This window comes from Prionailurus viverrinus, chromosome B4 (assembly GCF_022837055.1).
Source record: "Prionailurus viverrinus isolate Anna chromosome B4, UM_Priviv_1.0, whole genome shotgun sequence".
NCBI lineage: Eukaryota > Metazoa > Chordata > Mammalia > Carnivora > Felidae > Prionailurus > Prionailurus viverrinus.
Genome location: NC_062567.1, coordinates 51,986,825 through 52,058,636, shown reverse-complemented (window position 1 = coordinate 52,058,636; position 71,812 = coordinate 51,986,825). Strand labels below are relative to the sequence as shown.

The window sequence follows — 71,812 nt, the reverse complement described above, 5'->3', positions numbered from 1 at the left end:
TGGAAGGTACTAAGAGAAGCCATTTAATTTGCTTCTAAGTGGAACTCTCTGTTTGAGCCATCCCAGAAAGAGGAGAATGGAAAATTACGTTAATTAAGGAATCAAGAGTTGAGATTGTGAAAAACTGGTCATTTGTGCAACTAATTTTATAAAAAAGCAATGAGGTTTAACAGAAGCAAGGTTGGTAATAGGAGCTGAATGTCTGTGTTTACATCTTTAGAAAACCTGAAGCAAAGTTCCTGGAAATAGGAGGTGGGATGACCTGTGGTTTGAAAGCAGACATAGTCATGATAGGGATAAAAAAAGGGGCATGGGTATAAGTTATGTTGTGGGTGATTAGGAGCAGACTGCAGATCTATATGGGGTGAATAAGGTAGGTCTTGCTATTAACGTGCTATTACACCAAATGTGGGGAAGGGAGCAACTACTTGGTTATCTGGGGTAAAGGTGGTGCAGTTATAGGGGACAGCAAGTACGAAGACCCTGAGGTAGAGTCTTGCCTGGTATTTTAGGAAGTCAGAATGGTTAGGAGACCAGTGGCTAGAGAATGATGAGTGGGAAGACAGAGAAACAGAGGCTGAGAGGTAGCTGGGTCAGTGACCAATACTGTAGGACTTTGTAGGCCATTGTAAATGCGAACTTTGGCTTCTACTCTGAATCAAAAGGAAACCAGTGGATTTCCACCAGCAGTGCAAAAGAGATCCAGCAATTGCACTACTAGGTATTTATCCAAGGGATACAGGTATGCTGTTTCAAAGGGACATATGCACCCCAATGTTTATAGCAGCACTATCAACAATAGCCAAAGTATGGAAAGAGCCCAAATGTCCATTGATGTATGAATGGATAAAGAAGATGTGGTATATATATGTACAATGGAGTATTACTTGGCAATCAAAAATAATGAAATCTTGCCACTTGCAACTACATGGATGAAACTAGAGGGTATTAAGCTAAGCAAAATTAGACAGTCAGAGAAAGACAAATATTATATGACTTCACTCATATGAGGACTTTATGACACAGAACAGTTGAACATAAGGTAAGGGAAGGAAAAATAATATAAAAACAGGGAGGGGGACAAAACATAAGAAACTCTTAAATATGGAGAACAAACAGAGGGTTGCTGGAGGGGTTGTGGGAGGGGGAAAGGGCTAAATGGGTAAGGGGCATTAAGGAATCTACTTCTGAAATCACTGTTGCACTGTATGCTAACTAGAATGTAAGTTAAAAAATATTAATTAATTTAAAAAAGGAAACCGGTGGAAGGTTTTGAGCAGAGGAATGACATGACATTTTTAACAGATATATGTGTGTAGCCTTGACAAATATGCAGCATATTTTGGCTGTTTTAAAAATGTACATAAATAGCATTGTGTTATACCCCTCATCTTGCTTTTGTTTTTCCTCCTTAATATTGTTTGTGAGATCTACCCAAGTTGCTTTCTATAAATCTGCTGTATTATTTCTGGCTGCTGTGTAATATTTCACTGTGTACATACAACACATTTTACTTATATATGCCTCTAGTAACAGATGCTGGCTTAGCTTCTGACTTCCTCCCACCACAAACAGTCCTGTAATGAACATACTCATATGGACCTCCTTATGGACTAAGGAGAGAGTTTCCTTGGGGTGTTTACCTCAGAGAGGGATTGTGGGCTGAGAGGGTGTGTGCATTCTTAATTCCACTAAGACTGTGCTTCAGGATGGTGGTCCCAGTTACACTTCCACCAGGAGTGCATGATAGTTTGTTTGTATCTTATCAAATTCTTATGTTAATCCAGTAAGGGAAGTCAGGTAAGGTTCCTTGTAGATGAGGAAACTGAGGCTTAGAGAGATTAAGCAAATAACCCTGTTTATATAGTCAAGTGAAAGAGCCAGGGATGTGGGTGCCTGATAGGGCACAGCACTACCAGGCACAGAAGGACACATACACAATGGCTCATGACATCCTTCTCCCCTCCCCTTCTCCAATCCCTGTGGTCCTGCCTTCATCACTTCCAAAATCCTGCTAGGATTTGGGGTGGTGGGGTGGGTATGCTTACTGGGACCTTGGAGCAAATGACCAGACAATTGCTCCTTTTGCCTTGGAAGGGCCTGTGTGTGTGTGTGTGTGTGTGTGTGTGTGTGTGTTGTCCCTGCTTCAATCCTTCCCCAATCCTACCACCCTGTCCACCCACCCCTGCCCTCTTTGAGGCTGACTCTTACTCCCTCACTGAGCACTGCCTCTAACCCTGGGTTCCTCTATTTGCCTCAATCCCACATCTGTTCCTTCCTGCTTTTTGTCCTTTTGCCTGGACTTTATCTTTCCTCCCCATGTAACCGCTATTGCTCCCTCCCTGATGCCCTGGACCTATAGCCCTATTCCTCAGCATCATAGCATTTCTGCTCTGTCTACACAGGCCTCCCACTGCATTTCTTCCTTCTGCCCTCCCTTGCTCTGTCCCAGGCAGCTGCCACCTCCCATTTCCTGTCTAGGCCTTCTGTCTGTTTCTGCCTGGGTTATTTTTCAGACTGACCCTTCTCTAGGTGGGTTTTGGGTGTGGTTGCTGAGCTTCCAACCCCCTTCCATGGGGGCCTTTCTGGCCCCTCCAGAGTTCCAGTTTGGCCTGTTTCCTTCTCCCCCTTCCTGTTGTGAAGCTGCAGCCATTGCCTCTGGCTCCCAGTCTCTGCCAGGACTCTCCTGGTTGTGTGGGGCAGTGGTGAAGCAGGAGGTCTTGGGTTGAGCTGGAATCCCAGCCCTGTTCCTCTCCATGTAGCCTCTTCACCTGGACTCACTCACGTGTAAACGGTAAGAAATAATTGCAGGGGCTGCAGGGAATAATTCATGGGACTGTAGTAAGAATTAGCACTGTGGTAAGGGCACATAGTATGCTGTCAATGCATAATAGCTTTTATTTGCCCTTCCTCAATCTGCTTCCCTGTCTCCTTAGGCTGGAGTCCAGAAAAACGCTTAGAAGAGAAAAGAACCAAAGTAATAGATAGTATAAGCCAAAACCAATTGAATATCAGGAATTTCATATGATTTAGCCTAATAAGTGCTCTAAGCTCTGAACGCAGGAAATGCTTGTGAGTGTGGACAAGAAGGGAGGATGAGAATGGGACTGAAACACAGAACACAGGAAACAATGTGAATTGTACCCTGAATAGAACAAATCAAACCTAGGAGAATGGAGGCTGCCCAAATTCCAGCCTGCATTCATCATGCGGTGGCAGGACTGGCTGCCCTCTGTCCCTGCAGTCATGGGCCTGTGTCTTCTGGGGCTGCAGAGGGTCTGGGAGTCTAGCTCCTGAAACACTCTCACTTCCATACAGGACCTGGACTCCTAGAGTTTCACATACACATTCTCTTCTCCCATCTGTGGATGTCAGGTGTGTATGTGCATGTGTGTGTGTGCGTGCACACACAGGTGCCCTGGGATCTCTAAAGGAAAGCACTGCCCCACTAGAGATGGATTCCCACCAGTTGTCTGCTTCCCTGACACTACACCTCTCAGGCCAGTGTAGGCTCAGATGATGACCCTGCTTGGGTTTCTTAGTTCCCTCTTTCTCCAAGGGAGCAGAATCAGTGAGTCACACACTCTACCCTCTATGTGTGCTGGGCACACAGGGGAGACCCAGAGGAAGGAGCAGGGGCCCTGTCCTGCAAGAGCTCCTGGCAGCTGGTGAGATGAGGCTGAGACCTAACACAGGGAGGTACAGCATTCTGGGTGCTCTCTTTCAAATTTTTGTGAGATGAGTTGGTCAAGGGCAACTGGACAGGCTCCATGACTTAGATGATGGATGATGCAAAGGAGGGAAGATGGAGTCTAGAAGGTGCCCTAGGAGATAAGTAGAACGATACTCATTTAGTTAGCAAGGAGCAGGAAAATGGAGAGGAGAGAGTCAGATAAGTCAGAGCTCTCAGTAAGTGCATAATGTTGGAGTAGGAAATCTGATTGCCTACTGAGGCAGAATTGTGTAGGTGTGCTTGTGTGCATGTTGGGAAATGTGTGTTAGGGAGGCAGAAGTATGAAGGAAGCTGTGACTGCCTGAGAGAGGGTCAGGGAACTTGGGCTGAAATGACCTGGAGAGCTACCTCTCCAAGGGTGGGATGTGATGGCGTGGCAGTGGTGCTGGACATTTGGGGGCAGCAATGCAAAATGTGCCATGGTTGAAGCTTCACAGTGACCCTGGCCTGGGTGGACAAGAAGGCTGACTCTGTGCCCTGAGGTGACTTCATATGCTGTGAGGATGACTGAGCCTGGACTGCATAGGCTAGTGATCCATGGCTGGTGGGGAGACAGCTGCCAGGGCCTAGACAGGTGGGGAAGAGGCCCGTGGGGTCAGGAGACCAAAAGAGGAAGAGGGAGACAGGGATAAGTGTGGGGAAGGTAATGGGAAGACTGAAGGCTTTGGCAATGTTAACTTGACTATCCCCTTCACCCACCATTTCCATGGCTTGAATTCTATGTTTTAAAGCTCACAGATCTTCGATCCATGATCTGGTTTAGACTTTCATCTTCAGAGGGTAAGGTGTGACTTCCCCACTTCCCAGATAAGGCCTAAACTTGACAATGCTCTCCTGGTCAGAACATGCTGAGAAGGGCCCCAGGAGGCAGGTCTTTTGCCCTCTGGTGAGTAACTTCTCCCTCACACAACAGGCCCCAAGCCTGGCTGCTTCCCAGGGCAGAACCTGCAGGAGGGGGCACCACAGTGCAGTCATTTGATTCTTTGCTCCTCCCTTACCAGCTCTGTGACTTGAGGCAAGTTACTTAACCTCTCTGTGTCTTAGTTTCATCATCTATAAAATAGTAGCACTGATACCTGCTCTGTAGCTTGTTATAGAGGATGAATTTTTTTGCATAAATGAAATTTATTCAAAAGAACTGTGTACAGTTGTAATGATTTCTAGGATCAGATTCAGTGTGCTTCATAAAAGATGTGTGTCCATGGGGAAGAAATGGATAAAGGGTAGGAGTTGGAGAAGAAATGTAAGTATGCAGTTAATGATTTAATTACATGGAAGCCCTGAACATCCCGAACTTTATCAAACTTCTTTATCAAGCTAAGCATCCATGTGAGTGGGATGGACCTGCTGGGTTTTCTCCCTGGCCAACTCTGCAGGACTTTTCTAGAAGGTTCCCTCTCTACCTTCCCTCCTGCTGCTTAGGAGACTCATTGGGCTTTAGCTATAACCAGACTTCTGGTCTCTGGGACCTTCAAATGTGGCTGGCAGGGAACAAGACTGAGAGAACAACTCCCCTTTAGATTGCTTGAGTTAAGGTTCTTAGGGTCTCCCCTGGCCCTGAGAGGAGCTGGGAGAGATAGTCTTTGCAGAGCCCCAGGAAAGTCTGGGAAAAATACTGTCTTCACATACTTAGCTGGTTGCTTCTTTACTGTTCCCTGAAAACCTAGATTCAAGCATGTACACTGGCGTCAGTGTCTCTATTTCTTTAAAAAAATTTTTTAATGTTTATTTATTTTGGAGAGACACAGACACAGAGTATGAACACGGGAGGGGAAGAGAGAAAGGGAGACAGAATCCAGAGCAGCCTCCAGGCTCTGAGCAAGCTGTCAGCACAGAGCCTGACACGGGGCTCAAACTCACAAACTGCAAGATCATGACCTGAGCCGAAGTTGAATGCTTAACCAACTGAGCCACCCAGGTGCCCCTCAGTGTCTCTATTTCTGCCTTGTTTCTTCTTTTGGGAATTTAATATGTATATTTGTGGAGGCCCTATAGTGAAGAGCTGCTTGGAGGCTTCATTGTGACTGAAAAGAAGGTGTCTGCATGCTTGATCCCAAATTAATGGACAATCACTAGTATGTTATTTTGCTTATTCTTTGCGTGTTGCTTGTTTAGCTCCCAATGCAGACATAGTCCCTGTCCTTACCCTCTCCTCCTTCTTCTCCATGTGATCCCTAAACAGTCGGTCCCCAGCACTTTCCCCAGAGCTTATCAGCTTCCCTTGCCCACCAGCCTCTGTTTCTGCTTCTCCTTGGCCTCAAATCCCCTTTCCTCTGGTTATGATTGGCTGCATTAACTCTGAAATATGTAGGCCTGAGCTCAGGTGTCTTTTGAATGCAGGATTTTGTGAGAAAGGGGAGGAGAGGCAGTATTCATATCCATGTAGGGTCTCTGGGATCTGGGGTTTGCACTAAGAAAGAGCATGGGGCAGCTATGGCAATAGCTTCATGGAAAGAAGATGTACTTTCTGGGCACATCCACCACCTGGTAGCACCTGAGAGGAGACTGGGCTCAGCAGGGACCAGGTGAGATGGAAGAAGATCCTAAATGTATATCCTTCTCCCTGACCTGGAAACCTCTCCTGCTCCACACTTACCTCCTTCTCTCTCTCTTCCTCCCCCCCGCCCCACCCTGCTCCCCTGTCTTTACCTCCTTCACCTTCATCTCTGTCAAGCAGATCTGTCTGTCTGTGGGTCTGTTTGTCTCTCTGACTGCAAGTACTTTGTTGTCTCTGATTTTCTGGGACTGAGTCCGCCCTCAGCTCTTCCTTCTGGCTGTCTCCCTCCCTACTTTCCTCCCTCAGTCTCTGAGGGTCTCTTTTCCCATCACATCTTTGTGAGTTTCATCCTGTGTGCCTTTTAATTTCTCCTCACACATCTCCTCCCATATGTCTCCTTTTGCTGCCTCTCCATCCCTGTTCCTTCTCTTGTCCTCCCTTCCATCTCTCTTCCTTGCTTCTCTTATCTCTGTCTCTTCCAGTCTCTTCCCCTGCCTCTGACTCCGCCCCTGCCTCCTCACCTCTTCCCTTCTCCTACCCCTCAAGTTTCAGACACTTCATGTGAAATCACCTGGATGGGCTCCACCTTCCAGGTCTCCACACTCTGTCCCCTCCTCCAGGAGAGACGTAGGTCCCCTAACTCTGTATCCTCTGATTCCCCCAACCCTCACAGTCTTGGTCACTTATTTTCCTTTCTTCTTCTTCTTTTTTTTTAACTTAAAATGTTGTAATAGGCTCTGTACAAAAGGAAGGAGTGAAAGGTGGGGAACATGCAGGGTACACAATAACACAATGACATGGCAGGGCCACAGCTTCTGTCCTGTGGGAGGGGTATGAGAAGAAAGGGCCATGGCTGGAGCTGGGGAGCAAGAGGGATGGGGAGTCTGTAGCTGTATCCCTCTACTTCCAGGAAGCATCTATAGTTCCTGGGTCTTTCCCAGTTTACTCTGTAGCCTACAATTCTGTATCTTGTCCTGCCTCTGGCCCTAGTGCTCCTTCTTTTGCTCCCCCTGACTTTATTTACCCTGATAGTTATTCTAGTATAATGATGTTTAGGTCCTGACCCAAACAACCCCATCTTATGAAGGTACTACCTTTGCATTCCCTGCTTTTGCTCCTTTTCCAGTCTCACATTTTCCTGTCTCTGGGACAGAACCTTGATTCTCCTCCTTCCTCTCTTCCCTCCCCCTGAAACATATAAGTACTAACTCCCCAGGGAGAGGCAGCACACAGTAGTGGGAGTAGAAGGGGAAGAGTAGGGACCATCAAGGAGAAGGTCACACATCCCTCAAAGGGCAGAGCAGGGGGAAGGTATGGGGAGGAGGGGAGTGAGGACAGTGGTCACTCCTGTCCTCCACCACCCCTGCCCACTGTCCTGGGGACTTCAACACAACTGAGGGGGCAGGTGTGTGTGGGGTCAGGTATGATAGGGAGGAGAGAGGAGCAGGAGAGACAAATAAAAACCTAGGAAAATTCCCCTAAGGAAGATCTCTTTCTCCTTTCCTTCTGGAGTCTCTTTGGTTGGTGGAGGAAGAGAGAGGAGGCTGTGGGAAGAGAGAGGGGAGGAGGAGATGATTCCAAGGGACTTTCCTTCACTTTCCTATCCCTGCCTCCAAATGGTAGCTCACCAGGGCTGGGAAGGAAGTTCTGAGAGCAAGGGCACCCTCTTGGGCTGAGAGGGAGCCCCCAGCTGGGGAGAGGTGTGCCACCACCATCCTCACTGCTGCCCTAGGACAGACCTCACCAGTACTGTGGTTGCATACCTCACAGACATGGTGAGAGTCCTGGCAGTGCACCTTGGGCCAAAATAGAAACTGAGCTCAACATCTTACCACGCACGACATGGCACCTTCTTCTCCAGTGGCACTGTGTGCGTCCGCAGTGGATCCTTTGGGCAAAAGCTGCCTCACGTGGGCCACATGTGAAGGGTCGTCTGTGGAAGGCACTTGTGGGACATGACTGTTGAGATGATCCTGAGGAAGAAGCTTTCCCACAGTGGAAGAAGCTCTCCCTCCACAAGCTACAGGGCTTGTGCATTCTGCCGTACTGTCCTGTAGCTTGTGTGCACATGGTAGCTCCTGTGGTCCTTGCACTTGCAGCGCTGTTGGCACTTGGACACGGGTAAGCCTCCTCGTCTGAAGCCACAGCTAGTCTATGCTCAGGTGGGAGATGTCGCAGGGGTCTTGCCAAGCAAATCACAGGCGTGCTTCTCCTGGATGCACTTTCCAGAGGCAGTCCTGGTCACCCTTGGCTCCCGTGGCTCCTGAGGCTCCTGTGGCTTCTCTGCCTCCAGCATCCACATCTCCCCCTCCCCCACCAGCTCTGCTCAGCTAGGGATGCTCAGGAGGCTAGGAGACCATGGGGAGTGATAGGGTTTTGGAATGGTGGGAGTCTAGAGATGATGGCCAAGAAAGATTTTTGAGACATCTTTGGTGCAAAAGAGGTGATATTATTAAAGCACAGGGACAGGACCCCAGGGCAGAAAGAGCTGCCCTGGAAACATGAGGAGAGACTGATTATATACTTGGGAGTTGGGGGAGGTAAAGTCAAGGAAGTTTCCAAAGGAAATTTGATATGCTAAAGAAGACTCACAGGATACTGGAGGCCTAGCTATTGTCAAGCTAAAGTTCCTTTTCCCTTAGCAAAGCATTAACATTAAGACAGTAGGGAGTTCCTGGAGAAATGTTACACTCTGTCTGACTCAAGTATTTGCCAATGGGCTGCAGGTTATAAGGAAATTTAATTTTATCAGTCATTTTCTTCTGCCTTTGTTTTCCATATCAGTGGGTATCTCCATAGCACCTGAGGTGACCTGGCCTGTCTTGACTCCCATGTGGATGGTCTTGTGCCTTGAGGTTGTACCCATCCAGAACTCCTTGGCACAAGGGCACACATGTAGGGCCCCTTGCTCTTTGTCTCCTCCCAGGCAGGTGTGACCCGGGCTGCAGCAATCATCCAGGTAGGGGCTATGAAAGCAGTGGTTTGGCTGTGGCAATGGTGGCGGCAGAGACAAGACTGTGGCCTGGGTAGTGGGCAGAGATCCTGGTTGGGGCGGTGGGGTTGGAGCCTCTGTGTCCAATATGGAAATGGCGGTTAAACTAGGGCTCAGCAGCAAGGGCAGTAGTGGTGGGGGCAGAATCTTGGGCAACAGCAGGAAGCCAGAGCACATCCACTTGGAGGGGCTTGGCCTATGGGCTGTGGCCTGGCTGCAGCCCTTGTTGTGCCCTGGAATGGACTCTGGTAGCAGCCCTGAGAGGCAAAGAAGGGGGACTAGAGCTCAGTCCTAAGTTGCAGGGTATTCTGGGCAAGACCCTTTAGTGGGTGGAAGGAGATCATGAGGCTGCCCACCAGGTAAGTCCAGGCCCTACCAGGGAAGCAGGGGTGAGCAGCATGCTAGGGAATACAGGGAACATGGCCTCAGCCACTGAGGGGCTCCATGGGGCTCAGTGGGTTCCAGGGGTGCAAGCCCTACAGGGTCTAGGCCCTGGATGCCAACCCTGGCTTGTCAGGCTGGGTCAAAGCATGGCCTTAAGGCCCCCAGGGTGTTTCAGGATCCCTGCTGGCCTATGGGAGGTAGGAAAGGAGGACACCTGGGCCAGGTTTTTCATTACCTGAGCTGGTATTTCCCCAGCCCCCCACCCTCTATCTAGCAGGTAGTGAATAGCACAGGGAGAAAGGGGGAGGATTGTTCCTGGGACCCGATAAAGGATAGACGGACTCTCCCCCTGCACCTGACTTTCTTTCCCTCAAGCAGATGCACATCTGGGAAAAATCTCAGCTTGAGGCAAGGGAAGAGAGCCTAGGACTGTTGTAACAGATGCATAGGAAACCCCCAGATGTCCCTACCCTACAGTTCTGTCCTGACAGCCATCTTTCCAATTCCTGCCTGCCTCCTTTGCCTATAGGAATTTTGGCTCTGTAGCCCTTTCTGGGCCACTCATCCACCACCCAGCATAGCACCTGGAACAAAAGAGGTGCTCAATTAGTGCCCTTGGTCCATGCCTATTGGAGAAGTGTTAGGGCAGGGTCAATGTGATTTTTAGGTTTTCCTTCTTTAGAGGTTCTTCCTGACATCTGGAGCAATTCTTTCTGCTCAGAGTTCAGTGTTCTGTCTGAGTATAGTTAGTATAGACTCTCCCTATTAAGTATCTGCCACTACCCTTCTCTTCCCTCCCTCCACCTCCACCCCAGTCTTTAAGGAACCTAATGTAGGGTCTACAGGAATCTCAGCACTATCAAGAGATGGCAGTGATGCCACTTTTCCTTGACACTGATGGTTTCTTGGGCCCATGAATTGTCCTCAGTCTCTGAGTGGGCCCCGCCTTCTGCATCTCTGAGAGGTCTTGCTTCTCTTTGAAGATTAACATTCTGGGAAGGAGGAGGTACCTTCCTTTGGTCACTGTTTCAGGGTCTTGGAAGCTTTATGTGTTGAATGTCTAGAGAATAAAACTCTCTAGGCAGGGACTATATATTTTTTTTACTTCCTCAGCACAATGCTCAATGGGTATTCAGTTAGAATATGCAATGGACATTGAGTGACTATCAGGAAATACCTTGTGGTGAAGCTTTAGTGAGTTCCCTTTTAGTTTTATTTCTGTAGTGAAGGGAAACAGGAATGAGGGGGCGGTGATGGATGATGCTGGTAGAGGAAACTAAAAGGAGATTCTGGAAGAGGTTGTGGGCAGGAGGTGCTTCTATCCTTGATGAAAGGGCAGCTGAGTGGGCTATTTAACTGGATCTGGGACTGGCCTCCAAATCACTACAGGCTGGGCTCCACCTGGCTCCCCATGCTCTTCTCCTGAAAACCAGGACCTCCTCCATACTCAAGACCCTGGAAAGCTTGTTTACTTCTAAGTTCACATCTTGCTGCCACAAAGCCTTCAACAAAATTCCATTTAAGCATTCAGTCCACCTCCTCACCCAGACAGTGCCCTACTAGTCTTCCATTGCCCAGCTCCAGCTTTCCTCCAGGATTCTGCCTAATCCACTTCCTTCACCCTTTCCCACTCTTCCCATAAGCCCTGCTTCCAGACACCTCAGCCTCACGATGACCCCACCTCCTAAGGGTCCTGCCTTCTAGGGCCCCTTCTTTAAAAAAAAGTTTTTTTAATGTTTATTTATTTTTTAGAGACAGCATAGGCAGGGGAGGAACAGAGAGAGAGGGAGACACAGAATCCAAAGCAGGCTGCAGGCTCTGAGCTGTCAGCACAGAGCCTGACGTGGGGCTTGAACCCATGAACCATGAGATCATGACCTAAGCTGAAGTTGTACACTTAACTGACTGAACCACCCAAGTGCCCTTCCCAGGGCCCCTTCTAAGCTCCACTCCAAGTCCTGACTGCTTGGCCAAGCTCCTTCCCTCTCCTGGGTTTGACTTGTACTTCCTTTTCAGGTCTTTCTCCTCTGAGATAGGAAAAGCCCATGGGTAAGTGATTTCTCCTGTTTATAGAGTTGGTCAGAAAACAGAGACAGAGTCAGAGACGATGAAGGCTGGGCTTGGAGTGCTTCTGGCTTTCAAGCCATGTGAGGTTTGAGCAGAAGGTATTTCATGGCGCCAGAGGTCTGTGGATTGGGGTGGGCTGGTCAGAGGCCTTGTGAGTTTCAGAAGGGCAGAGAGGTTTGCTGGGTCAGAGTGGTTTGGAGGCCTACACTCTGTTCTCCTCCAGACCAGAAAGGTTCTCCGCTCTGCTGAGGAAAATATGAATTAGGGGAGGTTATACCTTGGCACTTCTTCCCCAGAGTCCTTCCCAACTCTTTGCCCTGCCCTCCTCCCTGGCCTTTCTTTTCTGCCCTGGTGCAAAATTTGCTTTTTTAATCTTTGTCTTTCCCACAGGCCCCAGCACATCATATGCTTAGACCTATTCTTTGAATGAAGAATCTTCCACCTGGCTCTGCTGCCTCCTTCATGTTTTGCCACACTTTCTCATTGGAGATTCTGAAAGACTCTGTATCATATCTTCTTAGGGAGGACATTGGTTTGTGTGGACTTTGCAGAACAGCAGGTCCAGTTTGATAAAGTCCAGTGGTCCACTATAACCATGATGATTTGATGGGCTTCTTGCTCCATGCTCAAAGACCTAGATATCTATATTTATAGCTGCTGAGAGTATCTCCCTGCTTTCCTTTTCTAATTTTAAAAAGCTGTGGTGGGGATTGATTACAGACCAGGAAAAGCTGTAGGAGGAAAGATTACCAAGTTCTCCTGGGGTATAGCTGCCCAGTGGTCTTTAAAACACTTCAGGAAATTTTTGTCTGAGGTCCCAAGTATATTTTAAATCAGCCAGTGCTAAATAAACCTTGAAACTTGATGGCTTTGTTCATTCTCTTGGAATCTATCAGTTTTATGTACATGATAGGCATATTCATTGACCAAAAAAGGCTTGGAGGAGAAGCTTGAAATAGGACTGTCTTCCTGGGTCTTCAAGAGGCAGTTTGCTGTTATGGCAAAACTCTTCAACTTATTTTAATTTGAATTTATTAAAACTCTTTGCCACTCTTTAATTTCGAAGGCACTTGGAGTTTAAATTGTCCTTCCCACTCCCCCACTCCCTACAACAATCTACACAGTGGGCAGTGCCACAACACCAGAAGCCCAGACAACACTTATCCATGCAAGACACCTACTTTATTGATTATGTGTGGCAAATGTGTATTTCTACATTATCTTTCTTGTTCCCTCAAGCAGTTCTGGGGCAACATCTCTCCATTTCCAGTTGATAGGTATTATGTGCTTCCAGAAGACAGATTCATTTTAACTTTAGTTTAAGCAAAATCTTGTGGAAAGGGCAGTTTCTTTCACCAAGTATATTCCAAATTGATAAATATGATTTTTGGATTATATTCTTTTGTTTTATCTTCATCCCTTTTTCCTTTAATTGTCACAGAAAGCACAAAGCAGAGTGGGAATAAGAAAGAACTAGGGAAGAGGGACAAAGAGTGTCCTTGAATGTGATGTCAGAGGTTCTTTGTTGTAGATATGCTGCCTGCTCTGGGGTGAGGCAGATGGGTCTTGGTGAAGTCATATCAATCAATATTTGGGTAAGAACTCAGGACTTTGAGTCCTGACACAACTTTCATATGGCTTTGTTGATCTGGTGTCTTTCCTACCACAAAACAAAACAAAACAAAACAAAACAAAACAAAACAAATGAACTTTCCAAGGGAGATGGTGAGGATGTGGAAGAGATACCTGACTCTGAGAGGAACCAAACACTGGTGAGAGAGGACAGAGAAAATAATCACATGGGAAGACAGAAGGACATATTTAAAGATATGAAGTAAGATAAGCAGATAGTTGGCCCTTCCCAAGCCACCTTGTGTGCGGTGTATTATTGAGGCTGTATATTGGGAAGAAGTACATGGAAAAAGAAGCCATGGATTCTGACCAGTCACAATTGCTTGTCTAAAAATGGAAACAGGCGGGGGTGCCTGGGTGGCTCAGTGGTTAAGTGCCCAACTTTTGATTTCAGCTCAGGTCATGATCTGACAGTATGTGGGTTTGAACCCCTCATTGGACTCTGTGCTGACAGCACAGAGTCTGCTTGGCATTGTGTCTCCTCTCTCTGCCTCTCCCCTGCTGGCTCTCTTTATCACTCTCTCAAAATAAATAAATAAACATTAAATAAAATAAAAATGGAGACAGGATATAGTGTTCGGTGGGACCACCGGATGTATTTCTAGATTCTGCTGAGAAGGAAAGGAAGGATTTGGAGGAAAAAACCAAAGCCGTTTAGCAAGGCTTCTTGAAAATGAGTTTGGATCAGTGCTCATTGTAGAACAAAGCCTATCCTACATTATAATCATAGTATGGAAACTAAGGTGGACTGCACTTGATGTTAGCCAAAAGGCCGAGAACAGATAAACTAAGGTGGACTGGCAGATGGGTTTCCTTCTGCTGCTTTCTCCTGATGACTTTTATTAGGTGTTCTATGTTGACATGGTTGGGGGTTGAGAAATGGGGAATAGAGATTCACACAGGGAAGTAGAGAAGAAGTTGATTTTCACTGTTGAAATCAGTGTATCACATCACTTTCTTATCTCTTATTGGCACATCCTTCCAGGCTTTTCCCAGCTCTGTTTCCAATTCCTGTTTGGAAAATCTAATTCTGATTCTTCCTGGTGTTCATCTATTTTCTGAAGACCTCTAGAAAAAGAATATGAAGCTTTTCTGATTTCTCAAGTTAATCATCTTGTTTTGATGTGATAGAAATGTTAAGAATTTCCAAAACTGGATTCTGACTGAAACTAAGCTTGTGTCATATCATGAATGAGGAATGTAGCATTTAGTTCTGTCTTCTTTGCAGTTATCCCAGAAGGACTAAGAAAGGCCACCTTGTTCAAAACCATCCTAGAATCATTCTAGATAATATGGAGTATATACAGCCTCTGGAGAAGCTCTGGCTATTGGATTGTTTACCCAGATAATGGCGCAATGATACTTGTGTGGTGTGTGCACATAGCAGGGGTCCAATAGGTTTTATGGGAAGGAAGCAAAAATATTTTGTTCTACATATACATAGATTCTGCTCTACATTTATAGATTCTGCTCTACATTTGTGTGGATGGATTTTGTCTACATATAGTTGACCTGGCTTGTGTTAGCCTGTATATGAATGTGTTTCACTGATGTGGAATTCAGCCTTTTCCAGGCTGAGATGAATGTGTTTCATTGATGTGGAATTCAGCCTTTTCCAGGCTGAGATGGGATGTGAGAGGTGCAGTGCTGGGGGTTGTAGGTTAGGTAGGTGAGTTGGATGATGTGGCTGTGTTTCCTCTTGGCCTAATGAGCAGACAGTTTGGGACCTGCCATGCCTTCAAGTTCAAGTCTTGGTTGCACCTAGAAATATTTACTTGCAGAATTCGAGTTTCTAGCCTCACTGAGAGAACATGAAGCAGGTTTTACCCTGAATAGTTTTTTTGTTTGTTTGTTTGTTTTTATTTTTAGAAGGGGAGACAAAGGCTTCTTCCAGGTCACATGTAAATAGAATACAGTACAAAGTAAGACCACAGGTAGGAGGATGCCTGGTAAATGATCCATTTGGTGAGGTTGTTCTCAGAAGACTCCTGGGAGATAAGTTTGGATATTTGTTTTCTTTAGTATGAGCCGAATTTGGTTACTTCAGATTTCTTTCCAACCATCAGGGAAACTATCTGACCTTATCTTTCCCCAGGGGAGAAGTCACACATTTATTACTACTGCAATGGTTTCTCTCTTCTTTCCTATCCTTTTTTTTTTTAATGTTTGTTTGCTTGTTTGTTTATTTAAATACAATTTATTGTCAACTTAGTTAACATACAGTATATACAGTGTGCTTTTGGTTTTGGGGGTAGATTCCCATGATTCATCGCTTACATACAACGCCCAGTGCTCATCCCAACAAGTGCCCCCCTCAATGCCCATCACCTATTTTCCTCTCTCTCCTGCCACCCACCCCCTCCCATCAACCCTCAGTTTGTTTTCTGTATTTAGAGTCTCTTATGATTTGCCTCCCTCCCTCTCTGTGGGTAATTATTTTTTCCCCTGCCCTTCCCCCATGGTCTTCTGTTAAGTTTCTTAAGTTCCACATATGAGTGAAAACATATGATATCTGTCTTTCTCTGACTGACTTATTTCAATTAGCATAATATCCTCCAGTTCCATCCACATGGCCACCAATGGCAGGATTTCATTGTTTCTCACTGCCAAGTAGTATTCAATAGTGTATATAAACCACATCTTCTTTATCCATTCATCAGTTGATGGACATTTAGGCTCCTCCCATTTGGCTATTGTTGAAAGTGCTGCTGTAAACATTGGGGTACATGTGCCCCTATGAATAAGCACTCCTGTATCTTTGGATAAATTCCTAGTAGTGCTACTGCTGGGTCATAGGGTAGTTCTATTTTTAATTTTTTGAGGAACTTCCACACTGCTTTCCAGAGTGGGTGCACCAGTTTGCATTCCCACCAACACTGAGAGAGGGTTCCCATTTCTCCAAATCCTCGCCAGCATCTGTTGTTTCCTGAGTTGTGAATTTTAGCCTCTCTGACTGGTGTGAGGTGGTATCTCATTGTGGTTTTCATTTGTTTTTCCCTGATGATGAGTAGTGTCGAGTATCTTTTCATGTGTCTGTTGGGCATCTGGATGTCTTCTTTGGAAAAGTATCTATTCATGTCTTCTACCAATTTCTTCACTGAATTATTTGGTTTTTGGGTGTTGAGTTTGGTAATTCTTTATAGATTTTGGGTATTAACCCTTTATCTGATATGTCACTTGAGACTATCTTTTCCCATCTCGTTGTTTGCTTTTAGTTTTATTGATTGTTTTCTTTGCTGTGCAGAAGATTTTATCTTGATGAGGTTCCAATAGTTCATTTTTGCTTTAGTTTCCCTTGCTTTTGGAGATGTGCCAAGCAAGAATTTGCTGTGGCTGAGGTCAAAGAGGTTGTTGCCTGTTTTCTCCTCCAGGATTTTGATGGTTTCCTGTCTCACATTTAGGTCTTTCATCCATTTTGAATTTATTTTTGTGTATGGTGTAAGAAAGTAGTCCAGTTACATTCTTCTGCATGCTGCTGTCCAGTCTCTCAGCACCATTTGCTAAAGAGGCTGTCTTTTTTTCCATTGGATACTCTTTCCTGCTTTGTCAAAAATTAGTTGGCCATACATTTTTGGGTCCAATTCTGGGTTCTCTATTCTATTCCATTGGTCTGTGTGTCTGTTTTTGTGCCAATAACATACTGTCTTGATGATTACAGCTTTGTAGTAGAGGCTAAAGTCTGGGATTGTGATGCCTCCCCCTTTGGTTTTCTTTTACAACATTATTTGGCTATTCAAGGTCTTTTGTGGTTGCATACAAATTTTAGGATTGTTTGTTTTAGCTTTGAGAAGAATGCTGGTGTAATTTTGATTGGGATTGTGTTGAATGTGTAGATTGCTTAGTAGTATTGACATTTTAACAATATTTATTCTTCCAATCCATGAGCATGGAATGTTTTTTCATTTTTTGTTTCTTCAATTTCCTTCATAAGTTTTCTATAGTTTTCAGCATACATATCTTTTGCATCTTTGGTTAGGTTTATTAGGTATTTTATGGTTCTTGGTGCAATTGCAAATGGGATTGATTTCTTGATTTCTCTTTCTGTTGCTTCATAATTGGTGTATAGTAATGCAACCAATTTCCATACATTGATTGTGTATCCTGCAACTTTGTTGAATTCATGTATCAGTTCTAGCAGCTTTTTGATGGAGTCTTTCAAGTTTTCCATGTTTTTTTTTCCTTTCCTGCACATACCAAGACTGAGAATTTATTATTATTATTATTATTATTATTATTGTTATTATTTAGTATCTAGATCTGTACTAATATCTGTAGCAAATTATTACCTGGATTTCTCTATTTGGGAAAACTGGATTTACTGGTTCAAGGTGTGGTGGAGTTTGTTTTGTATTTTTGGTGCGGGGGTGGGGGGGTGGTGGTAGCATGGAAGGACAGTTTAAAAGAGGCTCTATTTAAAGATTAAGGTCCAAGCTGAATATGTAGATTGAACTGATATTTTTCTGGGAAACAGTTATACACAATGCCAAGAAGGGGTAACCCCCTCCCCATGCAATCTTCTTAGGCTGACCCATGGTGCACAGAAGATACTCACTAGTCTTGCCAACACTGGAAAATGATGTCCTTACTACTTTCATCTTTCATCAAATAGGAGGCCATTTGGGATTTTGACATGCCCTTGCTGTAATCATGGGTTCGAGCCCCACATTGGGCTCTGTGCTGACAGCTCAGAGCCTGGAGCCTGCTTCAGATTCTGTGTCTCCCTCTCTCTCTGTTCCTCCCCTGCTCTCACTCTCTCTTTCAAAAATAAATAAAGATTAAAAAAAAGAAAAAAAAAAGAAAATATGCACAGTATGATCTCGATCTTTTTGTACTTACTTAGGGCTGATTTGTTTCCCAGTATGTGGTCTATTATGGAGAATGTTCCATGTGGACTGGAGAAGAATACTGCTTTAATATGAAATGTTCTGAATATATTGGTTAAGTTCATTTGGTCCAGTGTGTCATTCAAAGCCATTGTTTCCTTGTTGACATTTTGATTAGGTGATCTGTCCATTACTGTGAGTGGGGTGTTGAAGTCTCCTACTATTATGGTATTACTATCGATGAGTTTCTTTATGTTTGTGATTGATCTATATATTTGGGTGCTTTCACATTTGGCACATAAATGTTTACCATTGTTAGGTGTTCTTGGTGGATTGACGCCTTGATTATGACATAATGCCCTTCTGCATCTCTTGATACAGTCTTTATTTTAAATTCTAGATTGTCTGATATAAGTATGGCTACTCAGGCTTTCTTTTGTTGACCATTAGCACGATTGGTGGTTCTCCATCCCCTTATTTTCAATCTGAAGGTGTCTTTAGGTCTAAAGTGGGTCTCTTGTAAACAGCATATAGATGGATCTTGCTTTCTCATCCATTCTGTTACCCTATGTCTTTTGATCGGAGCATTGAGTCCATTGATGTATAGAGTGAGTACTGAATGATATGAATTTATTGCCATTATAATGCTTGTAGAGTTTGAGTGGCTGACCAGAGAACACCACCAGACACTCAAACTCTACAAGCTTGAGTGTAAGGGGGACTCTCTGAGGGGAGAAAAGATGAGAAAAATATGTCTTTTTTTCCTCATCTATTCTCCCCTCAGAGAGTCCCCCTTAAAATTTCTTGCAGGACTGGTTTAGTGGTCACAAACTCTTATAATTTGTATTTGTCCGGGAAACTTTTTATCTCTCCTTCTATTTTGAATGACAGCCTTGCTGGATAAAAAATTCTCGGCTGCATATTTTTCTGATTCAGCACATTGAATATATCCTGCCACTCCTTTCTGGCCTGCCAAGTTTCTGTGGATAGGTCTGCTGAAAACCTGATCTGTCTTCCCTTGTAGGTTAGGGACTTTTTTCCCTTGCTGCTTTCATGATTCTCTCCTTGCCTGAGTATTTTGTGAATTTGACTATGATAGGCCTTGTTGATGGTTGGTTTTTGTTGAGTCTAACAGGGGTCCTCTGTGCTTTCTGGATTTTGATGTCTGTGCCTTTCCCCAGGTTAGGAAATTTTCTGCTATGATTTGGTCCCCATAACCCTTCTGCCCCTATTTCTGTCTCTTCCTCTTCTGGGACCCCTATGATTCTGATGTTCCTTTTCAATGAGTCACTGATTTCTCTAATTCTTAAATCGTGCTCTTTTGCCTTAATCTCCCTCTTTTTTTCTGCTTCATTATTCTCTAGAAGTTTGTCCTCTATATCACTGATTCTCTGTTCTGCCTCATCCAATCTTGCCATCACTGGATCCATCCATGATTGTACCTCAGTTATAGCATTTTAAATTTCATTCTGGCTATTCTTTACTTCTTTTATCTCTGCAGAAAGGAATTCTAATCTATTTTCGACCCCAGCTAGTATTCTTATTATCGTGATTCTAAATTCTGGTTCAGACATCTTGCTTGTATCTTTGTTGGTTAAATCCCTGACTCATTTCTTCTTGCTCTCACTTTTGGGGTGAATTCCTTCATTTTGTCATTTTGAGGGGAGAAAAGGAATTAATGAGGTGGAAAAACTGTAATCAAAAAAATTAAAATTAAAAAATATTAATATTAAAAATTAAAGGCACACACACACACACACACACACACACAAATCGAATAGATGATGCTAGATCCTAAGTTTGTTTTGGCCTGGGAGTTGAAAGTGGTTTGACAGATTAGAGAAAAAAAGTGGGAAGGAAGAAAAAAAAGGAAATCGTTTGAGAATTGAAAAAAATGAATACACTGAAGTCGACTAAAAAGAGATGATGGGGGTAAAGTAGAATCTGAAAAAATATACACAAAAGTAAAGAATATAGTAGGAAAAAATTAAATAAAAATATTTTAATAAAAATTAAAAATAAATATAATTTTTTTTGTTTTTCTGTATTCAAGCAAAAAGAAAAGAAACGACAGAGAAAAAAGAAAAAAAGAAAGAAAAAAGAAAACAAAGGAAATCATTTGAAAATTTGAAAAAGTGAATACACTGTAGGAGACTAAAATAGAATGAAGGAAGTAGACATTGAAAAAATTTACATAAACACAAAAAATATAGCGAAAAAATTAAATAAAAAATATTTTTAATAGAAATTGAAAGTAAAAACGAAGTTTTTCTCTTTCTGCATTATAGAAAAAGAAAAGAAATGAAAAAGAGGAAAAAATAAAAAATAAAAAGGAAATTGTTTGAAAATTTGAAAAGGTGAGTACACTGAAGTAGACTAAAATAAAATGAAGGAAGTAAAATAGAATTTGAAAAAATTACACAAAATTAAAAGTATAGTAATAAAAATTAAAGAAAAATATTTTTAATAAAAATTGAAAATAAAAATGAATTTTTTCTTTTCCTGTATTCAAGAAAAAGAAGTGTAAAAAAGAAAAAAAAGAAAGAAAGAAAATTGAATAGATGAACCTGCTAACAGATTGAAGTAGGATTGAAATTACTTTGTTTTCTCCTAGAAATCAGTCTATGTAGCGCTTTATAGTCCATAGCTAAGCTGGCAGTGAGACTTGTGTTCTTGAAGAGGGAGGTTGGCCCAGTTGGGCGGGGCTCAGTGTAACAGCTCCGCTCTCCACTAGATGGCGCTGCTAGCCTACTGTGGTGGATTGTTGCAGTGCTCCTAGGTGCGTAGGTGCATGCGTGGGAGTGGTCAAAATGGCGCCACTCAGCTACTGAGTCTGTTCTCCTGGATCAGCAATCGGTATCCGTCCTCTATCTTCAGCTTTCATCCACTCCCTGCTTTTTCACTCTACGTGACCAGGCCCCAGGCAGTACCTCTCTCCCAAGTTTTGTCTCAGATGCGGCTGTTTTCCCTGGCCCCTTACTTCCGAAGGACTGTGGCTTTGACCCATTCCACCCCTCTGCAGGAGGGTCTCACGGAGCAGTGACTGAATGAGCAATGGTCGAATGTCAGCTGCCACCCAGGAATGCTTGCTGGACCCTACTGCTGCCGGTGCCCCGAGACTGCGGCCAGGTGCCAGCCCGCCCCAGAAAAAGGTCACGAGATAGTGTAGCAGCACCATTTCAGGGATTATGGAAAATCACAACACACATCTGGCACCAGGCTTCACCCTTAACAACCTTGTTCCAACACCAGCGAATGTGGCCGCCTTCTGGGGTCTGCTGGGACCAGGTGGCTTCAACAGTCTCTACCAAACGTCCTTCCAGCAGTGGAACCGCTTTTCCCCGTGTGGCCCGAGAACCTCCCGGACTCCACTCTATTCCTGGGGATTCGCCTTTCCCACCAGAGCACCACCAGGTATCGAGCTGTGGAGTTGCAGACTTTGCACTCCCCTTGTTTACAGTCTTAATGGAATTTAAACCCTCTCCTTTCTCCTTTCTCCCTTTTTAGTTTAGTCCCTGCAGTTGTTTCCAATTTTCCACTTTCTCTCCAGCTGAGCTTTTGGGGAGGGGTGCTTTTCTCGTATTCTCTGCCCCTCCTCCCCCCAGTCTTTGTCCTCTCTCCGCCGGCAAAAGCAGTTCCCTACCTTCAGCGGCTTCTCGCTCTCCAAATTCCCCTCCCTGCGCCACATACCTGCTGAATTCTGTGGTTCAGATTGTGCAGATTGTTGTGTTAATCCTCCACTCAGTTTTCTAGGTGTGTAGGATGGTTTAGTGTTGGTCTGGCTATATTTCACGGATGGGAGACACACAAAAAACTTCCATGCTGTTCTGCCATCTTGGCTCCTCCCCCCTGGTGCTTGGCTTCTTATAACCCAAGGCAGCCTCATATTTTTAAACAATTTTCCTCAAATGCAAACTATTCTTCATCACCCTGTGTTGCTCATACCTGCCACGAATGATGTGCGGTCAAGGTTTCATCAGTTGGCTTTCCCTTCACACTTTTCATTTTTCTTGCCTTCCACAAGGAAGGTAGTACCATTTATATCTTTACTTGAGCCAGGTTTATAAAGATTGCTTCACTACAAAGTATGTGTCTCAAAGTCAAGTAGGTAGGAATACTGGATTACGTGCTCTTTCAGGTTTCTCTTCTCAGTTTGTGCATTTGTTCAACAATATTTATTGAGCATCTAACTCACAGTCCAAAGGAGACAGGTAGCTGACCTGGAATTCTGATACATTAGGATAAATGGCACATGGGGTAAGCTAGGTGCTATGAGAGCACACATTAAGGGCAGCATAAGGGTCAGGGGAGGTTCCTGGGGAAGTAACACCTGAGCTGGGAACTGAAAGAGAAGGAAAGATTACCTCAGTGAAGGTGCCAAGAGGATATTAGAGTCAGGGGAACAAAACATGGTGAGTGTAGAATTTCACAGCTGGAGCAGGAACTGGGTAGTGATGAGACTGGGGGAATCATCACAGGTCAGATGATGAAGGAAGGAAGGACTGTGCAGGAAGTGCAGTGGGAACCACTGAAGGGTTTGAAGCCTGGGGGTGGTTGGGGGACATGTCAATCACATTCATAGTGTAGAAAGCTCCGTGAGTTAATTAATCCTCCTTATCTATCTCACGTGCTTGTTGGTAAATCATAACATTGGAACTGGTGGGTGGCAAATAAGGAGTATAGACGGAATTGTACAAAGATGTCTGACACATTTCCCAAGGATTCCTTTTGAATATCTACAGAGAAGAGTTTTCAGTTTTGACTTCATCTTTCTGTCTTTAAAAACCTCTGACAACATTTCCTAAAATTCTGTCAATACCAAAGCCTGAGGAGTGAGGAGAGTGGGGGCTGCATGACTCTCTTTTCTCTGTTCTCCCCACTGATTTCTGGGGCATTGCTGTGAATTGTTCATCCAAAGCCTTGTTCCTCTTGAGGAGGGGCCATCTGAACAGCAGCAGGGGAGGAGGGGAAAAGAGGAACCACAGGTGGTGTTTGCTCAATAAGAAAATATATTTTGCATATTCATAGTGTGACTTAAAAATAACTCCATGTGAAAAATTAATAGGAAGTTACAAGTGAGTGTTTTCATACTAGCACACAGAGAAAACCAGATTCTCCAGGTCGCTAGAAGCTGACATCACAGAGGGTACAGGGTACTTATAAAGCATGGTGTGGCCAGTAAAGACAGTGTCCACATAAATGAGCTCACCTTCTCTCCTAGAACCCAGAGAGGAAGGACACAGAAGGACTTGTTTTGGTTGTGAGCTACTGAGGTAGGTGACATTTCTTTCCTCTCTACCTATAACACTCTCATAACTGTAAGCAAAACTGTAGTGAGTTTTGTCTGGTTGCTTTGGGTGAGGTTCGTTGACTGTCAGATTTCACAAAACAGCATTTTTGGCTCTGCTCCCTTCTTAGTAATGGACTTTTGGTTGGCTTCTGTTCCCATTTCTCTAGGGTTTCCTTACCAGACAGCCTGTTCCTATGTTTTTTTTGCATGGTATGAAGGACTGCTCCTTTCTTCCTCTTCCTCTTTTCACAGCACCCCTGTGAGCCTATATGGCTAAAGTGAAGGGTTGCACTGTTTATTCCTTGACATCAATACAGTTAAACGGATAAGGCAGAAAGAGGAGAGAGAGGGCCAAACTGACACCAGACATTTGACAGTTGATTTTATTGCTAAAGGTCTTTAAGAATGGGAGACAAATATTTGTGTTTTAAACTTAAATGATATTTAAAAAATTTTTTTAACGTTTATTTATTTTTGAGACAGAGAGAGACAGAGCATGAGCGGGGGAGGGTCAGAGAGAGAGAGAGGGAGACACAGAATCTGAAACAGGCTCCAGGCTCTGAGCTGTCAGCACAGAGCCTGACGCGGGGCTCGAACTCACGGACCGCTCATGACCTGAGCCGAAGTCGGCCGCCTAACCGACTGAGCCACCCAGGCGCCCCTAAACTCAAATGATATTTTAAAAACGATTCTGCATTTACAATGAGGCCCTCTGGTCTGTCCATGTGTCATGGCTCATGTCATGCAAGCACCATGCAAACATCCCACGTGTGAACTACTGTACAATACATTCATGCCCTGTTGTGAGCTACAGCCCAATTAGTACATGAAGCTACATGAGTTAGATGAATGTAAAGGGATTGTGTCACATGGTGCACAAAGGAGAATGTTGGGAGGTATTTGGCACTGTTCCTGCGGCAATCGGGGTTGATTTTTCTATGATGACTTTTGGTGTCAGTTTCTGAGATATTTGGGTTGTGTGAGGTGACATGGGACTTCTAAGCTTTGGTTGGCTTGTTGAACACCATTGTTCAATAAATATTTATCATTTGGGCACTTTGGAGGGATAGCACATATCTGATGAAATACAAAGCAGGAGATTTGAAGCCCATGCAACAGAACTTGGCAGCCCAAAGACAACTTGGTTTAATTCAGCCTCTGACCCAGATGTGAGACTCTGCTTCCAGGCTTGCTAAGGCTCTCTGATCCTGAATCTGATCCTGTATCCTCTTCAATTCCAGCTACAATGCTACATCAGGCACGTGGGAGATTTGGTCAAAAGTTGGTATGCAGACATACCCTGCAGCAAGATATGGCTGAGCCTGCCCCTCTCAGAAAACTGAGCATTCTGGATTTAGTGGCCCTGGGTGTGGGCTGCACAGTAGGTGCAGGTGTGTATGTCCTGGCTGGTGAGGTGGCCAGAAATCAAGCAGGACCATCCATTGTGATCTGCTTTTTGATGGCCAGCCTATATTCTTTACTGGCTGTGTTGTGCTATGCTGAGATAATGGCCCAGATTCCCCATTCTGGCTCTGCATATCTCTATAGCTATGTCACTATTGTCACTATAGGTCAACTCTGGGCTATCATCACTGGCTGCACTGTCATCTTTTCCCTTGTTTCTGATACAGCAATTTATGTTGACATATTTATCTTAGCTTTTGAGCACCTGCATGTGACCCTGCATGAAATTATCTTACCGTATGTTTACCATCTCCTTAGAGAAAAATATCTAGACTTCATTGTTATGTGCCTTGTGTGGCCTTTCATGATTATGTGGCATAATCACTTTTCTTCACTTATCAAGGTGCTCACTTTGGTTCTCAGTTTTGTCATCATGTATGGCTTTATTAAGGGGGACCTGCACAACTGAAGGCTCACAGGAGAGGACTACATAATGGCTGGACTCAATGACACCTCTAGCTTGGACCCCCTGGGCGCTAGAGGGTTTTTGCCTTTTGGCTTTGAGGGGATTCTCTGGGGAGCAGCTACTTGTTTCTATGCATTTATAGGTTTTGACAAAATTGTTACCAGAGTTGAAAAAGCCCAGAATCCCCAATGTTCCATCCCCCATTGTGATTTCACTGTTCATCTGCTTTGTGTGGTATTAAAATTTTTTTTTTTTAGTGTTTATTTATTTTTGAGAGAGAAAGAGTGTGAGTGGGAGAGGAGCAGAGAGAGGGAGACACAGAATCCAAAGCAGGCTCCAGGCTCCGAGCTGTCAGCACAGACCCCCGATGCGGGGCTTGAACTCACGAACCGTGAGATCATGACCTGAGCTGAAGTCGGACGCTTACCAACTGAGCCACCCCGGCGCCCCTTTGTGCCATATTTTGGTGTCTCTTTAACACTTAAGGTTACGTTTTCTTACTACCAGCTTCACCCTGTGAGCACCTTGCCTGAGGTAGTTCTCCTTATTGTCTGGGCCCTAGCCTACTGTGTTGCAACTTTCGGATTTTTCTGTATTCTTTCTGAAAGGATCTTTTGCTTTATGTACCCATATGTCAGCTATCATACAAGATGGAACTGGATGGCCTCCTGTTCCCTGTCCTTGGCATGATATGTACCAGCACAAACTTCTGCATCATGGCTAAGGTGATTTTTGTCATTATTGCAACAATGATGGCCTTCTTCTTTTTTTTTATTTTAATTTTGTTTTTTTAAATTTACATCCAAAATAGTTAGCATATAGTGCAACAATAATTTCAGGAGTAGATTGCTTAATGCCCCTTACCCATTTAGCCCATCCCCCCTCCCACAACCCCTCCCGTAACCCTCTGTTTACTCTCCATATTCAAGAGTCTCTTATGTTTTGTCCCCCTCCCTGTTTTTGTGTTTTTTTTGCTCCCTTCCCGTATGTTCAACTGTCCTCTGTCTTAAAGTCCTCATATGAGTGAATTCATATGATATGTGTCTTTCTCTGACTAATTTTGCTTAGCATAATACCCTCTAGTTCCATCCACGTAGTGGCAAATGGCAAGATTTCATTCTTTTTGATTGCCAAGTAATACTCCATTGTGTGTGTATATATATATATATATATATATATATATATATATATATACCACCTCTTCTTTATCCATTCATCCATTGATGGACATTTGGGCTCTTTCCATACTTTGGCTATTATTGATAGTGCTGCTATACACATGGGGGTGCATGTGTTCCTTAAAAACAGCACACCTGTATCCCTTGGATAAATGTCTAGTAGGGCAGTTGCTGGGTTGTGGGGTAGTACTTTTTTTAATTTTTTGAGGAACCTCAATACTATTTTCCGGAGTGGCTACACCAGTTTGCATTCCCACCAGCATCGCAAAAGTGATCCTCTTTCTCCACATCCTCGCCAACATCTGTTGTTGCCTGAGTTGCTAATGTTAGCCATTCTGACAGGTGTAAGGTGGTATCTCATTGTGGTTTTGACTTGTATTTCCCTGATGATGAGTGATGTTGAGCATTTTCTCATGTGTCGGTTGGCCATCTGGATGCCTTCTTTGGAGAAGTGTCTATTCATGTCTTCACTGGATTATTTGTTTTTTGGGTATTGAGTTGGATAAGTTCTTTGTAGATTTTGGATACTAACCCTTTATCTGATATGTCATTTGCAAATATCTTCTCCCATTCTGTCGGTTGCCTTTTAGTTTTGCTGATTGTTTCCTTCGCTGTGCAGAAGCTTTTTATTTTGAAGAGGTCCCATTAGTTCATTTTTGCTTTTGTTTCCCTTGCCTCCAGAGGTGTGTTGAGTGAGAAGTTGCTGTGGGCAAGATCTAAGAGGTTTTTGCCTGCTTTATCCTTGAGGATTTTGATGGCTTCCTGTCTTACATCGAGGTCTTTCATCCATTTTGATTTTATATTTGTGTATGGTGTAAGAAAGTGGTCCAGGTTCATTTTTCTGCATGTTGCTGTACAGTTTTCTCAGTACCACTTGCTGAAGAGACTGTCGTATTCCACTGGATATTCTTTCCTGCTTTGTCAAAGATTAGTTGGCCATATGTTTGTGGGTCCATTTCTGGGTTCTCTATTCTGTTTCATTGATCTGAGTGTCTGTTCTTGTACCAGTACCATACTGTCTTGATGATTACAGCTTTATAATATAGCTTGAAGTCCGGGATTGTGATGCCTCCTGCTTTGGTTTTCTTTTTCAAGATTGCTTTGACTATTTGTGGTCTTTTCTGGTTCCATACAAATTTTAGGATTATTTGTTCTAGCTCTGTGAAGAATGCTGGTGTTATTTTGATAGGGATTGGATTGAATATGTAGATTTCTTTGGGTAGTATCAACATTTTAACAGTATTTGTTCTTCCTGTCCAGGAGCATGGAATCTTTTTCCATTTTTTTGTGTCTTCTTCAATTTCTTTCATAAGCTTTCTATAGTTTCCAGTGCATAAATTTTTCACCTCTTTGGTTAGATTTATTCCTAGGTATTTTATGTTTTTTGGTGCAATTGTAAATGGGATCAATTCCTTGATTTCTCTTTCTGTTGCTTCATTGTTGGTGTATAGGAATGCAACCAATTTCTGTGCATTTATTTTATATCCTGAAACTTTGTGGAATTAATGAATCAGTTTTAACAGTTTTTTGGTGGAATCTTTTGGGTTTTCCATACAGAGTATCATGTCATCTGCGACAAGTGAGTTTGACCTCCTGGCCAATTTGGATGCCTTTTATTTCTTTGTGTTGTCTGATTGCAGAGGCTAAAGCTTCCAATACTATGTTGAGTAACAGTGGCAAGAGTGGATATCCCTGTCTTGCCCCTGACCTTAGGGGAGGATGATATTAGCATTGGGTTGTTCATATATGGCTGTTATGATCTCGAGGTATGCTCCTTCTATCCCTACTTTCTTGAGGGTTTTTTATCAAGAAAGGATGCTGTATTTTGTCAAAGGCTTTCTTTGCCTCTATTGAGAGGATCATAAGGTTCTTTTCTTTTGTTGATGTGATGAATCACATTGATTGTTTTGCAGATATTGAACCAGCCCTACATCCCAGGTATAAATCCCACTTGATTGTGGTGAATCCTTTTTTTAATGTATTGTTGGATCTGGTTGTCTAATATCTTGTTGAAGATTTTTGCATCTATGTTCGTCAGGGAAATTGGTCTATAGATCTCTTTTTTAGTGGGGTCTCTGTCTGATTTTGGAATCAAGGTAATGCTGGCTTCATAGAAAGAGTTTGGAAGTTTTCCTTCCATTCCTATTTTTTGGAATAGCTTCAAGAGAAGAGGTGTTAACTCTTCCTTAAATGTTTTGTAGAATTGCCCTGGAAAGCCATCTGGTCCTGGACGCTTGTTTTGGGGGACATTTTTGATTACTAATTCGGTTTCTTTACTGGTTATGGGCCTGTTCAAATTTTCTATTTCTTCCTGTTTCAGTTTTGGTAGTGTATATGTTTCTAGGATTGTCCATTTCTTCCAGATTGCCCATTTTATTGGTGTGTAATTGCTCATTATATTCTCTTATTATTTGTATTTCTTCTCTGTTGGTTGTGATCTCTCCTCTTTCATTCTCGATTTTATTTATTCCTTTCCTTTTTCTTTTTGACCAAACTGGCTAGTGGTTTATCAATTTTGTTAATTCTTTCAAAGAACCAGCTTCTTTCTTGTTTCATTGATCTGTTCTCAGTTTGTTTGTTTGTTTGTTTGTTTGTTTGTTTTGGTTTTGATAGCATTGATTTCTGCTCTAATCTTTATTATTTACTGTCTTCCTCTGGCTTTGGGTTTTATTTGCTGTCTTTTTTCCAGCTCCTTAAGGCATAATGTTAGGTTGTGTATCTGAGATCTTTCTTCCTTCTTTAGGAAGTCCTGGATTGCTATATATTTTCCTCTTATGACCGCCTTTGCTGCGTCCTAGATGTTTTGGTTTGTGGTGTTATCATTTTCATTGACTTCCATATATTTTTTAATTTCCTCTTTAACTGCTTGGTTAGTCCATTCATTCTTTAGTAGGATATTCTTCAGTCTCCAAGTATTTGTTGCCTTTCCAAATTTTTCTTGTGGTTGATTTCGAGTTTCATAGCGTTGTGATCTGAAAATATGCACGGTATGACCTTGATCTTTTTGTACTTACTTATGGCGGATTTGTGTCCCAGTATGTGGTCTATTCTGGAGAATGTTCCATGTGCACTGGAGAAGAATGTATTTTCTGCTGCTTTAGGCTGAAATGTTCTGAATATATCTGTTATGTCCATCTTGTCCAGTGTGTCATTCAAAGTCATTGTTTCCTTGTTGATTTTTTGTTTAGATGATCTGTCCATTGCTGTGAGTGGGGTGTTGAAGTCTCTTACTATTATGGTATTACTATCGACGAGTTTCCTTATGTTTGTGATTAATTGATTTATATATTTGGGTGCTCTGACATTTGGCGCATAAATGTTTTGCATTGTTAGGTGTTCTTGGTGGATAGACCCCTTGATTATGATATAATGCCCTTCTTCATCTCTTGATACGGTGTTTATTTTAAAGTCTAGATTGTCTGATATAAGTATGGCTACTCCGGGTTTCTTTTTTTGACCATTAAGCATGAGAGACGGTTCTTCATCCCCTTACTTTCAATCTGTAGATGTCTTTAGGTCTAAGGTGGGTCTCTTGTAAACAGCATATAGATGGATCTTGTTTTCTTATCCATTCTGTTATCCTATGTCTTTTTATTGGAGCATTGAATACATTGACGTTTAGAGTGATTACTGAAAGATATGAATTTATTGCCATTATGTTGTTTGTAGAGTTGGAGTTTCTGGTGGTGTTCTCTCGTCCTTTCCAGTCTTTGTTGCTTATGGTATTTTTTTTTTTTTTCACCTTTTGTCCCCTCAGAGAGTCCCCTTAAAATTTCTTTCAGGGATGGTTTAGTGGTCACAAACTCCTTTAATTTTTGTTTGGGAAACTTTTTATCTCTCCTTCTATTTTGAATGACAGCCTTGCTGGATAAAGAATTCTCAGCTGCATATTTTTCTGATTCAGCACATTGAATATATCCTGCCACTCCTTTCTGGCCTGCCAAGTTTCTGTGGATAGGTCTGCTGAAAACCTGATCTGTCTTCCCTTGTAGGTTAGGGACTTTTTTCCCTTGCTGCTTTCATGATTCTCTCCTTGCCTGAGTATTTTGTGAATTTGACTCTGATAGGCCTTGTTGATGATTGGTTTTTGTTGAGTCTAACAGGGGTCCTCTGTGCTTCCTGGATTTTGATGTCTGTGTCTTTCTCCAGGTTAGGAAAGGTTTCCACTATGATTGGCTCACATAACCCTTCTGCCCCTATTTCTGTCTCTTCCTCTTCTGGGACCCTATGATTCTGATGTTGTCCCTTTTCAATGAGTCACTGATTTCTCTAATTCTTAAATCGTGCTCTTTTGCCTTAATCTCCCTCTTTTTTTCTGCTTCATTATTCTCTATAAGTTTGTCCTCTATATCACTGATTCTCTGTTCTGCCTCATCCATTCTTGCCGCCACGGCATCCAGCCATGATTGCACTTCAGGTATAGCGTTTTTTAATTTCATTCTGACTATTTTTTACTTCTTTTATCTCCGCAGAAAGGGATTCTAAACTATTTTTGACGTAGCTATTATTGTTGTTGTGATTCTAAATTCTGGTTCAGACATCTTGCTTGTATCTGTGTTGGTTAAATCCCTGGCTGTCATTTCTTCTTGCTCTTTCTCTTGGGGTGAATTCCTTCATTTTGTCATTTTGAGGTTAGAAAAGGAATTAATGAGGTAGAAAAATTAAAACTGAATTTAAAAAAATTAAAATTAAAAAAAATAATAAAATTAAAAAATTAACCCCTCCCCCCACAGACAAAAATAAAATAAATGATGTTAGATCTTAGGTGTGTTTTGGTCTAGGTGTTGAAAGGGTTTTGAAAGATTAGAGAAAAAAAAGGGGGGGGATGGGAATCATTTGCAAATTTGAAAAAATAAACACTTTGAATTAGATTATAATGAGATGATGGAGGTAAAATAGAATTTGAAAAAAATTACACAAAAGTAAAGAATACAGTCAAAAAAAATTAAAGAAATATATTTTTAATAAAAATTAAAAATAAAAATAAATTTTTCTCTTTCTGTATTCAAGAAAAATAAAAGAAATGAAAAATAAAAAAAGAAAAAGAAAAAAGGAAATAGTTTGAAAATTTGAAAAAGTGAATACACTGAAATAGAATAAAATAAAATGATGGATGTTAAATAGAATTTGAAAAAAAATACACAAAATTAAAAAATATAGTAAAAAAATTAAAAATATTTTTAATAAAAACTGAAAATAAAAATGAATTGTTTCTCTTTCTGTATTCAAGAAAAAGAAAAGAAGTGAAAAAGAGGAAAAAGAAAGGAAGAAAATTCAATAGATGGACTTTCTAACAGATCAAAATAGTACTAAAATTACTTCATTTTCCCCTAGCAGTCAGACTATGAAGCGCTTTATAGTCCATAAACTAAGGAGGTGGTGATACTTGTGTTCTTGAAGAGCGAGATTGACCCAGTTGTGCGGGGCTCAGTGTAACGGCTCTGATTTCCACTAGATGGCGCTTTTAGCCTACTGGGGTGCCGTGTTGTGACTCTCATAGGTGCATAGGCGCATGCGCAGTAACGGTGAAAATGGTGTCACCCAGCTACACAGTCTCTAGTATCAGAACTCTGTTTTCCCCGATCAGCAATCACGCACTCGTCCTCTATCTTCAGCTTTCATCCACTCCCTGCCTTTTCACTGCCCATGACCAGGCCCCAGGCAGTACCTCTTTCCTGGGTTTTGTCTCAGATGTGGCTGTTTTCCCTGGCCCCTTACTTCTGAAGGACTGCGGCTTTGACCCGTTCTGCCCCTCTGTGGGAGGTTCTCACTGAGCAATGGCTGAATGTCAGCTGCACCCAGGAACACTTGCTGGACCCTGCTGCTGCTCGTGCCCCAAGACCTCAGCCAGGTGTCAGCCTGCCCCAGAAAACATTAACAAGATAGTGTAGCAGCAGCATTTCAGGGATTATGGAAAATCACAGCACACATCTGGCACCAGGCTTCACACTTAATGACCTTTTTCCAGCATCAGCAAATGTGGCCATTTTCTGGGATCTGCTGGGACCAGGTGGCTTCAATAGTCTCTACCAAATATCCTTCCAGCAATGGAACCGGTTTTCCCTGTGTGGCCCAAGAACCTCCTAGACCTCACTCTGCTCCTGGGGATTTGCCCTTCCCACTAGAGCACTGCCAGGTATTGAGCTGTGGAATTGTAGCCTTTGTGCTCCTCTTGTTTACCATCTTAATGGAATTTAAGCCCTCTCCTTTCTCCTTTCTCCTTTCTCCCTTTTTAGTTTAGCCCCTGTGGCTGTTTCCAATTTTCTACTTTCTCTCCAGCTGCTTTTGGGGAGGGGTGCTTTTCCCGTATTCTCCCCCTACCCCAGTCTTTGTCCTCTCTCCACCCACAAAAGCAGTTCCCTACCTTCAGCGGCTTCTCACTCCCCAAATTCCCCTCCCTGTGGCACATACCTGCTGAATTCTGTGGTTCAGGTTGTGCAGATTGTTGTGTTAATCCTCCAATCAGTTTTCTAGATATGCAGCATGGTTTAGTGTTGGTGTGGCTGTATTTCATGGACATGAGACACACAAAAAACTTTCATGCTGTTCCGCCATCTTGGCTCCTCATGATTTTTTAATAGTCTCTTGAGGCCAGAAGCCAAGCCAGATGCCTGCCATCAGATTTTCCTGTGATACTTGTATATTTGGGTGAATTTCTCTCCTGCAGATTCCCCAAATATCCTGAGGTGTCCTGCACATGCCAGCAAGTGATATTGTTTAATCACCTGGTAAGAATGCTGGGAACTCTGTAAGCAAGTTATCAGGCCAACATGTCCAAGAGGCTTTATTGGCTCCATAAAGTTAACCTTAGTCCTTAGAGATGTCTAGTGATATCTGAGTCTATGCATGACTCTCTCAAACATGACATTCTAGTCAAAGCCTTGGTGAAGTAACCAATGTTTCCACTGGTGTCCTGTACAAGGAGAACATCTTTTTAATGAACTTATGCAAATAATGCACTTGCCTTGAAACAAAGAATACTCACAAAGAGTTTCAGTGACCAATGCTGTAGTGTTCTATCTTATTTTAAAAAGACTTAGATATCCAATGAAATCAACCCAGTGTTGCATTTCATTTAGCAGAACTTTAAAAATTTCAAATTACTAAAGATTTTGAAAGATATAAACCTTTCTATTTCTTCACCCAACTTATTCCTAACAATTATTCATGAAAACTTTATGAGACAGACATAATTAATCATCATTTAAGTCACCTTTTTGCTGACCAATGGCCACTGAAGAACATGAGCTCCTTTGACCTTTACTAAAACTTGCTGGAATAAAAGTTTTATATTTAATGCTGATATCTCTAAAGATGTGTCTTTTAATGAAACCAACAAATTTCAATTTACATTGGGGTGGTTTTTGCTCCCTGATAGTGAGGGTAGGAGGAGCAGGAGCCTTTGGCACTCCAGGCAGGGAGGATGGCATAGGAGCCCGTTATGTAAGCCTTGCAGATGCTGGGGCAGAAACAGGAGGAAAAGGAGCAGGTAGGGGTATAAAGGAATCTTCAGAAAGGCCATGGGAAGATCTATAGTTTGGACTAACATTCCTTGCTTGTGTTGGTCTTGTGTCCCCCTCCTGCAAAAAAACAAAAAAATAAAAATAAAAAAAAGTGCCTCTGCGCCATTTATTTAAAATATTTCCTGATGGATGGATGAAGTACTTTCTTTGGGAACAGGAGTATTCCTGTTTTCTTCCTGGGCAAAAGTTGAGAAGCAACACAGAAATAAAACTATGACTCCATGAAACCCAGAGTACCTCTTCTGGCATTCCTTTTCCCTAAAAGTTGGGGCATGATGGACTGAACCAAATGGCTTCCTAGTTTCTTGTTCCTCCCCGAAAGTCAGAGTTCCACTGACTGACCAAGGGTCTCCATAGACAAGCTAAAAGCCAAACCCAAACCCCCTATTTAGAGAGAACACAATGGGAGGAAGAGATCCAAGAGACCCATTTTATGGTCATCTTTCTTCTGAACCTAACATACATGACAAGGTGCTGTCACAATGAAAATTACCACTTTCTTAGTCATAGATCGCTGCCTATATTCCTTCCACATATTCCAATTTCGGTCCAGTGGGCTAACTGCTGGGATAGAGATGGAACTTCCCATTTTACACAAATTTAAACCACCACCTCCCCATACCAAAACATATCTGTTACAACTTCCAAATAAATTGAACACTAGTCAAATCCCTTTTAGTTTCTCGGGAAAGCTGAGGCTTTCTAATGGGAAAAGTATGGGCAGGAAAAAAACAACACACAGTGGTTTACAACTAAGAAACCTGTGTAGGTGAGCACTCAGAGGGACTTACCTGGTCCTGAAGCTCCTCAGCTTCCCCAAATGCTCCTTTCCTTCCACTCCAACCAAAAAGCAAAGTTGGCAGTCAGCTTCAGTGAGGAATCATCAGGGAGTTTCTCTTAGGCAAAAAGAATCTGGGAAGCTGGAGGGACAGATGCCTCAGATTCCCTCCCCAAGAGCAACTAGCCTGGAGCAGCTAACCTCCTGCTGTAGTCCAAGTTACCTACCCAGGAGACTAGGAAGGAAGCCCTGGCATGGTACAGACCAACTTCTCCAACTTTGGCATACAGGGGAACTGGATGGGTGCCACAGAGATGTTGGCTCCCAGCTGGTTCGCCAAATTTTGTTACTTTAACCCAGTGCAGCTGCCCACCACTCCAAACGCTAATACTCAAGAGAACAGTTTATTTTTAATTGTTATTTATTTTAGAGAGAGAGGGGCAGAGTGCTAGTGGGGGAAGGGCAGAGAGAGAGGAAGACACAGAATCTGAAGCAGGCTCTGGGCTCTGAGCTGTCTACACAGAGCCTGAATTGGGGCTCGAACTCACCAACCATGAGATCATGATGAGCTGAAGTCAGATGCTTAACTGCTTGAGCCACCCCAGTGCCCCTCAAGAGAAAAGCTTTGATTGGAAAGGATTATGAGCTTTATTCAGGAGGCTGGCTCATGGGGAGAAGCAGACTCTTGTCCAAATGACAGATCTGAGGTTTTCACCTGGCCCAGGAGTTTAAAGGTGCTTAAAGGCTGTTCCTCAGTTAAGGGAGTACAGTGGTCTGTAACATTTCTTGAACTTGCAGATACACTGGTATCAGCTACAAATTTTATCTCAGTGCAGTGGGTGTGGTTGCTTGATGAGGGGTAAAGGGTTGTGCAAGAGACTCTGGTTTCTGTTTCATGATATGCAGAAGGGCTCTGTTCTTTTCTCGGGAAGAAAACATGATCTATATTAGGAATACAAGGAAAGGTTAGTTAATCATTCATGCAGGCTAAGAGTGCTGACAAATGCTTCAGGAATAGTTGACTGGAGAGGTCCAGGCTGCTTCTAGATTCTGCCAGAATAGGGGCATTCGGCCTGGTGTCCTAGGCAAAAGCTCAGAGATCTGGGTGCCCTGGCTGAAGAGAGGGTGTGTGTGGCTGGTGGAGTGGGGGTACAGTGGCCTGAGCTCTTGGGCATGAGTGTGCTGGTGTCCTGAATTGGGCTGGGTGGAGGTGGATGAAGGGGAAGACATCCCCCTCTGCTTAGGGAAGACCCAAGGCTCAAGTCCTATATTAAAGCATATTCTTTCCAGGTGGCCCAGAGGGGGAGGGAAGAGAATGGGGATCAGACATTTCAGACCAGCCCAGCCTCATTCCTTCCCCTCTACCCTCTTTCAACTCCCCAAGCCCAGCTTATTGATGGGCCATGCCACACTTATTACACACCTGCTGTATGCACCAAGCTCCAAAGTGTTCTTGGGCCATTCTCACCCCAGGAACCACTGCCTTTCTCTTGCAGCCCAGGCAGATCCTCAGAGCCCACAGCCACTGCCTTGATCTCAAGAGCCCAGAAGCCTCTTTGGAAACCTGGGATCTGGAACCTAGATATTTGGGACATACCATGGAGACCCTAAAGGCATGGGGGAAAGGAAGGTTGGGAGAGAGCCCCACAATTACCTGGGGACAGAATGATGACGTAGAGCAGCAAGAAAGATTCAAGTGAGAGGAGAGATGAACTTCTTTTGAGCAGACAGCGGGGCTTGTTTTCTGAAGCAGAAATCCTGGGCCTGATACAGGGAGAGGGCAAGAGGAAAAGGAACCCATAGAGGGAGATCCTCTCCCCATAAGTGTTGGGGTTCAGCAATGTGTGGTGGCGGAAGGGGAGTCCACATGCAACAAACAGGCAGGAAACAAAGGAGACTCTGGGGGAATCCTTGGTTTCCATGTGGAGGCGCAAGTCCTCTCCTGCACATACAAAGTAATTGCGAAATTACGTGCCCTCTGATGGGCTCTCAGACATAACTGATCTTGGGAGGAGAAAAGATGCAGAGACTGCGCAGGTTACTTTTTTCTTCTGCAAACCTGCTCTAGCAGCTGAGGGGGAGTCTTCCTTCAGCGTAAGTGGAGGCACAGGTGGTGGGATGACCTGATGGGAACAGTCACCATTTCCTCCGTCCTCTCTGAAGATGGAGTGGCTTTGTGGTGACCAGGTAATTAGGCTGTCCAGAGTTCCCAGGTAGGCCAACGGTCCTGGGGCAGGGCCAGGCTGTGGGCTGACCCCGCCCTGCTGAGGCCATTGAGGAGGGGACAGGGATTGCGATGGTGGGCGGGGCTTCCTCCTGTTGGGACTGAGTTACGTAGGTTTTCCTTGGTCACTCCATTCCTCTGAGCACCCCAGCCCAGCACTTTGCTGACGAGGAGATGTCTCTTCTGCTTTCTTTAACACCCGATCAGGTCTGTCCCCAGGAAGAGAGGGGGGACAGCAGGCAGAGGGCATGAAGAGAGAGAAGGGGCAAATGTCCATCCTTTCACTGGGCTCTGAGCCCTGCTCTACTCCCTAGATTCTGAAGGGTGGGAAAGGTGTGAAGGCTGGTGTAGAAATCACTTGGAATGGGGCAAAACGGTAGGATGCAGCAGGGTGGAGAGATGGAGGTAATGGGAGAGTGGAGCCCACTGGGAGGTGGTGTTTTGTGGGGAGGTGAACCAGGAGGGGAGGGAGGCAGTCTGGTTGGGGTGGAAAGTGGTCAAGATGGGAGAGGACAGGGTGGGAGGTGGGCAGTGAAGGAGGTCAGAGGGATGGGTATGGGCAGGGCAGGGAGGTGGAGGAACCAGGATGGGGCAATGCCAGATGGAAAGTCAGAGATGGTCAGGGTGGTGGGTTGTCTGGAAGGAGGACTTGAGGATCCCACTGGGAGGAGGGGAAGACAGCACTTCAGAAGCAGTCAGAGCCTGGGAGGAGTATAGGGAGTACAGGTTGTGGCAGGGAAAGCGGGGTGTTTGTGGGTCTTTGGAGTGTCCTAGGAAGGTGAGGATAACACCTCCAGAGGCACTTCCCACTCAGGCTGAGGACTGACTCTAGAGGGGAGCTTAGGAGGCCACCTCAACAGCAGGGATAGGGGTGCAGTACCTGCTCTCCTTAGCCCAAGACACCTGAGTGTGTGCCAGTCAGGGTAGGGGTGGGCTGGGCTGCTTCTCAACTCTGAGGGCAGAATCTAATGGGGTTTCTCTGGAACAGTTTTTTAGTATTCATGTAGTGACACAATTTCACCCACATCTGCTTATCACCCCAAGTCCTGTCATATAACTTCTCCTGCTCTGTGTATAAAGAATGTTTCAAATAGGAGGAATTTAGGGAATTTAAGGACAACTGGAGGACTCCCCTGGGGATGATTAAACCCTTCATGTCCATCTGTTGTGTGGGCTCAGTGCTCCATGGAGAACTTTGGGACAGTTGTTAGCCTCATTAAAGGTTTTAGGGAAAATGCAACCTGTAAAGGGGTAAGAGGCATGATGGACCAGGAGGGGAAGGGGCATAGTAGGTTGAGGGTGGGGAATGGAGCTTGCCAAGTTTGAGATCAGATTTCCCTTGGTGTGGGCACCTGCTGGTCTGAGCCTGAAGAAGACTGATTTCTGTTGCAGGGACCCAGGACTAGAGCAATGTTGGGGAGATGCTCACCACAGGGGCTGGGGAATGGAATGAGGTGGCTTTCCAAGGGTGGACACATGGCTGATGGAAGCTTTACCTGTTTTACTCTTCACACAATTATTAGGCATATTTTATTATTCCCACCATATAAGTGATGAAACCTAGACTCAGAAAGGTAATGCCAAGGACCCAAGATAACAAAGCTTATTAATAGGCAAAGCAGGATTTGAACTCAAGTCCTTGGCTCCTGTGCTCTTGCTGTTTCTACCACACTACTGGGCAGATGGTCTTACTCTGTTATGTGTCTGCTTCAGTTCAGGCCTGGGGGTAGGAGGTGTAGGATTGGTATGGCAGATAGATGCTCTAAAGTGTTTGGTGTATGAAGGAATGTATTGTGATCCTCAGTTCTGCTTTGGTGCTTGGGCCCAAGTCCTAGAGACTCTGTGGCAGGAAGGGGAATATAGCAAAGGGGTTCCAGCTCCTGTGGGCCAGGAAGCTGGAAATAGGTTTCCTTTGGAATTTCATGCTTTTCCTGGAGATTCTAGTTCTCTAGAATCTAGAGGTCTGGGCACTGGATCCTTAAAAGAAGGAATAGAGTGGCGTGTATGTGTGCAAGGTGTGTTTGATGAGTGCATGAGAGTATATAAGTACGGGAGTGTATGCCTGTCTGTAAATAAGAGTTTGTATGTGTCTTTGTGTTGCACACATGTGAGAATGTTTGTGATGTGTGGGTGTGTATTTGTGTGTATTTTGAGAATGTGTGTGTTTGTATGAGTGTGAGCATGTGAGTGTGTCTCTGCATGTGTGTTGCAGACTAGGAGTCTGGAGTTCTTTCTTGTCTAGTAAGAGAGTGGACACAGAATTGAATACAAGAGAGGCTAATGTCCAGGAGGAGACAAGAGCCCCAAACAGGGGTTTTGTCTCCATATTTATTGATCTCCAATGATCTTAAACATGTGGAGAATATGAAGAAAAACAATCATACTAATCATTAACTTGTGCAAGAAGCAAAGGGTCTGGGGGTCAAGTGGAGTTTGTGATTGAAGTACATTTGTATATTGGTATCAAAAGGAAAGTAACTTCCTGCAGGTGATATAACAAGTTACTCATGATCCCATTACAATAGCTTGCTAGCTGACCTTGGGGACTTTTGCCCCATGGTTTCGGTTTTCTGCCTTAAGCTTTTTCTAACCCATTTGTGTAAGTAGAACTTATTTCCCCATGGTTCCCCCTTTTTTGTTTTTCTTCGTTTTCTTAAGTTTACATGCAAGGACTTTCATGATGAGCTCCTGATCCATTTTTGCTATCAAGTGGTTTGGAGGGTGATTCTGCAAAAGCATAAAAAGAGACATAGTAAAAGTATTCTGCTTCCCAGAGTTATAATGGAGGATTAGTGCCTTTTGTCTTCTTCCTATAAATTCAACAGCAACCTCAGGGGCTTTGAGGCATGCCAATATTTGTGTAAAGAAGTTTGGCTTATTAGCTCTTTGGTAGTGTTGGCCATAACTTGGTTAAGTACATGGGCAGTTTGATAGTGTGGTGAAGACTTATTCCAATAACAGTAGCAGAGTCTATAATGTTTCCTGCAGCTAGGATCCCAATGATTAAGAGGCTTATGAATCACTTTTGCCTGTTTAATGAATACCAGTGATGGAGATCATGGCCATCAGATGCAAATTGTGGATATATGCAATACCATTGTGTTTTAAGAGGATGCTGGCCTGGTTAGACAGGTGCTTAAGCCTTCCCCATGTTATATCAGGGGCAAGGACAGGAGTTTGTGGAGTGGCTTCAGAATGAGGAGTCAATGAAGAGGCTTCTTCTACCTTGAAAGAGCGGGGCGGTGGTTGCTCATTCAGAGTCATTCTCTGGAAGTCCTTGTTTATTGAAAGATATTCGGGGGGGGGGTCTCCACTCCATAGAGGCCCAAGATCTGAAAGAACACAAGCATATCCTCTACCCCAGGTGAGTTTAGTGGGTCCAATCCATGTGGGTGCCCCTTTGGGGGTTTTGTATAGCACTATAGGATGAGAGGGTTTATCTAATTTAGAAGAATGTTGCTCAGCTGAAGTTAGTCCTTGACGGTCAAGATTTAAAAAGAGTGATCGTAGTGCAGTCAAGGAGAAGTTGAGGTTGTAATGTAGACAGCCATGGGTAATTCCCCCTTCGGGTTTTTTTTTTTAAGGTATTAAGTTGACTATGTGCTCATCCTACAACTGCTTGGCTTTGCATATTATAAGGAATTTAATTTTATCTTCCATTTCCCTCTGCCTTTGTTTCCCACATCATCCCCCCCGCTGAGCAATTTTGACCATTAAAGTCTCCAAGATTGCCGAAGGTGGATGATCTTCTCTTTGGTAACTTTTTCCTGATGAATAGGGGCATAGAGATGCTGCTACCTATGGATCAACATTGCTCAGTTGGGGTAGGTATAGGGGAGTTATGAAAGAGAAAGATAGAGTTGAGGGAAACCAGAGCCTTCTTAAGAAGGAAGGATTGTCTGTGTACCAGAAGTTATAGCAGTGAAGCCTTCCAACAAGAGTCACAGAACTATGACAGAAAGACTAAAAAATGGACATGATTAAAAGATCTAATACAATTGGTAAGGCAATTCAATTATTTCTGTGGCACATAACACTTAAACAATTAGAGTATCAAGTGATTACCTTGTACCAAAAAAATATTAAAAGTAGGAGTTGAATATAATCTCTAGAATAGTTATAGCATTTACTCAAATGTAACCTAAGGCTTATTGTATGTTTGACAGTGCTTCCAGAGTAACTTAGCATACAAAAGAAGCCTAATTGGTCAAAAGGCTTCATTTACAAATTAAATCTTGGGAAATTCATTTAATTCTCAGAAAGTTATAAAGCACAAAGCATGTTTACCATCAGACCCAAATATCCTTAGTTTCTCTGCAATAAGCCAAAAGCAGATAAGCCTTGTTTAGTAATCAATCCTTTCACATCCCATCCTAATTAGAAAAGGCCTAGATGTCCAACGAATTCAATCCCAATTTATCATGCAAGAAAAACTTTTTAGGTTACCAAAGTCTTTGATAGCTATTGTAACAATTACCCGTGAAAACTAGGAGACAAAGTCAACCACTGCATTAAGTCATAACATGAGCTTAATTGACCTTTGATAAACATGTCTATCAAACAACAAACTTACATTTGGGTCCACCTAAGACAATTTGTTCCCCATGGTTAATTTTTACCTGGAACACTGGTGGGAAGTCTGAAGTGGGTGGTCTTTGCTCCTTGACATCTTGGAGGCAATATTTAAGGGTTGGAAAAGGTTTCTATAGCTAATAATATGGCTCGTAGTTCTGTAGAGACTGGTCCAATGTATAATATATATTTCCAGTTTTTTCCAGTTTTACAAACGCAAGAAACCTGGTGAGCTTTCCCTGAGGCATCTGTAAACACTGTAAGGGCATTCTTAATAGGTTGTAGCATTGGGGTAAGGATGTCCTCAGAGGGAATCTTTTGATTCTTTAAAAGCTTATTTTTGGGGCGCCTGGGTGGCGCAGTCGGTTGGGCATCCGACTTCAGCCAGGTCACGATCTCGCGGTCCGGGAGTTCGAGCCCGCGTCAGGCTCTGGGCTGATGGCTCGGAGCCTGGAGCCTGTTTCCGATTCTGTGTCTCCCTCTCTGCCCCTCCCCCGTTCATGCTCTGTCTCTCTCTGTCCCAAAAATAAATAAACGTTGAAAAAAAAATTAAAAAAAAAAAAGCTTATTTTTTTCCAATGACAGAGGGGATAGTCAGCATTCTCTGGATGTAGGGCTGCCAAAGGTGCTGGATGACAATAAGGAGGCTTAGGTTCCTTGGACAATTTTTTATTTACTTTGGGTGGGTCTATATCTTCACAACATTATTCACACTCAGGGGGAGAATGGCCATAGGGACAATAGACCATGTAAGAATGACCTCAGGTGGAACATTGGTGCCTTCCATATGGCATGATTTTATTGTTTTACCTATTCATTTCCAGATGTCTAGGTCAAAGGCTCCTTGCTCAGAAAATCAAGGGGAGTATTGCTGGATAATCATTAATAATTTAAGGAGTGGTATATGAATGTACTGTTCTGTCCTGGGGATAGGGAGTCTCCCATAAATTCTCTCAAAAGTTCCACGGCAGCAAATACTAATATAGTTTCGCTTTTCTCTTACCTCGTCAGGAGAGATTAAAGCCCCATGCACTTTTTCTTTTAGAGCTCTAGTCATTCCGTGGCATTTTGCAGTCCTTGAGTACACATTGCTTTATAGCCACATTGACCTCTTGTCACATAGGCTTTTCTTCTTATCACGTTGGGGGCCCCCATCTGTCACAGACTACAAGTCTGGAGTTCTCTCTTGTCCAGCAAGAGAGCGTGGATGCAGACTTGAATACAAGAGAGGCTAATGTCCTGGATGAGACAAGAGCCCTGAACAGGGATTTTGTCTCCGTACTTATTGAGTGCTCAAGATCTTACACATGTGGTGAACATGAAGAAAACAATCAGATAGTAATCATTAACTCGTGTGTGCAAGAAGCAACGGGTCTAGGGGGCAAGTGGAGTTTGTGATCAAAGTACATTAGTATATTGGCATCAGATGGAAAGTCATTTTCTGCAGGTGATAAAACAAGTTACTTGTGATTCCATTACAATATCTTTCTAAGTAACATTGTGTGCTTGTGCCCCATGGCGGCAGCTTTCTGCCCTAAGCTTTTTTCTAACCCATTTGTGTAGGTAGAACTTATTTTCCCACACATGTGTATATGTGTGTCCTGTCCAAGGAGAGCCTGAAGACTCATAGCTGAAGATGTCTTTGATTTGTGCACATTTGTAGCAGGATTCAGGCTGTTATGAGGTGGGGTGAGTTGGGAGGACAGAATAGAAAGGCTGTCTGTGCTTGGAGTGTGGGGGTTCGTAGCCTGAGCAGTGGGTGTCTCTGCCCTGCCAGGCACAGGGGGATTCCATCTGGGTCCTGGGTCTGAGGCTGGGTGGAGACTTGGTCCTAAGGCCTTCACTCAGGGCTTGCATTGGAAGAGCTTGGATATCCTGTTCTGACCAGGGAGGGCCAGATAGTGGAGGGTTCAGGCCTACTGTGTCCCCCAACTCCACCCCTATCAGGATTTGGGAAAGATCTAGCCAGGCTGCAGTTACTAATTCCAGGCTCCACCCATTCTGCCCGAGGCCTTAGAGTCCCCAGAAGTCTTTGTGTGCCACCTCCTGAGGCTGGGATGACCACAATCACAGTGAAAACTTCTGTCTTTGTCAGTACTAGCCAGACAGGCCCAAACCATGTCCTTGTCTCTTGGAGGCCTCTGGTAAGGCCATTCCTACATTCCTAGTGAATTTCACACCAGCTGAGGTTTTTCAGACCCCTTGTGCTGGGAAGTTCTACTGAGTCTAACTTAAATCCTCTTGTTGTACTTTGTGCCTGTAAGACCAGGTTGAGTTTGTGAAATGGAGCTTAGCACCCTGCCCCCAAATTATGGAAGTGGTTTCTTTGTAAGGGACATGGATCCAGAATGTAGGGACACTGAGAGGATGTGAGGATAAGTCTAGTTGTTCGTGGATGGGTCAGACGTTTCCTGGGCAGGTGGGCCATGATCAACAGGACAGATTCAGATAACGGATTTCAGAAACCACTGGTTTCCCCTCTGTTTCCCCTGTTACTCCAGCTCAATTTCTTTCATAAGCTTTCTATACTTTTCAGTGTATACATTTTCACCTCTTTGGTTAGATTTATTCCTAGGTATTTTATGTTTTTTGGTGCAATTGTAAATGAGATCGATTCCTTGATTTCTCTTTCTGTTGCTTCATTGTTGGTGTATAGGAATGCAACCTATTTCTGTGCATTGATTTTATATCCTGCAACTTTGCTGAATTCATGAGTCAATTCTAGCAGGTTTTTGGTGGAATCTTTTGGGTTTTCCATATAGAGTATCAGGTCATCTATGAATAGTGAAAGTGTGACCTCCTCCTAGGCAATTTGGATGCCTTTTATTTTTTTGCGTTGTCTGATTGCAGAGGCTAAGACTTCCAATAATGTGTTGAATAACAGTGATGAGTGGACATCCCTGTCTTGTTCCTGACCTTAGGGGGGAAGCTCTCAGTTTTTCCCCATTGAGGATGATATTAGCATTGGGTTGTTCATATATGGTCGTTATGATCTCGAGGTATGCTCCTTCTATCCCTACTTTCTTGAGGGTTTTTATCAAGAAAGGATGTTGTATTTTGTGAAATGCTTTCTCTGCATCTATTGAGAGGATCATAAGGTTCTTGTCCTTTCTTTTATTGATGTGATGAATCACGTTAATTATTTTGTAGATATCGAAACAACCCTGCATCGCAGGTATACATCACCACGTGGTCGTGGTGAGTAATTTTTTTAATGTATTGTTGGATCCGGCTGGCTACTATGTTGAGGATTTTTGCATCCATGTTCGTTAGGGAAATTGGTCTGTAGCTCTCCTTTTTAGTGGGGTCTCTGTCTGGTTTTGGAATCAAGGTCATGCTGGCTTCATAGAAAGAGTCTGCAAGTTTTCCTTCCATTTCTATTTTTTGGAACACCTTCAAGAGAAGAGGTGTTAACTCTTTTTTAAATGTTTGGTAGAATTCCTGGAAAGCCCTGGACTCTCGTTTTTTGGCAGGTTTTTGATTACTAAATCGATTTATTTACTGATTATGGGCCTGTTCAAATTTTCTATTTCTTCCTGTTTCAGTTTTGGTAGTGTATATGTTTCTAGGAATTTGCCCATTTCTTCCAGATTGCCCATTTTATTGGCATATAATTGGTCATAGTATTCTCTCATTATTTTTTTTATTTCTGCTGTGTTGATTGTGATCTCTCCTGTTTCATTCTTGATTTTATTTATTTGGATCCTTTCCTTTTTCTTTTTGATCAAACTAGCTAGTGGTTTACCAATTTTGTTAATTCTTTCAAAGAACCAGCTTCTGGTTTCATTGATCTGTTCTACTGTTTTTTGTTTGTTTATTTGCTTGTTTTGATAGCATTAATTTCTGCTCTAATCTTTATTATTTCCTGTCTTCTGCTGGTTTTGGATTTTATTTGCTGTTCTTTTTCCAGCTCCTTAAGGCGTAATGTTAGGTTGTTTATCTGAGATCTTCCTTCCTTCTTTAGTAAGGCCTAGATTGCTGTATACTTTCCTCTTATGATCGCCTTTGCTATGTCCCAGAGGTTTTGGGTTGCGATGTTATCATTTTCATTGACTTCCATATACTTTTTAATTTCCTGCTTAACTGCTTGGTTAGCCCATTCATTCTTTACTAGGATATTCTTCAGTCTCCAAGTATTTGTTGCCTTTCCAAATTTTTCTTGTGGTTGATTTCGAGTTTCATAGCATTGTGGTCTGAAAATATGCACGTTATGATCTCAATCTTTTTGTAGTTACCTAGAGCTGATTTATGTCCCAGTATGTGGTCTACTCTGGAGAATGTTCCATGTGCACTGGAGAAGAATGTATATTCCTCTGCTTTAGGCTGAAATGTTCTGAATATATCTGTTTAGTCCATCTGGTCCAATGTGTCATTCAAAGCCATTGTTTCCTTGTTGATTTTTTGTTTAGATTACTGTCCATTGCTGTGAGTGGGGTGTTGAAGTCTCCTACTATTATGGTATTACTATCGATGAGTTTCTTTATGTTTGTGATAAATTGATTTATATATTTGGGTGCTCTGACATTTGGCGCATAAATGTTTACAATTGTTAGGTCTTCTTGGTGGATAGACCCCTTGATTATGATATAATGCCCTTCTTCATCTCTTGATACAGTCTTTATTTAATTCTAGATTGTCTGATATAAGTATGACTACTATGGGTTTCTTCATTGACCATTAGCATGATCCATCCCCTAACTTTCAATCTGTAGATGTATTTAGGTCTAAAATGGGTCTCTTGTAAGCAGTATATAGATGGATCTTGCTTTCTTATCCATTCTCTTACCCTATGTCTTTTGATTGGAGGATTGAGTCCATTGAAGTTTAGAATGAGTACTGAAAGATATGAATTTATTGCCATTATTATTCTTGTAGAGTTGGAGTTTCTGGTGGCGTTCTCTGGTCCATTCTAGTCTTTGTTGCTTTTGGTATTTATTTATTTATTCATTCATTTATTCATTGATTCATTCATTTATTCATCTTTTCTCCCCTCAGAGTGTCCCCCTTAAATTTCTTGCAGGGCTGCTTTGGGGTCACAAACTCCTTTAATTTTTGTTTGTCTGGAAAATTTTTTATCTCTCCTTCTATTTTGAATGACAGCCTTGCTGGATTAAGAATTCTTAGCTATGGGGCGCCTGGGTGGCGCAGTCGGTTAAGCGTCCGACTTCAGCCAGGTCACGATCTCTCGGTCCGTGAGTTCGAGCCCCGCGTCAGGCTCTGGGCTGATGGCTCAGAGCCTGGAGCCTGTTTCCGATTCTGTGTCTCCTTCTCTCTCTGCCCCTCCCCGTTCATGCTCTGTCTCTCTCCCAAAAATAAATAAACGTTGAAAAAAATTAAAAAAAAAAAAGAATTCTTAGCTGTATATTTTTCTGATTCAGAACATTGAATATATCCAGCCACTCTTTTCTGACCTGCCAAGTTTCTGTGGGTAGGTCTGCTGAAACCTGATCTGTCTTCCCTTGTAGGATAAGGAGTTTTTTCCCTTTCTGCTTTGATGATTCTTTCCTTGCCTGAGTATTTTGTGAATTTGACTATGATATGCCTTGTTGATGGTCGGTTTTTGTTTACCTAATGAGGGTCCTCTGTGCTTCCTGGATTTTGATGTCTGTGCCTTTCCCCAGGTTAGGAAAGTTTTCTGTTATGATTTGCTCACATAACCCTTCTACCCCTATTTCTCTCTTCCTCTTCTGGCCCCCTATGATTCTGACGTTGTTCCTTTTTGATGAGTCACTGATTTCTCTAATTCTTAAATCGTGCTCTTTTGCCTTAATCTTCCTCTTTTTTCTGCTTCGTTAGTCTTTATAAGTTTGTCCTCTATATCGCTAATTCTCTGTTCTGCCTCATCCATCCTTGCTGCTGTGGCATCCATCCGTGATTGCAGCTCAGTTATAGCATTTTTAATTTCATGCTGGCTATTTTTTTTACTTCTTTTATCTCTGCAGAGAGGGATTCGGATCTATTTTCGACTCCAGCTAGTATTCTTATTATCGTGATTCTAAATTCTGGTTCAGACATCTTGCTTGTATCTGTGTTGGTTACATCCCTGGCTGTTGTTTCCTCATGGTCTTCTTTTGGGGTGAATTCCTTAGTTTTGCCATTTTGAAGGGATAAAAGGAATTAATGAGGTAGAAGCATTAAAATTAACAATTAAAATTAAAAAATTAAAATCACACACACACACACAAATCGAATAAATGATGCTAGATCTTAGGTGTGTTTTGGTCTGGGTGTTGAAAGTGGTTTGACAGATTAGAGAAATAAAGGGGGGGAGAAAAAATAAAGAAAAAAAGGAAATAGTTTGAGATTTTGAAAAAATGAATACACATCCCAAATGAGATGATGGGAGTAAAATAGAATTTGAAAAAATATACACAAAAGTAAAGAATATAGTAGGAAAAAATTAAAATAGCTTTGATAAAAATTAAAAATAAAAATGAATTTTTTCATTTTCTGTATTCAAGAAAAAGAAAAGTAATGAAAAAGTGAAAAAAGATGAAAGAAAGGAAATCACTTGAAAATTTGAAAAAGTGAATACACTGTAGTACACTAAAATAAAACAATGAAAGAAAAATAGAATTTGAAAAAATGTACATAAAATCCAAAAATATAGCAAGAAAATTAAAGAAAAATATTTTTAGTAGAAATTGAAAGTAAAAATGAAGATTTTCTCTTTCTGCATTCAAGAAAAAGAAAAGAAATGAAAAAGAGAAAAAAAGAAAAAGAAGAAAAAAGGAAATAGTTTGAAAATTTGAAAAGGTGAATACACTGAGGTAGACTAAAATGAAATGATGGAAGTAAAATAGAACATGAGAAAAATTTACACAAAATTAAAAAATATAATAATAAAAATTAAAGAAAAATATTTTAATAAAAATTGAAAAAAATTTTTTTTCATTTGTTTATTCAAGAAAAAGAAAAGAAGTAAAAAAAGGAAGAAAAAAATAATAAAGATAATTGAACAGATGGACCTGGTAACAGATTGAAGTAGGACTGAAATTACTTCGTTTTCCCCTAGAAGTCAGACTATGTAGCACTTTATAGTCCATAAACTAAGCAGGCTGTGAGACTTGTCTTCTTGAAGAGCGAAGTTGGCCCAGTTGGGCAGGGCTCAGTGTAACAGCTCTGATCTCCAGTAGATGGAGCTGCTAACCTACTGGGGTGGGGTGTTGCAGTGCTCGTGGGTGTGTATGTGCATGTGCGAGAGCGGTGAAAATCGCACCAGCCAGCTACCCAGTCTCTAGTTTTGGAACTCTCTTTTCCTGGATCAGCATCATGCACCCATCCTCTGTCTTCAGCTTTTGTCCACTCCCCGGTTTTTCACTGTCCGTGACCAGGCCCCAGACAATACCTCTCTCCCGAGTTTTGTTTCAGGTGCAGCTGTTTTCCCTGGCCCTTTACTTTTGAAGGACTGCAGCTTTGACCCCTTCTGCTCCTCTGGGGGAGGGTCTCACTGAGCATTGGCTGAATGAGCAGTGGCCGAAAATTGGCTGCACCCAGGAAATCTTGCTGGACCCTGCTGTTGCTGGTGCCCCGAGATTGCAGCCAGCTGCCAGCCACCCCAGAAAAGTTTGCAAGGTAGTGTAGCAGCAGTGTTTCAGGGATTATGGGAAATCACAAAACACATCTGGCACCAGGTTTCACCCTTAATGACCTTGTTCCAGGACCAGCGAATGTGGCCACCTTCTGGGGTCTGCTGGGACCAGGTGGCTTCAACAGTCTCTACCAAATGTCCTTCCAACAGTGGAACCACTTTTCCCCATGTGGCCTGAGAGCCTCCTGGACCCCACTCTGTTCCTGGGGATTCGCCCTTCCCACCAGAGCACTGACAGGTATCTAGCTGTGGACTTGTAGCTTTTGTGCTCCCCTTGTTTACAGTCTTAATGGAATTTTAACCCTCTCCTTTTTCCTTTCTCCCTTTTTAGTTTAGTCCCTGTGGCTGTTTCCAATTTTCCACGTTCTCTCCAGCTGCTTTTGGGGAGCGTTGCTTTTCCCATATTCTCACCCCAACTCCCAGTCTCTATCCTCTCTCTGCCCACAAAAGCACCTTCCTTTCCTGCTCCTTCTTGCTCCCCAAATTCCCCTCTCCATGACGCGTACCTGCTGAATTCTGTGGTTGGTTGTGCAGATTGTTGTGTTAATCCTCCAATCAGTTTTCTAGGTTGTGTAGGATGGTTTAGTGCTGGTCTGGCTGTATTTCATGGATGCAAGACACGTGAAAAAATTCCATGCTCTTACGCCATCTTGGCTCCTCCCCTCAATACTCACTACTCTTGCCAACACAGAAAATGAAGTGTTGTTACCTTTCATTGGTTTCATTAACTAGGAAACCATCTGGAATCTTACTATGCCTTAGTCTTGACTGTTCATTTCTGATTGAGGAGTACCTGTTCTGGTTCATAGTTGATGTATCTTTTATTTATTTTGGCATTTGGGGAGATATTCATGAAATGGCCTTACTTGTAAGTTCCTAGAGAGGGGAATTCTGTATTTGCCACTACTGTCTTGCTCTACGTGTAACTGAGTGATGATGATTTGGGAGTAATGGTGGTGGTGATAATGATTTATCAAAACAAAAATGTTCATTTGGTTTGAGTTCTTTTGCATAAAGAATCAGTGTGGTTCCTGAATTTCTAATTTCTCATTTGCCTTTGTATTCATTTAAGCTTAGTTGAAATCTCATCTTTTTTTTTGAAATTCACAATTTTATTTATTTATTTATTTATTTATTTATTTAATATATGAAATTTATTGTCAAACTGGTTTCCATACAACACCCAGTGCTCATCCTAAAAGATGCCCTCTTCAAGGCCCATCACCTACCCTCCCCTCCTTCCCACCCCCCATCAACCCTTAGTTTGTTCTCAGTTTTGTAGAGTCTCTTATGCTTTGGCTCTCTCCTACTCTAACCTCTTTTTTTTTCCTTCCCCTCCCCCATGGGTTTCTGTTAAGTTTCTCAGGGTCCACATAAGAGTGAATACATATGGTATCTGTCTTTCTCTGTATGGCTTATTTCACTTAGCATCCTACTCTCCGGTGCCATCCACGTTACTAAAAGAGCCATATTTCATTCTATCTCATTGCCACATAGTACTCCATTGTGTATATAAACCACAATTTCTTTATCCATTCATCAGTTGATGGACATTTAGGCTCTTTCCATAATTTGGCTATTGTTGAGAGTGCTGCTATAAACATTGGGGTACAAGTGCCCCTATGCATCAGTACTCCTGTATCCCTTGGGTACATTCCTAGCAGTGCTACTGCTGGGTCATAGGGTAGGTCTATTTTTAATTTTTTGAGGAACTTCCACACTGTTTTCCAGAGTGGCTGCACCAGTTTGCATTCCCACCAACAGTGCAAGAGGGTTCCTGTTTCTCCACATCCTCGCCAGCATCTATAGTCTCCTGATTTGTTCATTTTGGCCACTCTGACTGGCGTGAGATGATATCTGAGTGTGCTTTTGATTTGCATTTCCCTGATGAGAAGCGATGTTGAGCATCTTTTCATGTGCCTGTTGGCCATCCGGATGTCTTCTTTAGAGAAGTGTCTATTCATGTTTTCTGCCCATTTCTTCACTGGATTATTTGTTTTTTGGGTGCAGAGTTTGGTGAGCTCTTTATAGATTCTGGATACTAGCCCTTTGTCTGATATGTCATTCACAAATATCTTTTCCCATTCCGTTGGTTGCCTTTTAGTTTTGTTGATTGTTTCCTTTGCTGTGCAGAAGCTTTTTATCTTCATGAGGTCCCAAAGGTTCATTTTTGCCTTTAATTCCCTTGCCTTTGGGGATGTGTCAAGTAAGAAATTGCTGTGGCTGAGGTCAGAGAGGTGTTTTCCTGCTTTCTCCTCTAGGGTTTTGATGGTTTCCTGTCTCACATTCAGGTTCTTTATCCATTTTGAGTTTATTTTTGTGAATGGTGTAAGAAAGTGGTCTAGTTCCATTCTTCTGCATGTTGCTGTCCAGTTCTCCCAGAACCATTTGTTAGAGACTGTCTTTTTTCCATTGGATATTCTTTCCTGCTTTGTGAAAGATTAGTTGGGCATACTTTTGTGGGTCCACTTCCGGAGTCTCTATTTTATTCCATTGATCTATGTGTATGTTTTTGTGCCAATACCATGCTGTCTTGATGATTACAGCTTTGTAGTAGAGACTAAAGTCTGGGATTGTGATGCCTCCTGCTTTGGTCTTCTTCTTCAAAATTACTTTGGCTATTCGGGGACTTTTGTGGTTCCATATGAATTTTAGGATTGCTTGTTCTAGTTTTGAGAAGAATGCTGGTGCAGTTTTGATTGGGATTGCATTGAATGTGTAGATAGCTTTGGGTAGTATTGGCATTTTAACAATATTTATTCTTCCAATCCATGAGCATGGAACGTTTTTCCATTTCTTTATATCTTCTTCAATTTCCTTCATAAGCTTCTATAGTTTTCAGCATACAGATCTCTTACATCTTTGGTTAGATTTATTCCTAGGTATTTTATGCTTCTTGGTGCAATTGCGAATGGGAGCAGTTTCTTTATTTGTCTTTCTGTTGCTTCATTATTGGTGTATAAGAATGCAACTGATTTCTGTACATTGATTTTGTATCCTGCGATGTTGCTGAATTCATGTATCAGTTCTAGCGGACTTTTGGTGGAGTCTATCAGATTTTCCATGTATAATATCATGTCATCTGCAAAAAGTGAAAGCTTGACTTCATCGTTGCCAATTTTGATGCCTTTGATTTCCTTTTGTTGTCTTATTGCTGATGCTAGAACTTCCAACACTGTGTTAAACAACAGCGGTGAGTGTGGACATCTCTGGGTTGTGTTCCTGATCTCAGGCGGAAAGCTCTCAGTTTTTCCCCATTGTGGGCTTTTCATAAATGGCTTTTATGATGTTTAAGTATGTTCCTTCTATCCTGACTTTCTCGAGGGTTTTTATTAAGAAAGGATGCTGAGGGGCGCCTGGGTGGCGCAGTCGGTTAAGCGTCCAACTTCAGCCAGGTCATGATCTTGCGGTCCGTGAGTTCGAGCCCCGCGTCGGGCTCTGGGCTGATGGCTCAGAGCCTGGAGCCTGTTTCCGATTCTGTGTCTCCCTCTCTCTCTGCCCCTCCCCCGTTCATGCTCTGTCTCTCTCTGTCCCAAAAATAAATAAACGTTGAAAAAATAAAAATTAAAAAAAAAAGAAAGGATGCTGAATTTTCTCCAATGGTTTTTCGGCATCAATTGACAGGATCATATGGTTCTTATCTTTTCTTTTATTAACGTGATGTATCATGTTGATTAATTTGGGAATGTTGAACCAGCCCTGCATCCCAGGAATGAATCTCACTTGATCATGGTGAATAATTCTTTTTATAAGCTGTTGAATTTGATTTGCTAGTATCTTATTGAGAATTTTTGCATCCATATTCATCAGGATACTGGCCTGTAGTTCTCTTTTTATACTGGGTCTCTGTCTGGTTTAGGAATCAAAGTAATACTGGCTTCATAGAATGAGTCTGGAAGTTTTCCTTCCCTTTCTATTTTTTGGAATAGCTTGAGAAGGATAGGTATTATCTCTGCTTTAAATGTCTGGGAGAATTCCCCAGCGAAGCCATCTGGTCCTGGACTCGTATTTGTTGGGAGATTTTTGATAACTGATTCAATTTCTTCGCTGGTTATGGGTCTGTTCAAGCTTTCTATTTCCTCCTGATTGAATTTTGGAAGTGTGTGGGTGTTTAGGAATTTGTCCATTTCTTCCAGGCTGTCCAGTTTGTTGACATATAATTTTTCATAGTATTCCCTGATAATTGCTTATATTTCTGAGGGATTGGTTGTAACAATTCCATTTTCATTCATGATTTTATCTATTTGGGTCCCCTCCCTTTTCTTTTTGAGAAGCCTGGCTAGAGGTTTATCAATTTTGTTTATTTTTTCAAAAAACCGACTTTTGGTTTCATTGATCTTCTCTACAGTTTTTTTTAGGTTCTTTATTGTTTATTTCTGCACTGATCTTTATTATTTCTCTTCTTCTGCTGGGTTTGGGGTGTCCTTGCTGCTCTGCTTCTATTTCCTTTAGGTGTGCTATTAGATTTTGTATTTGGGATTTTTCTTGTTTCTTGAGATAGTCCTGGATTGCAGCGTATTTTCCTCTCAGGACTGCCTTTGCTACATCGCAAAGTGTTTAGGTTTTTGTATTTTCATTTTCGTTTATTTCCATATATTTTTTATTTTCTTCTCTAATTGCCTGGTTGACCCATTCATTCGTTAGTAGGGTGTTCTTTAACCTCCATGCTTTTGGAGGTTTTCCAGACTTTTTCCTGTGGTTGATTTCAAGCTTCATAACATTGTGGTCTGAAAGTATGCATGGTATGATCTCAATTTTTGTATACTTATGAAGGGCTGTTTTGTGACACAGTATGTGATCTATCTTGGAGAATGTTCCATGTGTACTTGAGAAGAAAATAGATTCTATTGCTTTGGGATGCAGAGTTCTAAATATATCTGTCAAGTCCATCTGATCCAATGTATCATTCAGGGACCTTGTTTCTTTTCTTTTTTTTTTTTTTAACATTTATTTGTTTTTGAGACAGAGAGAGACAGAGCATGAACAGGGGAGGGGCAGAGAGAGGGAGACACAGAATCTGAAACAGGCTCCAGGCTCTAAGCCGTCAGCACAGAGCCTGACGCGGGGCTCGAACTCATGGACTGCGAGATCATGACCTGAGCCGAAGTCGGCCGCTTAACCGACTGAGCCACCCTGGCGCCCCAGGGCCCTTGTTTCTTTATTGACCATGTGTCTAGATGATCTGTCCATTGTTGTAAGTGGGGTATTAAAATCCCCTGCAATTACCACATTCTTGTCAATAAGGTCGCTTATGTTTGTGATTAATTGTTTTATATATATTTGGAGTCTCCCGTATTTGGTGCATAGACATTTATAATTGTTAGTTCTTCTTGATGGATAGATCCTGTAATTATTATATAATGCCCTTCTTCATCTCTTGTTACAACCTTTAATTTAAAGTCTAGTTTGTCTGATATAAGTATGGCTACTCCAGCTTTCTTTTGACTTCCAGTAGCATGATAAATAGTTCTCCATCCCCTCACTTTCAATCTGAACGTGTCCTCAGGTCTAAAATGAGTCTCTTGTAGACAGCAAATAGATGGGTCTTGTTTTTTTCTCCATTCTGATACCCTATGTCTTTTGGTTGGCACATTTAATCCATTGACATTCAGTGTTATTATAGAAAGATATGGGTTTAGAGTCATTGTGATGTCTGTAGGTTTCATGCTTGTAGCAATGTCTCTGGTACTTTGTCTCACAGGATCCCCCTTAGGATCTCTTGTAGGGCTGGTTTAGTGGTGATAAATTCCTTCAGTTTTTGTTTGTTTGGGAAGACCTTTATCTCTCCTTCTATTCTAAATGACAGATTTGCTGGATAGAGGATTCTTGGCTGCATATTTTTTTTTGTTCATCACATTGAAGATTTCCTGCTATTCCTTTCTGGCCTGCCAAGTTTCAGTAGAGAGATCGGTCACGAGTCTTATCAGTCTCCCTTTATATGTTAGAGCGTGTTTATCCCTAGCTGCTTTCAGAATTTTCTCTTTATCCTTGTATTTTGCCAGTTTCACTATGATATGTCATGCAGAAGATCGATTCAAGTTACGTCTGAAGGGAGTTCTCTGTGCCTCTTGGATTTCAATGCCTTTTTCCTTCCCCAGATCCGGGAAATTCTCAGCTATTATTATTTCAAGTGCACCTTCAGCACCTTTCCCTCTCTCTTTCTCCTCTGGAATACCAATTATGTGTAGATTATTTCTCTTTAGTGCATCACTTAGTTTTCTAATTTTTCCCTCATACTCCTGGATTTTTTTAATCTCTCTTTTTCTCAGCTTCTTCTTTTTCCATAATTTTATCTTCTAGTTCACCTATTCTCTCCTCTGCCTCTTCAATCCGAGCTTGGTCGTCTCCATTTTATTTTGCAGCTCATTAATAACATTTTTTAGTTTCTCCTGGCTGTTCCTTAGTCCCTTGATCTCTGTAGCAATAGATTCTCTGCTATCCTTTATACTGTTTTCAAGCCCAGTGATTAATTTTATGACTCTTATTCTAAAATCACATTCTATTATACTGTTTAAATCGTTTTTGATCAGTTCGTTAGCTGTCATTATTTCCTGGAGGTTTTTTGAGGGAAATTCTTCCGTTTCGTCATTTTGCATAGTCCCTGGAGTGGTGCGGAACTGCAGGGCACTTACCCTGTGCTGTCTGGAGTAACTTGTGCTGGTGGGTGGGGCCGCAGTCAGATCTGATGTCTGCCCCCAGCCCACCACTGGGGCCATAGTCAGACTGGTGTGTACCTTCTCTTCCCCTCTCCTAGGGGCAGGATTCACTGTGGGGTGGCGTGGCCCATCTGGGCTGCTTGCACACTTCCAGGCTTGTGGTGCTGGGGATCTGGCGTATTAACTGGGGTGGATTGGCAAGGTGCACAGGGGCGGGAGGGGCAGGCTCAGCTCGCTTTTCCTTCAGAGGTCTGCTTCGGGATGGGCCCTGTAGCACCGGGAGGGAGTCAGACCTGCCGGAGGGATGGATCCACAGAAGCACAGCATTGTGTGTTTTCGAGATGCAAGCAAGTTCCCTGACAGGAACTGGTTCCCTTTGGGATTTGGGCTGGGGGATGGGTGAGGGAGATGGCACTGGCAAGTGCCTTTGTTCCCCGCCAAGCTGAGCTCTGTCATCCGGGGCTCCACAACTCTCCCTCCCGTTGTCCTCCAGCCCTCCCATTCTCCAAGCAGATCTGTTAACTTATAACCTCCCAGATGTTAAGTCCCACTTGCTGTCAGAACACACCCCATCCAGCCCCTCCGTTTTTGCAAGCCAGACTCGGGGGCTCTGCTTTGCTGGCAGGCTGCCCCTCCCCCTGGCTCCCTCCTGCCAGTCCTTGTAGCGCGCACCACCTCTCCGCCCTTCCTACCCTCTTCTGTGGACCTCTTGTCTATGCTTGGCTCCAGAGAATCCGTTCTGCTATTCTTCTGGCAATTTTCTGGGTTATTTAGGCAGGTGAGGGTGGAATCTAAGTGATCCGTAGGACGCAGTGAGCCCAGCATCCTCCTATGCTGCCATCTTCCCAGAAGTCTCTGAAATCTCATCTTTAATAAATTGAATGCAGTATTTTTCATTTAGAAACTTTTTGTTGTTTTGACTTGAGGGACAACCCAATTTCTCATTTTAGATCCAACCGGAAGTACACAGAACCCATCTGTATTTACAGGTAGTACAGGAAAAATGGTAGTAAATACAGAAAATTATTATCTCTTGGAGTTTTCAATAATTTTTTTAATGTTCATTTATTTTTGAGAGAGAGAAAGTGTGTGAGAAGGGAGGGACAAAGAGAGAGGGAGATACAGAATCTGAAGCAGGCTCCAGTCTCTGAGCTATCAGCACAGAGCCTGACGCACAGCTCGAACTCATGAACCCGAGATCATGACCTGAGCCAAAGTCAGATGTTTAAGTCACTGAGTTAAGTCACCCAGGCAACCCTGTGGTCTTGCAATATAAGGGCATTTCATGGATACTTCCCTATCCTCTTGAAACAAGTGAAATACTGTTGTACATATCTTTCAATCAATCGACTATGGTTCCACTCCTCACTTCTGCATGGTAGCCTTAAATGTTGTAGTTTGAGTCTTGTGTTATGATGCCTAATGTCAAAGCATTACATGACTTATTTTCCAATAAAATAAAGAAATGAAAATACAAACTCTGTGTTATGTATATGTTCAGTTGCCACACATCAAAGTGATGACACTGGTGTATATAATGACCCTCACAGATAATGTATGTTCTCTAGGCTGACTTGGGTTACTTCCTCTGTACTTTCACTTTATTGTGGTGGAAGAGACTTGGACCTCAGTTGTGTCAGATCTCTGACATCGCCAAACCTGGCTGTATATCCTGGGTTACTTCCTTGGCTGTGGCCAGTTAACTCTTTGTAGCTCAGACTTCAGCTGGGGAGAGAAAGGCAAGCTGAGAGGATCATCAGGCAAGAGCTCTGCTCCTCAGCAACACCTCTCTACCTACTACTCCTACCCTCTTCCCTAACTGTGTTCTCCCAGTTGGAAAGTTCTAAATCAGTGATTTATGCCACTGGATAGTATTGAGGGGAGAGAAGAGGGCAAGCAGAACATACTGGAGAGATCAGATATCTATCTTCAATTATGCTCAGAGAAACTTCTGGAAGGAGGATCTTGTTGAAAAAGGTTTGGAAAGAGCATGTTCTTGGCAGAGCGGAACAGTCTGTGTGAGGGTGATGTTAATGCCAGCAAGATGTGCATGTGTGGGGAAAGATTTGTCCTGTTCAAGCAGGAGCCACAGAAAATATTAATAGTAGGAGTAAGTGGTAGAAGAGCAGTGAAAAGAAAGACTTGCAAATACACTCTTAGAAGTTTGGACTTAATGGAGAATAGGAAACTGCAGGTTTGGTTGGCTGTGTGTGTGTATGTGTGCTCATGTATGTTCACGTGCATTTTTAAGACTTGAGGAAAGTGTTATTTTCCAGTAAGAGAATAGAGAGTACTCAGACTTTAGTTATCTGGTGTATGTTGTGAACAGGAAGAATGTGATTTAGACCTTTATCCTGCTTCAAGGACAGCATTCCCTAATGGCTGCTAGGTGAATCTGAGGGAGAGCTGAGAGGATCCCATTATTTAGATTTATCAGTTTTATGGATGAAGAGGGTAGACCCGGGAGTATGGCTGGAGGCTCTCCCTGGATATGCATATTTGCAAACTGAAGAATCTACTAGATACCTGTCTAGTGTGGAAAAGGTGTTAAGTGTCTAAATAACTTCTTGTCAGCTGAATTGAATTGGGGACTAGGTTGGTGATCCCCAAATATCTGAACCCAATTATTTCAGTTGAAATTTCTTAGATTTTTTCCAAATTTTTATGCAGCTTCACTGATTAAAGTCATGATCTTTAGAGGCTGCTTTGTCAGTCCTTTGTTTCTGGATATGTTTGGAGTTTTCTTCCTTTTCAAATGAAAAAAGAAAGGCAATTCTTTATCTTCTCTAGTGATCTTCCTATACTGATAGAATACCCATTATTCCTTATCTCAAGTCCACATTCCTTCATAACTTTTTTTAAAAAGTGAGGATTTCCAAACACAAAGAGGTCTGTATTCATGCCTGATGTTCATTGATCTTTGTGCTTATTTCCATGGATGATTAATAAATAATAACTATGTTCTAGGTGCTGTGAGCTCAGAGCTGGTTACAGATATGGCTCACGATAGAGAATGCTAATGACCATTTTATATGTCCTAGTAGGTCAGGTCTCTGGTTGTCAAAAGCAACCAAACCAGAATGATCACTCTGACATAGGTGATGTCCTTTTTCCAGCATCACCCTGACATTTTAGTTCCGGAAAGTGGCTAATCACATTTTGGAGTGACTGGTGGACTAACGTTTTAATGGTACTGGTTCTTCTGGGTTAAGGATAAAGAGGATATCGCCATTCTCTGGCAACCATTCCCAGTCTGCCTCTTATTGACAGCCAAATCTGGGGAGCAAATGGCCGGGTGATATAGGGAGCTTAAAAAGATGTTTTGTCAAGCTATCTTCATTAAGCTCTCACCATCAACCCTCCTACCCCACTTTGTTCCAGTTGGGGCTCTCCTTTCTGACAGAATTTTCCCAACAGTGTGTGTCTCTACCATCTGGAAGCCAGGGATGATGGCTGAAGTTTAGGAAGGTCAAACGTGAAAGTAATCAGGATATCAGGGAAATTTCAATCATCTTCCTGTCATTGGGCTCCCATTTTGGAAAATGTCTGCACCCCAGACCTCCTGTCTTCCTTTATACAATGAGAATCAAGGTTTCACTTTCTTTTCTAGAATTCCCTAAACTGCACTGAAATGGTTCTTTTTCTTCTCTAGAATAAGGCAGTGACTAGAAAAGATTGTGATAGATCGATGAAAGAATTAGATGGTGAAAGAAGTCTCAGGAAGGTGCTACTTGTCATCTGGAGATCTATTGTCCTATATTTCCACTAAAAGCCAAGTAAAAGGAGATAGGCTAAAGTTGTGAGCAGGAATTACAATTAGCTGTAAAATCATATCTGGGAAGTATTGGAATAACTAAGGGATACTTTGGAATCTTTCTTAGCATCTAAAAGGATAGTCTGGAGTTTTTTGGCCCTAGGTTATTTTTGGGACATGGTTTAGAGCTTTCAGATTTAATGGTTTCAGTACTTTTAACTCCTGCCTATCAGTATCTATTTGGAAGGAAAGGAAAGTGATTGAAAGTGAGTGACCTGGGCACAATGAAAGGAACTGGCTGAAATACTCCTTTAATAGCTCTACCCTGAGTCTTCACTCTTTGTGGTGGTAGCGCTCTTCAGGAGAAAGAACATGGTCTTTGAAGTAACAAAGAATGAAGTTCAAATTCCACCTCTTCTTGTTAGTGGGTTATGAGCTTGGGACAGTTGTCTCACTTCTCGGTCTGTAAAGTGGAATAATACTTATTTCATTGCGTTGTTATGGGGATTAAATTAAATAACATCTCTGCATTACTTGCAGCTCAACAAATTCTGGTTCGCTTTCACACCTCTCTCCATTTATCCCTAAATCTTGCACATACACCTGGTACCCCTATTTGCTAGATGTTATTTTTCTCTGCCCTCAGCCTCTGCATATGTTTCCCCAATGCTCCTAAGAGTTCAAGTCTTGGGCCTTGGTTTATTACTGTGTGTTAGTCCCACAAAAAGACAATAAGAGTATGGAGTTTTTATAAGTGTACTTACATGAGCCAAGGTTGTGGTGTCTTTCCAGTCATTTTTGCTTGGTGACAACTTTGGTCTCAGACAAAGGAGTTCTACCTTCCCACCTACTCTTCTGATCCAAAGTTCTTGATTTGAGGCTAGATCATTCTGGGTGGGGTTTGGTTCTAATTAAAAGTGATGGCAAGCTTGTTTATAAAAGGCATTCAGGGATGGGGAATCCATAATCTTTACTATCAGGATATACTTTTTTTCTTCCTGTGTTTTTAGTTTGCAAAATATCAACCCTACAGAAAGTTGCAAAAATAGTAAACACCCATTTATTTTTCACTAGGATCGACCAGTTGTTGATATTTTGCCACATTTGCTTGCTCTGTCCAATGTATATGTGTATGTGTGTGGGTGCATGTATGTATGAAATACAGTCTATACTTAAGGTTTACTAATTTCCTATTTTGCTTTGGTACTAAAGTGTTTCTCCATGATCCAGATGCAACCCAGGGTTATGCATTATATTTCTTTGTCATGTCTCTTTATTCTCATTTAATCTGTAATAGTTCCTCAGCCTGACATTGATAGTTTTGAAGAGCACATGTCAGTTGTTTTATAGAAAGTCCACTTTCTGTAGAAAGTTGTTTTGTATACTGATCATTTTTATCATCAGTATTAGGTTACATATTTTAGACAGGAATATTATACAAGAACATATTAAAGACAATGAGTACCATGTATGCAGGGAACATCTCTTTTTCCTCCCCATTGTGTTTGTAACATCAAACCCTAGGCTGGCTTTTAATTTTTTTTAATGTTTTTCTTTTTTCTTTTTTTTGAGATAGAGAGACAGAGTGTGAGTGGGGAGGAGAAGAGAGAGAGGGAGACAGAATCTGAGACAGTCTCCAGGCTCTGAGGTGTCAGCTCAGAGACTCACACAGGGCTCAAACACATGTACTATGAGATCATGACCTGAGCTGAAGTCAGATGCTTAATCGACTAAGCCACCTAAGTGCCCTTAGAACTGACATTTAGGAGGTTCTGAATATTTATTCACTGAACAAATAAATGAATGAAGTAAGATTTTCACTGCCACTTAGGTCTATTATTTTTCTACTCGAGGAATGGGGAAGAGAAGCCTTCTCCTATATCTTAGTCCCCTTTTTATGATAAATGGGTGAAAGCTTAAGGATAACCCAGGACATGTGTAAAGACCCACAGAGAAGGAAAATGAGATGGGCAGTATGTCATGAGGCAACCTGTGGAGTCTCTTTACCCTAGGAGTGGGTGGTGATCATACTATGTTGTGAGTGGTTGCAACAATTCCCACAGAATTGAAGGAGGGACTCAGAAAGACTTTTATTACATATGTATTATATGTATATGTATAAAATACACATATTTATTACAGCATTATTCATAACAGCTAAAAGGTATATCCATCAGTGCATGGACACATGAACAAGATATGGGATATACACAATGTAGTATCATTCAGCCTTAAAGAGGAAGGCCATTCTGACAACACAGATGAACCTTGAAGACAAGCTGTATGCAAAAGGACAATATTGTGTGATTCCACTATATGAGGTACCTACAGTAGTCAAATTGAGAGAGAGAAAGTAGAATGGTGGTGCCAGGGGCTGTGCGTAGGGAAGAACTGGGAGTTACTGCTTATGGGTGCAGAGTTTCAGCTGAGGAAGATGAACAAGTTCTGGGCATGAATGGTGGTGACAGTTGCACAACAGTGTGAAGGTGAGGCTCTCTTGGATCACCCATTTTATAATCACAACACCCACTCTGAGCACATCCTAACCTTTTCTTGCTTCCCTCTTCTCTGTCTCACTGATTGCAAATCCAACACAATATATATCCATATTACTTATTTGTTTATTGTTTGCTTTCAACTACAGGATGTAACCAACTTGTGTGGAGAGATTTCTGTGCTTTTTCTGCTTTATCTACAGTGCTGAATAAATGAGAATCAGTATATTAGTTGAACAGATAAAGGAAAGACCATGATTGGACACAGACTTGAAGAGAAGGCCAAACAGAAGGAGAAATTGGGAAGATTCCATTTTTCATTTGATTTTGGAAACCAATTTCTTCTACCCTTGGGTATGAGACTCAGCCCCAGTGTTCATGGTGGCTTTTGTTCTGTTTGCCTTTCCATATGCCTGTGAACTGTGTCACTCTTGGACATGTTGCTGTACATGTACACAACATTTACCTTTACTTAAAACTCTTGCCCTAAACTCAAAACTTCTACTCCTGTATTCATGACTGCCACTACCTCAGTTGCAGGGCTGCTTGAGTTAGGACTTGAGAAACTCTGGGGTAGCTCAGCTTTCTAAAAACCTTTATAGTTGAATGTTTGGGAGTCACTAGTTTGATTGGCTCCAGAGTCTTCATTGTCCAGAAATTTTAAGGACAAAGAGTTTTCATATACTTTGAGGTTAGAAAGGATCTATGCTCAGATATGGAGGATTGATATGATCTCTGCAGATGTTGTATTTAAATTCACTTCTCTGACACTTTGAGAAGTGAAGTAATCATTTAACAGCCTCCTTAGCCTTCCTCTCAAGTCCTTATCAAACTTCTAGAAAAGCAGCTGGTAGCCAAACTCTCTTTGATTCAATTCAGTAGGAGCCACTAGGCCAACTTCCTGATTGGCAAGAGTGTTAACACTCAACCAGGGGAACCAGTAGAGCTTACTGCCTTGGAAAATGCTTTGAAAAGGAAATGTCCAGAGTGAGGGCAGTGCCACTCTTAGAGACAGAGGAGTAAACACAATGACCTCCAGGACAAAGAGGTGTGGTTGGAGCTGGCTAGGAGAGGAAGGCAGCCTGCAATTTAACGGGTGGATTGTTGGACTTGACAGGAGTTGTTCTGGGAGCCTTGAGCTGGAACTTTGGTTTTGGAGTTTGGAAGGAGCTCAGAAACTGAGAGAAATACACGGAGGAGTGAGAGGGAAGGGGGAGTTGAGGGCATTATGGAATTCATACAAGCTGGCTTCATGTTCCCTGGCCTTTCTCTCCATTTCTTTCACCACCTCCTATGCACCAAGCACCTCCTTTCAGAGAGACTGTTTCTTAATGGTACAGATTCACAGAGTCAAGGCCCTCAATGACTCTGGAAATGTGTTTGAAATACATGATTGTACATGCTCTAGCTCCAGTTTACACCTCTGTTTGACCGTGTCTCTCAAAAATGAAAACAAAGTCCCAAACAAACAAACAAAAAACAAAACAAATTTCCTCTAGGAATCTCAGGATATAGTAGTCGATCATCTATAAATTCATTTTCTCTGTCCTAAATGCTTCTTATGGTTGTTTTGTACGATTATGAGCAGAATCTTTTCCTGGGTAGTGAGGGTCGGAGGTGGGAGTGTGGAATCCAGAAAGATGAGGTATATAGATCCTGGCCCTGACCTCCAGAAGCTTTTAGATTATAAAGGAATTTAAGTGACACACTCAGGACACCAGCAGACAGAAAGGGAAAATTAGTTTTAGCTGAGCATCAGGGTGGACTGTAAGTACTGATGGGAATTGGAGGGAAGTTGGAGATGGGGACCGGTCAGGATGGATTAGGAAAGGCTTCCTAATCACCAGGAGAAACGTTGTACAATAGGACTGAGAAGAACTAGAGCATCAAGACTGGACAGAAAGGAGTGAGGAGGGCATCCCTGGCAGGGCAGGCACTTACTCAGGCCAAAGGCTCATCCCAGGAAGGGTAAGTCAGGATGTGAGGAGCTGAGTCAGGAAGGAGGTGATGGGCCTGAGGGTAGGGAGAGAATTAGGGCGGGGCTCTGACAGCTTGGTCGGAGAGTCTGGACTGAATATAAACTATCGGAGCAATTGTAGATTACCACGTGGAGAAAGGGCAGTCCTGAAAATAGCATTTGAGGGTGATGTTTCTGTATTGTTGTAAGCTGGAATTGTGGTAGGGTCTCTCAGGATTCCCATTAACGGCTTTGCTTTCTCTTCTATAAGCTTGCTCGTTTATTGTTCTTGTGCCAGCTTGTGTTGGAGTAATGAAATATGATTATTTAATTACCAGATTCTTTGTTCCTTGGGCTGCTTCTCTGGTAGCTGCATACTCTGTCTGTAGCCCACTCTCCCTCATCTTCAGTAAAATTGGAAAGAGCACAAGAACCACCCTGCACACACAGTTGAAGTAAACAGAAATGATCAAACCATTACCCATCTCCGACCCTGCCATTCACATGGTCCTCCTCTGGGATTCCTGCTCAGGGTCCATGAATGGACTTCAGGAGAGTGTAGGGAATTTTTTGAGACGACCAAACTCAGAGGGCTCTGTGACTCAACAAATGTTAAGAACAACTCTTGTGTCTGTTGGGAGGGAGGTGGCTGAGGACTGTTCCGCAGAGGGAGAAATGTGGTACAAGCATCCTTATTGCCCAGTAAGGAGTCTCCAGAGACAGTTGAAGGAGTGAAGGAGAAAGAGGAATTGGGAAAAGGGAAATGGTTTCAGAAGGAACTGGTAGAAGGAGTGCCCCATCTTCCCTTGTTCTCCACCCTCTTTCTAGCAGGTGTTCCTTCTCTGTGTTCTCCATGTCCTAACAATTACAGGATCCAGTTACCCTTCAAGTTAACTCCCACAACATTATCTCATGCAATTCCTTGTCGAATCTGAAGTGCGCAGAGTGGAGTCAACCCCTCCCTCAGCCATGGACTGTTAGCATCACTGCTTCCTGTCAGACCCCTTTGCATGCAATGCATTTTATTTTACCCTTTCATCCTGATCTCTGTTCTCATTTACCCTCTTCACTGGAGGCACCTGCTTTAGTGTATTTAACAAATGCTCTTCCAATCCACGCTCTGTATGTGTATTTGGATACATTTATCCATTCTACAAATACACAGTTGTAATGTGGGGAATATAGCCAAGAGCCAAATGGTAAAAATTCCCTGCTTCCATGGAAATTACATCTTTTAGTGTGAGGCAAATAATAGACAATTAAGTACAACATATAGTACCTTGAATGATGACAAGTGCTATGAGAAAAATGAGGGCAGGGGAATAAGGTATGGCTGGGTGGTAGGAACAGATTGTAGTTTTATATGTGGTGCTTAAGGAAGGCTGTGCTACACATGTGCTATTTTACCAAATTTAGTGAAGTGGGCAACCATGGGGCTATCTGGGTTCGAAGTGGTATGGTCATAGGGACAGCAAGTACAAAGGCCCTGAGGTCGGGTCTTGCCTGGTATCTTAAGAGTCCAGAATGGTTAGGAGGCTAGAGAAAAATAAGTGGGAAGAGGGAGAAACTGAGGCTGGGTAGTAGGTGGGTCACTGACAAATACTGTAGGGCTTTGTAGGCCATTGTAAATCCAGACTTTGGCTTCTCCTCTGAATGAAAAGAGAAACCAGTGGAAGATTTTATCAGAGGAGTGGCATGACATTTTTAACAGGTATGTGTGTATCCTTGACAAATACACAGCACTTTGTGGCTGTTTTATAAATGTATATAAATGTGATTGTGTTGTATACCTCATCCTGCTTCTACTTTGCTACTTAACATTGTTTCTGAAATCTATCCATGTTGTTATCTTTAATCGACTTTGTTTCTGACTGCTATGTAATATTTCATTGTGTACATATGGCACATTTTACCTGTACATTCGTCTAGTAACCGAGGCTGGCATAGCTCCAAATTCAGAAATAGTCCTGTGATGAACTCGCTCATATAAGCCTCCTTACGGACTCAGAGAGAGTTTCCTTGTGGTGCATATCTCAGGGAGAGATGGTAGGGTGGGAGGGTGTGTGCATTCTTAATTCCACTGATTGTGGTTCAGGATGGTGATCCCAGTTACACTCCCACCATTGTTGGGTGGTATTTTGTATCTTCTCATCAAGTTCTTATGTGGATCCTCGAAGGGAAGTGAAGTAAGGTTCCTTGTGGGTGAGGAAACCTGAGGCTTAGAGAGATCAAGCAAATAACCCTGGTTTATATAGTGAAGTGGAAGGATGAAGGCTCAAATCCAAAATTTCTGACATAATGTCCTTTGCTTTTACCACTACAGTACCCAGCACTGCCCCTTCTAGGAATAAGATGAGGCATCCATAGGGAAAAATATTGATGCTGATGCTGATGGGGGTGATGTTTGAAGCTTGCATTTTTTTTTTTTTTTGATGCCTGGACTAACCCAGTAAGCCTAGGACCTCCAAGTGTTTAGCACCACGTATGAGTGTGTTTAATTAGGGTACTTAGCTTTCAAGGCAAAATATATGGAATAAAGCTGTTTTCATTGTCTCACGAGAGCGAGCTAACAAGTTTGAGTTTTAGTGGATGATTTTGGGGCCGGACATTTATAAAGACTAACTGATTTTCAAAGTTTGGCAGTTTGCATCAGTTTTCAATAATAAACTTTAGGTAGATTATATTAATTATATATTGTTTGCTAGGCACTGTGCTAATTACTCTATAGGCATCATTTCTCTTATGCCTCATAATTACCCTTGAGGAAATTTTACCCTCATTTGACTGTTATTGAAACCAAAGCAGCAAGAGGGTAACTAATTTGTCCAGAGTAGCTGGTATAAGGTTGAGTTTTGATTTGAACCTGAACCATGTATCAGCAGAGCCTTACTCCTATCTGCTAAACTGTGCTGCTTATCTGTGAAGGAAGCTTTTATAATCTCTTCTCTTTGATATGAGGACAATTTCTTGTCATTTGAGGTGGTTTTGAGCAGCCATGGGAAGGATAGGGCTAGTGGATAAGAATCTCCAGAACCACTGGATGTGAAGTATGAAAATATTTCCCAGTCTTCGTGATCCCTGTCTCTGTCCCCCAAAGTGAGATCCTCTGCCTTAGAATATCCTGCCTAGGTTACAGGGCCTGAGCATGATGCCTTCAAAAAAAATTGACAATTCTTTGTCACCCTGTGTGGATTATACCAGCCATGAATGATGTGTAGGCAAGGTTCATCAGTTTCCTTTTCCTTCACACATTCATTTCCCTTGCCTTCTACAAGGAAGGTAATAAAATTTATATTTTTACCTAAATCAGGATTATAAATATTGTTTGGCTGCAAAGCATGTATCTCAAAGTCAATTAGCTAGGGATTCTGGATTATGTTCTCTTTCAGTTTTCTATTCTCAGTTTGTGTATTCATTCAACACGTATTTATTGAGCATCTAACTAACACTTTGATAGAAGACACAGGCAGATTAGCTGGAATTCTGATACATTAGGATAAATGGCACATGGGGAAGCCCGGGTGCTATGAGAACACACAGGAAGAGCAGCATAAGGGTCAGGGGAGGCTTTCTGAGGCAGCAACTTCTGAGCTTGGAACTGAAAGAGAAGTGGGGGTTAGCTAAATGCAGGCGACAAGAGGACATTAGAGACAGGTAACAGGGTAAGTGTAGAATTTTGCAGCTGGAGCAGGGAGTGGGCAGGGGATGAGCCTGGAGGAATTAGCACAGGCAAGATGCTGAAAGATGAACTTAGCAGGGAGGGCAGTGGAAACACTGAAGGGTTTGAAGCCTGGGTTGGGGGGGGGGTGCACGTCAATGACATTCACAGTGTAGAAAGATTCCATGAGTTAAGTATTGACTGTCTATGTGTGTGCTTCTTAGTAAATCATAACCTTGGAACTGGTTGTCACTGGTGGGTGGTTAATAAGGAGTCTAGATAGATTTGTACACAGAAGCTTTGACCCACAACATTAGGATTTCCCTTGCTAATCTGTACAGAAGACTGTTCAATTCTGACGTGATCTTTCTGTCTTCGGAACCTCTGGCAACATTTCCTAAAATTCTCTCAAAACCAAAGCCTGAGAAGTGAGGAGAGTGGGGGCTGTATGACTTTGTTTTCTCTGTTCTCCACTACTCATTTCTGGGGCATTGCTGTGAATTGCTCACCAAAGTCTTGCTCCAATTCAGGAGGCAGCCGTTTGAATAGCAGCAGTGGTGAGGGGGAAGGAGGAACCACATGTAGGGTTCCTTCGTTAAGAAAATATCTTTGGCATATTGAGACCATGGTTTGAGTGAGTGGAAAATAGCTATAGTGGAAAATTAAGAGGGAGTTACAAGTTAGTGTTTTAATATAAGCTCACAGAGCAGGGCAGGGTCTCGAGGTGGCTAGCAGCTGACATCACAGATGGCCCAGGGTGTTTATAGAGCATAGCGTGACTAGTGAGCAGAGTTCCTGCAGAAGTGAGCTCATCTTCTTTACTGGAACTCAGAGAAGGAGGAGAGAGAAGGAATTGTTTTGGTTGTGAGCAGCTGAGCTAGGTGACTTCTTTCCTTCCTACCCATCACACTCTCATAATTGTGGATTATATTAAGTTTTGCCTGGTTGCTTTGGGTGAGGTTTACTGAATGTCAGAATTCACAAAATGGCCTTTCTGACTCTTCTCCCTTAGTAATGGACACTTGGTTGGCTAATGCACCTGTTACTCTAGTGTTTCATCACCAGACAGCCTGTTGCTGTCGTTCTTGCAGCTAGTTATGAAAGCCCTGCCTCTTTCTCCCTCTTCCTCTCTTCTCACAGAGCCCCCTGTGGGCCTAGATGGGTAAAGGGAAGGGTTGGACAGCACATTTTTTGCCATTAGTATAGCTAAATGGATGATGCAAAATGAGGAGAAAGGTGGCCATCTGACCTTGGGAACTGATTTCGGGTCAAAGAGTTTCAAGACACTGGGACCAATATTTGTATTTTAAACTCAGATGATACTTAAGAAATGGTTCTGCAACTGCAACAAGGTCCTCTAGTCCATGAATTAATGTGTCATAACTTATGCTCAAGCACCACACAAACATCCCATGTGTAAATTATTGCACAAGAATTTCGTGCCCTTTGTGTCCTACAGCTTAATTAGTCCATGAAGCTATATGAGTTAGATGAAACCCAAAGGGGATTTTTGTCATGTAGTGTGTAAAAAGGAGAATGTTGGGAGATATTTGATGCTTTTCTGAGGAGAAAGCAGTGTTGATTTTTTTTTTAATGATTTTCTTTGATTTCAGTTTCTGTGATGCTCGGGCTGCAATGGGTTACATGGGACTTCTGAGCTTTGGTTGTGAGCTTTCTTTAGTTGGTTGAACACCAACTCAGTTCGGTAAATATTTATTGTTTCTTTAGGCATTATGAAGGGCTATCGAATACTAGATGAAATACAAAGCAGCAGCTTTGAAGCCTGAGTAATGGACCTCAGCAGCTGCAACTCAACTTGGCTAAACTCAGCCTCACTGAACCAGATCCCAGAGTCTGCACCCTGGACTTGCTACAGCTCTCTGATCCTGGAATAGTCTTCATTTCCAGCTAGAATGCTGCATCAGACATTTCGTACATTAGGTCAAAAACTGGTACGCAGACCTATGCTGGAGGAACCAGTGGCTGAGGATGACCCAGAGAGAAGACTGAGCACTCTGGATTTAGTGACCCTGGGTGTGGGCCGCACACTGGGTGTAGGTGTGTATGTCCTGGCTTGTGAGGTGGTCAGCAATCAAGCAGGACCATCCTTTGTGATTTGTGTTTTGATTGCTGGCCTATCTTCAATGTTGGCTGCGCTGTGCTATGCAGAGATTACTGCCCGGGTTCCCCATTCTGGCTCTGCATATCTCTACAGCCATGTCACTATAGGTGAGCTTTGGGCTTTCATCACTGGCTGGAACCGCATCCTCTCCCTTGTTGCTAATGCAGTCATTTATTTCCAGGTATTGTTCTTAATTTTTGAGTCACTGCGTGTGACACTGCAAGAATTTATCTTAACGCATGTTTCCCACTACCTTAGAGAAGACCATATAAGCTTCATTTTTATGTTCACTCTGTGGTTTTTCATGGATTTCTGGTATGATTCAACTTCCTCGCTTGCCAAAGTGGTCATGTTGGTGAAAATTTTGGTTCTCAGTTTTGTCATCATCGCTGGCTTCATTAAGGGGGACCTGCACAACTGGAAGCTCACAGAAGAGGACTACGTAAAGGCTGGACTCAATGACACCTCAAGCTTGGGCCCTCTGGGTTCTGGAGGATTTGTGCCTTTTGGCTTCGAGGGGATTCTCCGTGGAGCAGCTACCTGTTTCTATGCATTTATAGGTTTTGAGAAAATTGTTACCAGAGTTGAGGAAGCCCAGAAGCCCCAACGTTCCATCCCCAGGAGCATTGTTATTTCACTGTTCATCCTCTTCGTGCTGTATTTTGGTGTCTCTTTAGCACTTACACTTATGGTGCCTTACTACCAGCTTCAACCTGGGAGCACCTTGCCCGAGGCATTTCTCTTTATTGGCTGGGCTCCTGCCTACTATATTCTAGTGTTTGGATTTTTCTGTAGTTTTTTGGGAAGTATCTCTGGACTTATTTTCCCCATATACCAGCTGTTACACAAGATGGCAGAGGATGGCCTCCTGTTCCCTGTCATTGCCTGGATCCTTACCAGGAACATCATCATCAGAATGTTTTTTTTAATCTTTATGATCATTGCAGCAATCATGACCTTCTTCTTTGGAATCACTGATGTTGTGGACCTCATGTTTATTGGGTCCATGATATCTTACTCCATGGTTGCTATTTGTGTTCTCATCATCAGGTATCAGCCTGAGATGCAGAATGATGAAAATGAAACAGAGGTGCAGGATGAGAATGGACCTGCAGCAGGGAGGCTGACTCTACAGGGACTACTTTTTCCAGGCAGCCCCACCCCCACTCCACTCTCTGGCCGAGTTATCTATGTTTGCTCCTTACTGCTTGTTATGCTGCTCATTCTTCTGTGCCTGGTGCTGGCCCAGTGGCCAGTCCTGCTTTCTGGAGACCCAGTGTGGATTTCGGTGGTTGTGCTGCTCCTGGTGCTCATCACTGGGCTCACTGGGGTCATCTGGAGACAGCCTCAGAGCTCCAGTTCCCTTCACTCTAAGGTCTCTGCTCTGCCTCTCCTCCCAGTACTGAGCATCTTCATGAATGTTTACCTTATGATGCAGGTGTCAGCTGCCACCTGGATGGTATTTGGTGTCTGGATGCTGATTGGGTTTGCTATCTACTTCAGCTATGGGTTCCGGTATAGCCTGGTCTCTAACCGCACTTAAGCTAGGGCCAAAGCTGTAAACTTTGAACTCAGTAGTTCTAGTACCTATTATTACTTTTATTTTTTACTTATCTACTTTTGAATTGTGCCTGTAGCAGCACACTGGCTTTTAAAAATATTAAAAATGGGGTGCCTTGATGGCTTAGTTGGTTAAGCATCCGACTTCAGCTCAGTTCACAGTCTCACGGTTTGTGATTTTGAGCTAACAGCTCACAGCTTGGAACCTGCTCTGATTCTATGTCTCCCTCTCTCTCTGCCCCTCCCCACTCACATTCTGTCTCTCTCTCAAAAATAAATAAACATTAAAAAATTATAAAAATATTATTAAAAAACTAGAGAAAATGTTTTTGTTTTCTTTGACAAAATATCCAGTGGCAGTGGGATGCCTGCCTGGCTCAGTCAGTAGAGCATGTGGCTCTTGAGCTAAGGGTGGTGAGTTAGAGCCCCACTTTGGGTGCAGAGATTACTTAAAAA

The 71,812-nt window shown here is 42.6% G+C and overlaps 1 protein-coding gene and 1 pseudogene across 1 annotated transcript; both read left to right on the top strand.

Moving 5' to 3' along the window:
- The first annotated feature begins 23,231 nt into the window (after positions 1-23,231).
- LOC125169846 (cationic amino acid transporter 3-like) lies at positions 23,232-71,560 on the top strand. The gene is made up of 2 exons (XM_047865636.1): positions 23,232-23,401; positions 69,403-71,560. The coding sequence occupies exon 2, from the start codon at positions 69,588-69,590 to the stop codon at positions 71,337-71,339; it is 1,752 nt and encodes a 583-aa protein (XP_047721592.1). The 5' UTR covers positions 23,232-23,401; positions 69,403-69,587; the 3' UTR covers positions 71,340-71,560.
- On the top strand, positions 24,665-30,651 carry LOC125170578 (cationic amino acid transporter 3-like; annotated as a pseudogene).
- Positions 71,561-71,812: the final 252 nt, after the last annotated feature.

Coding starts and splice junctions, on each gene's coding strand:
- LOC125169846 (XM_047865636.1), top strand. CDS start 69,588: ATGCTGCATCAGACATTTCGTACATTAGGTCAAAAACTGGTACGCAGA.